A 72089-nucleotide genomic window follows, 5' to 3' on the forward strand; every position below is an offset into this window, starting at 1 on the left:
CCTCTCCGGGCTGCCTACTGCGTCACTTTCCTGTGCATTTGAACTTGGCGCGCGCGCCCAACCTTCCACTTTCCGTCTGACCGTTTCTTCGCTCCCCGATGGAGGTGTGGCCACTCCTGACTCGTGCCCTCCCTCCTGTTGTGAGCTGCCAGCGCTTGATCCCTGGCGCCCTTCCTCTTCCCTGCTCTCTGGCGGTGACGCTGGTCCCGATTTCCAACTGCTCCCCTCTGAGTCCCCTCTGGCTCTATCTTCCTGGGGTGTCCCCCTAGGCTCCCCCCTTGCCCTGGCCACTGGTGCTCCTTTCTGTGAATCTTCTGATTCACTGGAAAGACTCGGAGATCTCGGGTCGTCGTCATCACTCATCTTTTCTTCTGCCTCCTCCCCCTCGCTCTCTGTTTCCTCCCTTGCCCTTGCCTCTGCTCCTGAACCCCTGACAGCATCTTTCAGGAGGTCCCTGGCCTGACTGCAGAGTTGTGGTTGAAGATGGGAGAGGGCACACCCATTGCATTACATTTTCATTTTGATTTTCAATTGTATTTTTATTTCTTCTTTTACTTCTTATAATGTTTTTTCTTGTATTGCAATTAAAAGCCATGCAGTGTCTAGCACAGCACACTATAATTTCTGCAACAGGCAGATAAATTGTTAAGTGGTTTTCCAAGACCCTCAGCAATTCTCAAGTAGCTGGGAGGGGCGAAAGTTTGGTAATCATTGATTTAAATCATGTTTGATTATGTGCTTATGGGGAATGAATTTATCATATTTGGATGTCATATTCCTAATAAACTTCATTAACATCTACTTAGCAACCAGCAGGGTACAGAAAAGTACTGTATTTTGCCCTATAGACAAAAATGAAGTTTTATTTAATTGGCCAGGGGATAGTTTGTAGGTACATGAGACCGTCACCATGCTGAAGCAATGCAGACCTGAAGCTCAGTGCCTAGGTGGGTGAACGTCTGGGAATGACTTCCACATTGCTTTGGGTTTCATAACATAAGAAAGGTGGAATATAACTATGAGAAAACTACAACAACTCCATTCATCCATGCTGCCTGCAGTCCAAGATTCAAGAACAGAATAAGCAAGAGAGTACATATCCATTCATTTACTATTCACCTTAGATTTAATTTAATTTGATATTTTTTCATTATTTATGACCCTCAGTATATTGTTAGGGCATGTAACAATATTCTCTATCTCTTTGCAGAACCCCCCTCCCAGCTTTAATGAGGATGGTTTGCCCCTCTGCTGTTTTGTTACAATTCACTTGCCATCTCCACACCAGGAAAGCAGTCTTGTTTTAGTGACAACTACATTCTGGAACAATTTGTGTATGTTTGGCATGTGCTAAACCGATAACTTGTCATCTTTATGGCATTTGACTTTGCACCGAAAGCTAGCCATGCTGAATCACAGAAGAAACAATGTTAACAAACTTGGAAGAAAAATACAATTTAAAATATTGATTTCTGAACAACAACAGTAGTTCCCAGGAAAGCGGGTGTTAAAAAGCCTGTTCCACAGAATTATAGAATCAAAGGGATGAAAATAACCTGGAGAGTATCCAGTCCAGTCTTGACAAGAATTAGTATTATAAAGTGATACCTCGGGTTACAAACGCTTCGGGTTACAAACACTTTGGGTTACAAACTCTGCTAACCCGGAAGTAGTACCTCTGGTTGAGAACTTTGCCCTAGGATGAGAACAGAAATCGTGCGGTGGTGGCGCAGAGGGAGGCCCCATTAGCAAAAGTGAGTTTCAGGTTAAGAATGGTTTTGGAAACTCAATGAGTTTCTCTTGGTGACTACCTGTTAAGCAGCACCAGCTGCTATTTCCACCTCCCTGAGAACATTCTGTATCAAAGCAGTTTGTCTCCACCCCGGACTAGAAACCAGACTGGAATGGATTCAAATAATGAGCTTATCTACACTCATTTATGAATGATTAGGAGCTGAGTGTTTATGATTTATAGGTGGTATTGTGCATATGATTTTTGGGGGGTATACTATAATATTTTATTTTAAAAGGAATCTGAACTTGCAAATGCATAGCATAAATGTTGCCCAAACACCTGTGATTTTAGGGAGCTTGTGTTCACCATGGCTATTTTCTATCTCCACTGCTGAGAGGCAGGGTGCCTCTGAATACCAGCGGCTGGGAACTGCAGGTGGGAGCAGGCTACCATGCTCAGGTCTGGACTGTGGGCTTCCCATGGGCATCTGGTTGGCCTTTGTGAGAACAAGAAGCTGGACTAGATGGGCTCTTGACTGATCCAGCAGCTTTCTTCATATGCTTTAATGTCAAAATATGTGGCATATGACAGAGTATTGGTGAAAAGGTATGCAAGTATTTCACATTTTAACATTTTGTGAACTTAGTGGGATTAGATAATGTGCTAGAGTGATTGGGGGAGAGGCCTGGGAATAATCTAAAAGAGTACTTCAGCAGGCTTAAGTCTCAAGCTGCCTTGTTAATAAAAAAAAGTTCCTCAACCATGGATAAAATTGCTGAGGCACAGCAAGGTGTATTGGAAAGTTTCTGCACTCTGCAGCAATGCAGTTATTAAAAAAGAAGTCACAGCTAGTATTGGGAAAGGCTAGGTGAATGAAGGATAGTCATGGTTAATATTACCGAAGATGAATAGCAGAGTCATATCTTCCTCCCTGCCCCCCAGGACATACAATTTTTTTTGAAATGAACCCATCCCAAAAGAGATGAAGTGTGTCTAAACAAAATGATACCACCTGTGCAATCTATATTACCTGCAGCATTTGTAAGCCATATGCATGGTGTCTTCATACTGCCAAATTGGACACTCTGAGAGCTTGTAACTATTCATTTTATATCTATGAAGGAAAGTGGCCTGTTGTGCCAACACTGAGCCAAGTTACTGCAATATCCTACAATCTGAATCCTTTTTTTTTAACAGAATGGATTATTGTAGTTCCCCCAAGGAATATGATATCTTTATTTCCTGCTAGTAAAACCCTGCAAGACCATGGCTTTAAACGTTTTCACTAGGACATTGCAAAGAATTCTGTTCACCCAGTGTAGGTAAAGTGATACAATGGATTTGTAAAATGATTGGCACAGAGCAGTGGCAGCAATAAAATATTGCATTATAATCTGCATGAGAAAATAATTGCTGTGTGCTGAAGTCTTTGAAAGAAGGACGGATGTGCTCTCAAATGATGGAATGTGGCTGCAGCTGAATGCAGAATATAGGAAAGCTTTTTACCCAGTAAGATATAATATGAGGTAGTCACTTTACCTGCTGTGGCAGAAGCAGAAGCTTATGTCATTTTGATTATTCTGAAGCTTTATCTCCCACCCTTCCAACAGGTTGCTGAAATAGGAAGGGAAGGGGCCAAATCCCAAGTAGATCAGAGAAATGGAGCAATAATGCCCTTCTTGCCACTGTGATTGTTCCACCCGCCCTGTTTCCTTCACCACTATGACTTAACAATCGGATATTGTGCCTGTGCTGGGCACAACCCAGCCCATTGTGAAGCTTTGATATGTGCCATTATGTATAGAGTTTTGTGTAAGTCTTTTGTCTGCCTGACTGCTCTGTTTCACAGATGAAGAGTGTTCCATTTGAAATAATAGTAATAGTAATAGTAATAGTAATAGTAATAGTAATAGTAATAGTAATAGTAATAATAGTACGAAATACAAGGGCCAGAGAGGCCAGTGACGTGAGACTAACAGGGTGAGCATCTAGTCTCCCCATAGTTAATACATGCAGATCAGAGTATCACATTCCTCTTACCAGTGTGGTGTAGTGGTTAAGAATGGTAGACTCGTAATCTGGGGAACCGGATTCGCGTCTCTGCTCCTCCACATGCAGCTGCTGGGTGACCTTGGGCTAGTCACACTTCTCTGAAGTCTCTCAGCCCCACTCACCTCACAGAGTGTTTGTTGTGGGGGAGGAAGGGAAAGGAGAATGTGAACCGCTTTGAGACTCCTTCGGGTAGTGATAAACCGGGATATCAAATCCAAACTCCTCCTCCTCCTCCTCCTCCTCCTCCTCCTCCTCCTCTTCTTCTTCCATGACCACATCTCTTTATCAGTACCCTTGAACCCTTATCACACCTTGTATTTGGGCGTGTTATGGAATAGGGGTGAAAGGATTGGCTTAGTTACAGTCCATTATTCTTCTGACATTCCAATATCCTTTGGGTTCCTCTTTGCTTAAATTCTGGTGGGAACTGCAGATTTTGAATTGTCAGTAACAGACTATAGGTATGTACAGTAATAAAAACTTAAAAAATCCCAGGGAAGTAGTATTGCGAGTCTTGTTTTATTTTTCTTTAGCATTCTTGGTTACCTAACCTATTATTATTTCAACAGTTACGGCACATGCTAAAATAGTTTTTTATTATTATTAAAGGAAAGTTCCAGCCTTAATTGGTAGAGGTACCTTTATAATATATATTTTATAAATGTGTGCTGTCTTTAACTGGCAAATAGTAGAGAGCTTATTGAGTATGTCTGCCAGAGCTAAGGTCAGCGGCACAGACAGAGTTGGACAAAGAACACCATTTTCCAGCTTTTTTGTTAGTCTTGGCTTGAAAAGACCACACATTTCCTTCCCCGCTGAACAGTTTAGCCTTTGTTCGGTACAATTAATATGCTAGGCTGAGAGCAAAAAATGTGTGAACCTTAAGAACGGCGTATGATTGTCAGGTAATTAACAACTGGAGAAGCTATGCTTTAAGAACCACAGATAGGACTGGCTGTGGACATAGCTTTAGTTAATCTTAGTCCTTTGTATTTTTTCTTCATCTACCAAGTGTATTGTGGCTATGAGAAGCAACTGTGCTTTTTTCACATGTCAGCTGTCTGAATCCCAATACATCCAGTTAGCTTAGTGCAGACCATGTTGGCTTGACTGTCGAAAAATTAATTAACTAAACTGCTTTCAGGCTTCTCAATAAGTTATGAAAACTATTTTTAATATTAAAAAAAACTTGCTCAAAAGACAATTGTGAGGCTTGTTAATTATTTCCTAGTATCTATTGTCTTGGCACTGAAATCAAATAAAAGCTGTGGATTTTTGTTTTTAATCATTGACTTATATTGCCCACACTATACTTCAAACATTTAATTTAAAAGTGTGGCATCCTGCAATGTGTGATCAAACCTCACTTCTATGTTTACTTGCAACAACAGCCTCCTTTATTAAGATAACAGTTCTTAATACTCAAGCACGCTTTCAGCTCTTGATCCACAACATTCTGACTTGGAAACACTTGGAATTAAGATTTCAGCAAACTTCTGTGGTGCTCAGTTGGCTTAAATTCAAGAATGCAACATGTAAGTCCATAGGCTTGCTACCATTTCAGTGACTTGGAGAACATATATGTCATTAGTGATTGGAAAAGTTACCATAAAGTTAAAAAAGGAGGCTGGGAAGACAGAATTTATTGATGCCATCATGCTGCAGATATTTATTATAATGATCATTGTTGTTACTCACGGTTGCAAAATAAACTGTTTAACTAGCTGTGATGCTGATGCTTTTTTCTGATGGCCCAATATATGTATTGTGCAAAACAGATAGCCCGATGAGTTAAGTTTCTGTAGGAGCCCTGCAAAGCACAGTGATCAATTGGGTATACAAGGAGTGAGATTATCTTTCAGGTATCCTGGTCCCAAGCTGTACACCTTGAACTTAGCTTGGTCGCTAATGGGCCACCAGTGCATGTTTTTTCAGCAGCTGAGTAACATGGTGGCAATACCCTGGTGGTCTTCAAATAGTGGGTCAAGTCAGGAGTGAGTACCAAGTTGCAGTCTGATCTAAGGTGGGTCACACCACTAGCCTAGACCACATTGAATGGCAAAAAGACTTCTGAAATGTGAAAGCTTAAACTCCTGTTTAAGGAAATATTCCCATAGAAAACATTTGAGCACATCTAGGAGGTAAGGAAGTAGCCCATCTAGGAGAAGGAAAACTCTGATCCTAAACCTCCACTGTATTACGAGATATGTTCAAAAGAAAAGACTGAGGAGTAAACCCTACACAAATCCAGAGTGGAGGATCTAAGACACTTGGATTGCGCTATGTATGCCTCCTTCCAGCACCTCCTGCAGCCAAGCTGATGCCAAATGAATTGCTCTGCTTTCCACTGGAGCACATTAGCAAGGCCAAGGGGGGTTCCTGTTGTCTGGGCAGCCCAGGACCTCCATGCACATTGTCCAGGCTTGAACCCCAGGGTGGTCATTTTGGCATTGCTAACACAATGGTTTGACTTCACCCCCAGAGGCACACTCCATTGTCTCTCGAAACAGACAAGATTCCAACAACATTTCCAGGCTTCTAATGTTTCATTTTAATGTAGTCTTGTGGCATGGACTGAAAGAATGGTATTGTTTTCCTGTTGTTCCCACAACAAACTACAGTAACTCAGAAAGCTTGGTATAAGAGACTGGGACTGCCATTCTCTACCACCTACCTTGGAGCAAGCCCAAGTTAATCAGTTAATCAGATAAATAAGATGAGCGACACGGCAAGTTGCACAAGAATGGAAACCAACCAGTGCCTAGTTTCTGTTCCTTTGGCCAGGTCACCAAACTAAGTTTAGTTCATGCAATTTTTAATCTCTGAGGGCCATTACCAAGCAGAACACTGCAGAGGAGAGTTCCAACCATATGGTGCTTAGCTTGATGCCGTGCATTCATCTCACACATTTCATTACTCCAAAGGTGCATCTAAGGAAGCTGGTAATACTTGAAATATGTACATAAGACAAAAGTGTGTTACAGCTATGTCTCAGGATTTTTTTTTATTTGGATTACTTTTTCAACATACAACCTAATGTTAGCTACAAAAGTTGTGAAATGGTAATACTACGAACTGAAAGGGGGGGGGAAACCACCCCACCAAGTTTTTATTTCTTCTTTTTCTTTTAAAAAAAGTACATTTACAGCTTTTCCCATGACTAAGATAAACCACATTTTGATGGATCGTTTAATAAAACATAGCACACATTTAGAAAAAAAATAAATTATAAAAACATTAAAGAAACTAATACCATCAACAGCATGAGGAACCCTTCATTGTTCATTGTCAAGAGACAGAAATGAAATCTCTAGGCACAGTTTTAGGCATTATAGAGGACACAGAGGCAATAGGTTAGTGTGCACTGTTCTGTACAAAAATACAGTCTGAATAAATTACATTGCTAGCCATAAGATTAAACTTCACTTTTTCAGTCAGTTCATTGCATGTTTAATAATATACAGTTTACATGCTAATCCATATATATATATATCTATATATCTCTCACTTATATTTCAAACACATAGTTCTCTCTATATTTATGTCTTTAAAATTTACATGTTGAGCTTACAAAAGCTGAACGTAGTTGTGCAGGAAATCCAAGAGAGGTCCTAGATAGTTGTCAGCACCGGACAGAATACTTTAAGCTTTAAAAATACAAATATCTAGCCCTGGTTGCAGCTTTGCTATATATAGTTTTATGTGTGTGCACGCGCATCTGCAAGTTAAAACAATATATGTGTAGTGTGAGAATTCATCCTGTTAGTGACATAAAGCCAAATACAACTGAGTGCTAACGATTCAATACAATAATGATAATCATACATTAAAATGTGATCTTTTACACATACAATCAAACACTAAAGTGTCTAATCCTGTAGATAGAAAAGGGTATTTCTGATGTGCATTATAATTCAGTACAGAAATCCTATGCAAGGTAGAACTGTCAATGTTTCAAAGAAGGTGTAAATGAAGCATTAAAATCTGCACTGAGGTAACAGGGACAACAGGGTGGGGCAAGATGTAATCTTTTTCATTCCTTAATCCCCCCCCCCCCGGATTTCTCAAAAACATTGTACTCATGCTATGGTTAATTGTTCTGATTGCTATGTTACAAAAACACAGTAAAATTACCGAGCTGTATCCAATTAAGCCATACTCAGAGTAGACCCACAGAATTTAACACAGCTAAAATAGTTTTGTCAATTAATTTTAAGGGGTCTTCTCTAACTTTGAATGCAATGCTATAGTACCAAAAGAATACTAATAACAATCCTGGGCTCACATCTCATAGTGATTCATAAGGTTAACCAATCAACCTTGTCAGTTTGTCACTGTCATTTCCATTTTCTTTCAATGGAAGCTGAGTCAAGAAGACCAAACTATTTCCCCACTGATCTAAACCATGGGCACAGTAACAAACCTGTATGTAATGTGTGGTAAATCAAGTCACACAAACAGCAGGACTCTGGCACAAGTTGTCAAAGGAAGTTAAACCTATGGAACAGAGTCAGGCCTTCACTTCAGCTACAAGTTACCACTGTTTACAGCTTGAAATAAAATGAAAGCCCCACACTGGTAACTGCTTATAAAAAGATGAACCTGCCTTTTGTACTATCTTTTCTGGCGGCAGGTATCCAAACTCTTAGCCATAAATCTTTCTCAGCACTTCTAATGTTGTTGGACCTCAACCCCAATGACCCCTGGCTGAAACTGATCACATCTGAAGACCCACAACATCCAGAAGGCCACAGGTTTCCCATCCCTGCTGTACATGAACAAACTTATGCCTTTCATCATACAAAGCATTGTCACTGGGCTCTAGTGCATATGGGAGTGTGCACAGAAATAGAAGTATCTTATATTATAGAATGAAAAAAATGGCACAATAATTGAAAATGGTGGCCACCACTGGGCTTACCAATGCCATAAGCTCCAAATTTTATATTATCGCATATATATTTACAACTCTGCAGAGCCAAACAATAGCCTAACATCCCAGTCCAGAATATAATAATAATATGCCACCATACTTGCTAAACCCTATTCAAAATCCTTTGGCTTATTTAAGCTTCAGTCACCTGTGAATGTACATTCTCAGTTGCCAAAATCCCTTTATCCTTTGCTACCCGTGCTGCACATTCAGTGATTCTCCTTTTCATTCTAAACACCCTCTATCCTTCTTGGATGAATTTATAGCTACACACAGATAATTTTTTTTGTGTGTGTCTTATTGTACTCCATCAGCTACCTACCACCATAGTTAGCAGGATGACGTGTAAGAGGGAGCTGACCACATTAATAAGTCTGTTCTGCCAGTGTATGTGTAGTGTAGCAGGGGTGGGGAAACCTGTGGCCATTCAGATGTTGCTGGACTCCCAACTCCAGCCAGCGTGGTCGCTGGTCAGGAAGGGGGAGAGCTATAGTCCATCAACATCTGGAAGGCTGTGGTTTATCCAGCCCTGAAGTACAGGATCACCACAGATGCATTCTTGCTCCTGAACGTGCATGTTCTTACTGCTCCCTCTGTCTCATGCACAAACCTATGTTTGCACACAGATCAGAGTACAGTTTATTTTTTATAAAACAATATTGCATTTTTAATAATGGCATGGGTAAACATATTTATCATGGTTTTATGATTTATAAAACACACCTTTAATCTCTCTCTGATTTGCTGTAATTAAAATTACTTCTGAGGTCTTAACATTAAAGAACTATAGTTCTATAGTTTTGAGGACTGTGCTCTTAAAGAAAATCCATGCTAGGATATATCTTAATTTCCATTTAACAAAAATAATTGTTTCTAAATATGTATCTTAGAATTGTATACACTGTATAAAAATATTTTCAGAATTGAAAATACCCAATAAGCTGATTGTAAACAAAAATAAATGTTATGTTATGTAAATCAATTTAAATTTTCTACCCCAGATATTAATCTTGGGTCTTAAATACTTTATATATTTTCTGCAAAATTTAAGTAAGAAATAACTTAAACAAGCTGCGATAAATGCAAATAATTGTCAGCCAATCCATTACATTTTGAGGAGAAAATAGTGATACTGATAATATACTGTTAAATTATAATTTTTGTAACAGCTAGTCTCCTACAGAAAACATATCTTCACTGGATTACTTTTAAAAATAAAATAGAAGAAGAAGAGTTCGGATTTGATATCCCACTTTATCACTACCCTAGGAAGTCTCAAAGTGGCTAACAATCTCCTTTCCCTTCCTCCCCCACAACAAACACTCTGTGAGGTGAGTGGGGCTGAGAGACTTCAGAGAAGTGTGAATGGCCCAAGGTCACCCAGTAGCTGCATGTGGAGGAGCGGAGACGCGAACCCGGTTCCCCAGATTACGAGTCTATCGCTCTTAACCACTACACCACACTGGTGAAACAGAAATTTGCCACATTAGTATATTTTTCTTCTTCTTCAGGAACTTTTAGTTGTATCGTAGAAAGCATTATTTTTTTAAATGATTTCATTTACCAATGAAACTCTGTAATGACTTCCCTCCATTGGGACCCACCTATCAGTATATGTTTTTTGAGCCAATCACTACCATTAGGAAATCAGATATTTTTCTTCTACTCCATATTAATATCATATTAATTTCTCTAGAAGTTTTCATTTTAAAACAATATTAAAGAAGATATCATCACACTGTCCTTTTTATATACATAACTGTATCATTACCATAGTGCCTCTGCCAAATAGACAGCATGGCTGCATTTGGGCATCATGATTAACCATGGTTTCTCATGATGTGAAAAAGCCAAAGTGAAGCCCTCTTCTCTGGTGTAGCTGTGATATCAGATGAACTGATATTTTGATTAACTGCACTTTAGTGTTATGTCTAACCTAAAATGTGGTTAATTATCACTTTGATTTATTGAAATGAACCAGCTTCATAATCCACAGTTTGCAGGTGGCTTGTTTTGAACGAAACATTATTAGGATTAACTACGTTTTGTTGGGTTTTAACAAGACAACAAACCTCAGTTAATAAAAAGCCATCTCAAAAGATTTTAAACCATTTCATGGTGCTGAACCAGAAGAGGAGAGGGCATGGGGGTCCCCCACAAGTCTGAGGGTTGCCTATGCTCATTCCTGTTATAATAAACCATGGGTAGAATTCCATGTAGTGCTAAAGAGATTGTTCCATCAGTGCAAACATTTCTGCTTTCCTGATAGGACAATCTCCCATCACGTGCTGTTCTTGGGGTTCTCCCAACTCTCCATAATAGATTTGGAGGAGGGACTGGAGAATGGGGAAAGTCCTGTTGCATTAGCAAGAGTCCTTGCGCTGGTTTCTGCTAACAGAACACGTAGTTGAATCCAGCTCTATCATCTAAATGAAGCCAACGCCATGTTTTCTAATTTTGCAAGCACTTGGTTCACCCCATCCTAATCTGGCACATCAAGCTTTAAATCAAGCATTTTGAGAATAAATTCATATGGGAAAGGATTCATTAAAATATTTTGAAGACTACTCAATATTCAGAAACAGTTCTTGAAAATCGAGATTCATTTCGAACCTTTACTGTTTCAGCCCACTGTTAGGAATAGGTTGAGCTGACCTATGTTTTCTCTTGATAGTAATACCAATAAACACCTTCTGTAAAAATAGTTGTTCCTTATGGAAACCTTACTGCAGTGTTTGGAAATCAAAAGATGGTCAGGACTAGCACATCTCATGCATGTATTCTCTTCTTTTTATTCTCTCACGGGAGTCAACAGATTCAGTGTCCTTCTCTGCTTATACTTGGTTACAGCCGAGACACAAAGTCCAACCACATAATTAGAAGAATGCGCTCCAAGTTTTGACTTCCTGATATACCACAGCTGGCTGGAAAATGTGGATTGCCAAATGTACAAACTTGTGTTGTCAGGAAATAGCAGATTAATATGTACTTTCAACTATGTTCGCTTTTCTCAGCATCCAATCATTTAGAAGTTTGTTTCAGCAAAAGTCCCAGTGCAACAATACAACATAGTGGTGTAACTCAGTGACCAATAGAGAATTTGAATCATGTATAATACAAAGGAGCTTCTACTTAGGCCAGCTACTCCCTTGCAGGCGACAGCAAATGCAGGTGCCATATTTTCATTCCAGCTTGTTTCTCATGACGACTGCTGCCACCTTCGTCCTCGAGTCGTACTGATCTTTGCTTACCAAAGGTAATGTATCAGTAGCTTATAGCATTTGCTAATGTACTGATGAACAGGTGTAATTTTTGCCATTCTTTTAAAGGGGTGTTAAAAAAGTTAATTGCAAGAGTTGTAGCCCAAAGTAAAGGCTGATAAAGCAACAGGGCAGACTGCTGGACAATCTACAAAAGTTCTAAAAACACAGAGTTAGAAAAAACAGAACAATCCTTGTGTTATTTCTTCTTCTGCTGCTGCTTTTTAAAGTAGCTCCCTTTAATAGTAGTCTTCATAGTTCTTAGGGTTTAGGCAATACAGTATGGCACCCCCAAATGAAAATATAGTTGCACCCCAAGCTAGTCCATAGCCCCAGTTGAACTCATGGTATATTCTCAAATTGACTGTTTCGATGAACTTGATTGGATACAGGACGAGACTGCACACCTGAAGAACCACTGGGGAAAAAAGAAAAGGGAGGAAAGGTCAAATATGAGGCTTCATCCATTTTCTTAGAATAAATAAAATGCTAAATCACTAATCCTTTGGTGGAGTTTTTGATGTACGCTAGGAGCATACTACATACAGGCAACTCCCCACTTAATGCGCATTTGGCTCATGTGCAACCATGTATATGTGTGTGCCAGGAAATAAATAAATACCAGTAATTCATTTCAAACCTGGAAATGGCTGGAGAGGGTTAGAGAGTCCTTGTGGCTCATGAGGAGACCCTCCCTGGAGCCTGAACAGGATGTCAGTAAGGGTGGATGAATCCCTGAAGAGATCGGAGGCGCAGCAGGGTTTTGTTTAGGCTGCTCAGTCTCCCTGCCTAACAGCTGGTGTGTGCGGTAAAACAGCAGCAGCAGCAGTAGTAGCTGCTGCTTTTCCACTCATCCTCCAGCCTTCAGCCAGGCCCAGAGACTCAATTCTGGTTTGCCTGGATTGGAGAGAGAGGGTGTTTAAAGGGGACTCCCCATTTCACATGATTTCACTTGTGCGATCAGGCTTCCAGAACGGAACCCCCATATTAAGTGGAGAGTTGCCTGCATTTAGAAATGCAATCTTGATTTCCTGCCTGGACTGTACCACTTTCAAAGTGCAATCTTGATATGAGAACAATCTTGGCATGAAACTTTCTTTAAAAAAAAAACACTTCTGAGAAATAGAAAGGGTTAGAGCCCTGTCAGTAGCATACTCCTGCTTTATTTAGGGCAGCTGTATGGTTCTAGTACTTTGAATTGGCTTGGAAATAAATTGGCAGCCGTTGCAGTCAGACCAGGGTTGGTGTTATGCGCTCAAACCGCCTTTCCCTGGTGAGCAACCTGGTCACTGAATTCTGCAGCAGCTGAAGTTTCTGAACCATTTTCAGAGGCAGCACCAGATATAATGCATTGAAGTAATCTAACCTAGAAGTTCCTGGGGGATAGACAACAGACGTTAGGCTATCCCTGTCCAGACAGGGGTTTAGCTGGGCCACCAGCAGATGGAAGGCACACTGTGTCAATCTGTGCACTTCACTGGCTCCCAACCTGGACAAGGTGGGATTCTTTAGTCATTTGTTTGCTTTATTAAGAATGTTTATACCCTGTCTTTCCTCAACAAGCTCAAGGGGGCTAACAACGTAAGCTACAACTGTAACTTAGTTTCACAAACTGTTGTTAAACAGCAATAAACACTATAAAACAACAGGAGGAAGAAGATGAAACAAATAGCCATAGAAATAGTATCCTGACAGCAATTAAAAAGTACTAGAAAAAGAAAAGAACCACTTATGACTCACAAATCTTCCTTTAAGTGTTATGTGTATGAGAGAAAACATTCAGCTATGGTTTCCTTCATCTTCCAGGTGAACTGATATGATCCAGTAAGCGCTGTAGCTGCTGATGTTTCTAAACCTGAATTTAGCTTCCAATTTATGGGCATAATGCTATTGGAAATTCTCTGAAACAAGTCCTGTTGAAATGACAGAACTAGCACAAAAGCACAGTGGCAGTCATTTCGATTCACATAAAACCGCATTTGTTTCAATAAACCTTGCACAGCATTCCTGGTGGAATGTGCAGTCCATGTAAAATATATTTAATCTAAAATTTATTGAGTCCACGCTCTGGTAACCTTCAGGTTAGACTACTGTAACGTACTATATTTAGCCCACAGAGAATATGGCAATCTAAATATAATCCTATGTATATAGACACATATTTCTGGAACAGGGCAATGGCCTGATATTTCAGGGTTCTGAAGAATAAGCCATATCAATTATCCTTTTCCCTTTACTGCAGATCAGACTTTCTTTGCAATAACAGAAGAACACAGGTGACTAAGCTAATGGCTTCTATAAATAGATCATAAAAGAGCGGGAAAAATAAAGTAGGGGATGATGAAGATAGATAATTTAGGAAAGCTCATTTATAATTATATGACTCAATGTAATAAAGAATATCATTTATCAACTAATTACAACAGAATTCATTTGGAATTGCACATTAAAAATACATATAACCTCCAATTAATATCTTACATTCCTGACACTGCCATATTCTTACCTTCCACACAGTGCAATAAAGCTTCCTAATAATTTGTAACATTCAAATATTTGTTTTGAACAGTAACTACTCAATAAGAAATAGCCTTGATGTCACTGATTATTACCAAAGCAAAGTTGTGCAGGCAAATATCCCTAGCTCCCCTTTAACCCCTGACATTAGAGAGTTCAAAGTAGGAATGGGAAGACTTGTGCAGGCTTTAAGACAACCCATGTGCTCCTGTATGAACATCTCAGGTCTTTTTTCTTTTTTTTTGCAAAGAAGCAGCCACCCTCCTTCTCCTTTAAACATTGGAGCAAATCACCTCTCCCGCTCTTCTCAACATCCATTCCACAGAATCCATGCCCGCTTTATCCTTTTTCTTGGCTTGTAACAGATAGCCACGAAAGGTTAGCAGCCTTGGTCTGGATTTGGACCCCTGTTGACTTGAAAGGAACAGTGGTATAGTCCCTGTCTTTGGATCCTGCAGCTCTTGCCAATTATAGGCAGGCGTACAATAGTTGATACTTGATACTTGAGTGGGTGGTTGCTGAACAACTGCAGAGTTCTTGCAAATGCGGAATGGGTATTAAGTGGCACCTGTAGTAGTGCCAATTCTGCCGATCAAAACAGTCAAGATAACTGAGCTGAGAGTTTGTTGGACCCTGGGTGAGAACCTGGAGGCTGAGGGGTGTGTGTGTGAAGCAAAATGGATTGATACTGTGTATATATATTAGTAACTTTTTAATAATGTAACATCTTTATGTTTTAACATTTTCTTTAAGTTGTCAGTTGCTGCTTTTTTGTATGCTGCATATATATATATATATATATATGCTTTCGTAGATTTTCACGGGTACAGGAATGCAGGTTTTGGTGTCTTCGGGTGTCTTCCCGTGTAAGAGTTGGGGTGTCTAGGCGACGTTTCGACGAGGTCTCACTCGTCATCTTCAGGCTGGTGCTTTCGGCTTCTTGTTACTGGAACAGAGCTCTTGTTCCAGTAACAAGAAGCCGAAAGCACCAGCCTGAAGATGACGAGTGAGACCTCGTCGAAACGTCGCCTAGACACCCCAACTCTTACACGGGAAGACACCCGAAGACACCAAAACCTGCATATATATATATATATATATATATATATATATATATATATATGCTTTCGTAGATTTTCACGGGTACAGGAATGTAGGTTTTGGTGTCTTCGGGTGTCTTCCCGTGTAAGAGTTGGGGTGTCTAGGCGACGTGTCGCCTAGACACCCCAACTCTTACACGGGAAGACACCCGAAGACACCAAAACCTACATATATATATATATATATATATATATATATATATATATATATATGCTATAATGCTTAATATATAATCAATCAATAATCAAAACTTGGTTCAATTGGTATAGAATGCCTGACTATTGTTAGGTGCAGGCTGGTGTGATTGTTTTACACCTCATTTAACACATCTTCATGAATCACCAGTTAGTTTCTGGACTCAACTCAAGCCACTGGTTTAAATGGTCTGAGCACTGGCACTGAGCACTGAGCCAGCAAGTGCCTTCTCTCATGTCATTCCAAACAAATTTTGAGTGCCTTGCCCCATAATTCCCAAACAAACGTCAAGATCTTCTAATGAGTCGTCCTTGCTATGTGAGCCATACTTGGGCAACTAAAGCAGGATTCTGTAGTGGAGAAATGTCCTTTGTCAGTTGTCTTTCATTGTATCCTTTTTTGGAACATCTTCACTCCACCAAATTGTTAATTTATGTGTATGTTCTTTTGCTGTTTTATTTGAGTGTGGTTTAAGTTTTATAGCTTGCTTAAAGTGATATTTTGATTGTATGGGAATCTTGTGTTCTCAAATGTGTTGTATTGCATGCCAGGGGCAGAGAGAAGTTGGCATTGCAACAACAGGAGCACAAACATTTCTTCTTGCCAAATAGAGCATTATTTTCCCCTGCCTTGTGCTGCCCTAGGGGTTCTCCCAACCCCCCAGAGCTGAGGATGAGCAGGGAGTTTAGGGATGAGAGGGGGAAGCCCTGGTGCATTAGTGGGACTCCTTGTGCTGGCTATTGCAAGCACAGCTAATCAGTTATATCTGGCCCATGCATTTTATACTGAATATAATTTGTTCATCTAGGCTGAGATCTAGTGGCTTCCATATTGCTGTGGAATTACACAGAAGGCAACAACTAGAAGTGGCTAGAAAAAATAATAATAGAAAAAGGATGCCTAGAAGACATTTTTTTTAATAAAAAAAAGCAATTTAAAACTCATTTTTAGTAAACCATTCTGTTGCCAGCACTGCGTCAATTATGCTAGATAAAACTAACATATTTCATGAATCTATTTTGCTAATTTCTTTGACGACTCATTGAGATATAGAATTCTGGTAGCCTAAACTCATGTGCCCTCTGCTAAACTATAGTGGTTTAACTAAAACAATGGAAACAGCAGGGGGCAGTAGGATACTTCCCCTTATCACTATTTCAATTCTTGAAATACTAAGGACCTATCTTTCCACCTCCTTGTAAATGGATTTTTAAAATCCATCTAGCAGAGAAGATGGCCTTGTCATTCTCTCCATTATGGGATATCATACAGGCTTACTGTTTCAGTTCCAGCACAGATATGATTGACAGAATGGAGGGATGCTGTGCCTGGAAAACTTCAGGGAGAAAAAACTGTTACTGGCTAACCCAAAGAACACTGAAGTGCATACCAAGTGGTGATTTCAATGCAGATAGTATGCACTGCATTATCCTTTGGGCTGATCTGTTTATGTGGGTCTTTCTTAAAAGTATTTCTGAGCACAAATTCTTTCCTTTGAAGCTTTGCAAAATAAAATAAAGGCTTTACAATGTGATGGCTGTTACAAAAAGTAAATCTGACACAATGAAATTGATTCTTCCTGTGAAGCATGGGGAAGATATAAACACCTTTCAGTTTAATCCTATTTATTTTCGTACAGATGGTTTTGAGAGCTAGTACTTAAGGGACTTTTACAATCAAATATTTGAAAAGAATAGCATTAAGCTGAAAGAAAGAAAGAAAGAAAGAAAGAAAGAAAGAAAGAAAGAAAGAAAGAAACCATCAACACCATCAAAAGTTGCTGCATATAGGCTGCAACTTTTTCATTAAACATAGTGGGATTTATTATCACTTAAACATAAATAATTTGCACTGTTAATGGCTCTGTCCTTACAAAGGCCTGGAATGTGGACAGTGATGATTATCCTATATTAAATTTCAAAACTGCAACACTACTATGTTAAATACCAATAGACTTCTTGTAAAAGTAATGCACCTCTGTCATATAACAGCATATAGAGTTCATTTGCTCCAATAGCTGGACTGTGGGTTGTTGAATAGTTGACAGCTCCATACAGTCCGGTTCATGGATTCTTCATACTGTAGATTATTGTTATTAATATCCCACCTTTTCCCCCGACCGGGACTCAAGGTGGCTTACAGATAAAATAGAAAAAGTAGAAACAGAAAAGATAATAATTTAAAAAGCAGTTAAACACTAATAGAATTAAAACATTAAAAAAGATATATTTTAAAATACAGGTAATAATAATAAGGGGGGGAAGGCCCAGGAAACCCAGCCAGATGGGCAGGGTACAATTATTATTATTATTATTATTATTATTATTATTATTATTATTATTATTTAGAGACAGCCTACGATGAATTGCAGTGCAAACATGGGGAATGAGCAGTCGTCTCCATATTCATAAGTACAGTAAAAAAGTGCAGCTATTATTACAAATCTCCACATGTTCAACTTGGTTTGCGACAGATTTTCACCACACAGGTATGTACCCAACTGAATGGAAGAATTTGATAAGAATGAACTGACACTCTGATAATAACCCTTTAAATCACATCGATCTCATGACTATTTCCACATATCAGGGAATGAAAAAAATTGAAAAAGCCCAGTCTATGTAAAGAACCCCCAGATCACTTGATATTCTTGAGTTTTCAAATGAGAAATAAGGGATTGTTTTTTTTTAAAAAAATAGCATGATAATGCTTCAGAATGCAAGACAGGTTAAGGCATCAGTTACTGCACATGAATGCTTGGCTGTGAATGATTTGGCCATGGGTGCTAGAGATTCTTTGTCAGTAAGCAAAGGTTGATCATGCTGCATAATCAAGAACTTCTGAAATAACCTTGGGCAATGATCTGATTATTGGCTTACAATGCACAATGAGTCACTCTTTTCTGCACAAACGTAAAACTACAGCTAGGAAATTCTAGCATACTTCAGAGAACCAATCTGTTTGATTTACCTGCTGCAAACAGCATGACAGCAACTGGTCTGTAGAACCGCCTCCGGGATCCCACACAGATAGATATTAATCCAACCAAGAAAGCTATAAGAATTATGGCGGCACCACCCAACAGCATAGAAAGTGTAGCGATCTGCCAGTCTGCAGAGATAAGGAAACACAAATAATTGAAACTAGATAGTAACTCTCATTAAAGGATGTCTATGTAAAATGCAAAAACAAACAAGGACTCCAGTAAACACAGAAAGGTGTTATTCATAACAGAAAATACAATTGCATTCAGACTTTTAAAAATAGCTTTTCAGGACAGTTCTCTTAGTCAGATTTAAGATGCTATCTGTATGTATTCTATTTTAGGCACCAAAGGAAAACCTGCAAGATTCTGTGTAATGCAGATATTGGGTGCTTATAATATTGACCATTTATCTCTTCACCACTTTCCTATAGTAGTTAATGGGATACCCCTTCCTTAATTTACAGCCACAAGCCTATGCATGTTTTTTCCCCAGGGAAGTGTGACAGAACTGTAGCTTTAGTTATAAAAGGTTTACAATAATGAGGAGCTCAATAAAACTTGGCATGACTAAAGTAGAAAGGAAAAACTCATAGTAAAACCATCAGAGGGCTATTTGCAAATTAACACACTCAGGAGTGCCAGCTTGGCTTGGTGACCCTGGGTGCCCAGGGCTGTGGGTGCCATGCAGCATGCATGGCCCTGACACCAAACCTTTTCCGTGCCTGGCCCCTGGGGAATTTTGTGGGTGCTTGGGCACCCAGGGCCCCAGGGAGCTGGCACCTATGAATGCACTTGAATTTCAACAGTTAGTTAACTAGAGCTATTAATGGCCCAGTGGCGTAGCGTGGGGGGTGCAGGGGGGGCCGGCCGCACCAGGCGCAACATCTGGGGGTTAGGGGCACAAATCCATGGGTTAGGGGGCGCAAATCCATGGGTTAGGGGGCGCAAATTACTTGCCTTGCCCCGGGTGCTGACAACCCACGCTACGCCACTGTAATGGCCCAATAATCCTAAGGTGCATTTGAATGATGGGTGGAACATGAATACACCAAAACAAATGATACTTCTGATTGAAAACAATTCTATTATTTCAGATATATTTGTCCAGGCTACAATTTATATTTATTTTAAAGATTTATAGCCTGTTATTCATTGGCACAGATATCAGGGTAGGATACAACATAAAAAAACACAAGCAAGCAAAGTTCAAGTCAGCTAAACAGAGGAGGCTAAAACGGACACTCATTCAAAACCTAAAAATAGGAACTACTTCACTTGGCACCAAAATGACAACCATGTCAGATGACGTGCAAGGGGAGGGCATCCCACAGAGAAAAATCCATCTTGTTTCACCACCAAATGTATCTCCTCTAACAGTGGAATGCAAAGAAGAGCCCCGACAGCTAATCTTAAAACACAGGTATTCAGGGCCACAGTTCAACAGTATGTGGAGACCATTTATAATATAAAATATAATTAGTCAGCTATTTTGCAAGAAAATAGGAGCACAGGGGAACTGAATCCATTCTTTCAGGCCCTGCAGGTGGATCTTGGTAGTGGGAAGGGCTGTAGCTCACTGGCAGAGCACATGCTTTCCATGCAAAAGGTCCCACACTCTCCAGGTCGAGATGGAAAAGTCTCTTGTTTGAACTCTTGGAGATCTACAGCCAGTCAGCAGCAACAATACTGCACTAGATAGGTCAATGATCTTAGCTGAGATTCCTGCACTAGGGGCTGAACTAGATGGCCTCAGGGTCCCTTCCAACTCAATGATTTTATGATCACTCACACACAGATGAAAATATAGCTGCCCCTATGTGTACATTGGGGGCAGTCATCTTTTTCTCTTGTTAACTACCCAGGAAGGGGTACTCTGTCATACCATACTACATCTTCCAGTAGCTTTTTAGTGAAATGTGTTCAATGAGTGCAGGAAGACCACTTGCTAAATGGTCTTTAAAAGAAAGAAAAAATGTCAGGGAGGACCGCAGACCACCTTGGATGTACTTATAATTTTATTTTATTTTTTTAAGTGTAGGGGTTTTTCTTCCTAGGTTGACTTAGGACGGGACACCACTGGCTTCTTTGCCTCACACAGAAAAATGTATTTGGTGAGCCTAGGTAAGAACAATAATTTGCAACAAATTAGACTACAGGATTTTGTGCTTTGTGTAGACAAAAGTTTTTTTATACTGTATAACTTTGGGAACTTAGTTTGCACACTCTCCAATCCCACAGTTGTATTAATTTTAAAACAGGACTTCTCGGCAAAAGAAATAGGGCATTATGTTATATAATTGAAGGCACAAAATCAGGTTAAACACAATACACCAAATAATCTTGGGCTGAGATTTTCAAAGCCAATTTAATGAGTGTGGTGAATTAAAATCCCCCAGCTAATTTAGAATTTCTTAATGCAAGAGTTCTAAAGGCTCTTCAAGCTAATGAAATGTAGCAAGAGCTGAGGCAAGGGTAGAGCTGCTCTCAAATTCAAGAGCAAATTCTGTCACACATGTGTATAATATTTATTTTACTTTAGAAAGAGAACTGTAGGTAGTTGAATGTTTTATGCAACCCCGCCCCCAAACCAAAACACTCAACATACCAGAACAGAACAGTGCTGTACTGTTAAACCGAGAGATGTAAGTAATTGACGGCTTATGAAAGAATTCAGCGAAACTTTCTTTGGTTCAAACAAGTCCTATTTGGATGCTCAAGTTATGTATGATTAACATCACATGAGGCACCCTGCACCAGCCATTTCCCAACACTATCCAAATGTTTGGGAGGAAGTCTGCAGCAGGGCAGCATAACCAAAAGCAAGTAGGGTGTCTCTTGTGACCTCAAACCCTGGGTGCTTAGTCTGTAATCACTTTAGGATTTGGGGGCGGGGGGGCCTGGGCAAGAGTCTCTAAAAGGTATGAAAGCGAGTCATGCATAAGATTTAACTTAATTCTATATGTGAAGCTGAAATGGAAGTGTGGATAATTGCATAGTGATACATTCATTGTGGTCAATTTTTATTACAACCGGAGTGGAGAAAATTACCTAATACATTATATCAATACCACACTGTTAATACATGAATACAAGTCGTAAATAGAAAGAAACAAGCCACTACCTTTGACATGTGACAGTCTTACATAAACAGATACAGATCCCGCAACTCCCCCACTCAAAAGAAAAGAAAAGAAAAGCTTATTGAATGAAATCATGGTAGGAGGGACATATGGTGAATTGGTGATAGCCAGTTCACGGATAAATGATTAATCACTATACCTTTGTTTAAGAGTCAATTCTCTAGTATCCCATTGAATGAAATGGACTTTTTCACACCTGCTTGGAAGAAAAGTCCTCAGTCAAATCACTGTACTCCTAACCTTCATGGACAGTGTTGGAAACAACACATTGTCTCCAGTCTCTAGCTAGCATTGGGGAGGGGCCTGCCTGAGTCATAATGGTAGGGGTACATTTAGTGAAAATGACCCTGCTCTCCTACCTCATAACTGACTGGCAAAATAGGTCTACAGTAGCACAGGAATGCAATGCATATGAAATGTATACTGAGTATACTGCATGCAAGCCACTTTTCCTGTGGCAGCTGATTTAAACTATCTTCACACTGTGTCCCTTTGTGGACCTACAGGTTCTTTTTTGTAGTTTTGTGGCAGTACAGTGAGTTACCGGTAATACACAAGAGTGTATCATGCATACCACTCCTAACTATGGAAAGTATCTGGATTGCTGGCTCAGGTAGACCAGATCTAGTTTATGTCACAATTAACTTTCTTTTATTCTTTTAATTTATTTTTTCCTTGTTCTTCACCTAGGGAACCTTAGAGCAGATAACGAAAGATTTAAAAATACAATAAAACAACATTAAAACGGCAGACTATAAAACAGCTTTTGAAATAAATTAGTGACAGCTCGGTTGAAATGCAGTAGAAAACTACAATATGGAAAATGCCTGAGCAAAGAAAAATGTTACACCTGACTCTGAAATGACATCAAACTTGACATGAGGAAAGTCTATCTGGGGAGAGAGCTCTAAAACTTAAAAAAGGTACTGGTTCTAGGTCACTATCTGCTTCATCTGTCATGGCAGATGCACTCAAAGGAGAGTCTCATGAAAAGATTTCAGTGTCCTGGCACAAGACAGACCTTGTAGCCTTTAAATGTAAGAACCAGCACTCTGAATGGTGCCTTGAAGTAGACTGGGAGCCAATACTGTTATTTAAGACTGGCAAGATCTGTTCCAAATACCCAGTTTCAAGTCTGCACTCTAACAACTGTTTTGCACCAACTGAACCTTCTGGGAAGTCTTCAAATGCATGTATGGTAATCGCTAACAGGAACTGCTCTGCAACTGCTGTTATCATTTATACTCACAACAGCCATGTAAGATCGATGAATTTAAAAGGTAGAACTAATTCATTTTTATACAAATCCAAATAAATTATGATCCAATTATTAATGGGACCTAAATTAGTCACAACGAACTTGTCCTAGTGATTTCAATTGATTTCAATTGATTTCATAAGCATGGAATTCTCTGTATTTGGACCAATATATTTTTAGCACAAAGTTATGTAGGTTATCGGATGAAAGTTACGGTAAGTATTGAATGTACAGCAATAGACTCTTGTTCCATTTGTTTCATTCTCCAATAAGATCACAACTAACTGTACATCTGATAAGCTTCCTAAACTAGGCTGAATGGTGGCATTGCAATATAATGGGAGTTTGTGGTGAAGCCAACAGTCTTCCCAAGGGTTCAGGAGTAACTCAATAACACACACTTCATTATGTTAAAGCAAATTAAACAGGAGTTTGTTACAGCCATACACAGTGAGTTTACAATCCCTGATTCAGTTTCAAAATTTCAGAACAAGTGGTTTTAATAGCTACATTTTGATCACATTGAAGCATCAGAGCCCTACAAAGCAAACTGTCTGCTTTACAAATATTTACAAGAACTTGTTTCAAACTTCAGAAATACAGATTCTCATTGCTGTCGCTGATAACTCTCTAAACATGTAGGCAATCCCAATGCAAGAAATATATAAATCTGTCTTTGTGCTATGAAGCAGATTGAAGCCACTAATGTTTAGAAGCTGTGTACATAAAGGACTCACTCAGATGGCAATTCCTTAGTGTAAGACACTATGACCCTTTTGTGAAAAGGCCCATGTGAATTAACAGGGCAGCAGGTCTGTGTTGTTCACACTCCTAGGATTGCGCAGCTCCTTGGCTTTGTCCCTGATATCCACACATTAAATGGAAAATTTTGACCAATGGGTCTAATTAGCTGACCCCAGTTGGCCCATGAATCTGCTTTGACCATACTGTGCCCACCTACCCTATACATGGTATCACATATAATGTAATGTGTGGAGTAAGTAAAGATGCTTCTAGGCCAAAGGGACTTGCACAGTGTTCCACAACAACCAGCTGATCACTGATGCAGACATAAACAGGTTATCATGGGACATCATTATGATGGATAGTTGGGCAAACACAGCCACCTGTCAAGCCACAGGGGATAGGAAAGATAAGGTTCTGGCCCACGGACCACATTCAGTTCCCCACTTCATGTGTACATGTTTGGATCTTTACATATATAGGCTTTCACTTCTCAGACAGGGAGCAATCCGACCCTAAGGTGCAGGTACTGCTGCATGGACCTACTGCCCCTTTAATTGGCAAGAGACATTGTGTTTAACATATGAAGGGACTTTTCTGAGATGACTTTCCCCCTTAGTTTTTGTGCAGGGAAATAGTTTACCCAAACACCAACATATGGTAAGATCATCCAGGAAATTAGTATTTAGACTGGAATCCTGACCTGTCAGTAAGCCCCACTGAACCCGATGGGAAATTAGACATGCATACGATTCCATTGCCAGTGACTTAAAAAAAAATCTCTGCCGGTTATGTGAAGAAAATATTTTGCTGATTAAAAAAAGGGGGTGATGACTTACATAGGTCTTATCTGTTTTAAAATGCAGTCACAGCCTGATTCTGTACATCACTACGCAGTGTGATTTTCACAGTTGAACATAGTAGTTACTACATCACTTGTCAGACTTTCCAGAACGCTAGAGTATTACAAACCTTTGCAATTTAAAATATAATGCTGCTTTAGTACCAGACCAAAATAAAATTTTAAGAACTATTTCTATTGATCTTCTATGTTTCAGCAGAAGATGATTTCTTGGGTAAATACATTTTCCCACTAAGTGGTTGAATCTAAAGTATAATAACACTAAGAAACATAAGTTCAATGAAAGTGTACTTATGATGCTTCAGTTCTTTCCTAGAATGAGAAAATGCCCCCCCCCCCAATGGAACTGAAAATAAGACATGATGATCTATGGCAGCTATTTCAAAAAACTGATGCAAACCTAGTTAATTCTTTTGGATAGCCACAAATGCTTTAAGCCGAGAAATGGAGAACTAGCATGGCCAAAGGTTGGGGTGATGGAAGTCAGAGGCCAACAACATCTGGGCTGTGACGGCCATCAGCTTGAATGGCTTTAAAAGAGGATTAGACAAATCATGGAGGATACAGTTGTCACCGGCTACAAGCCCTGCCTTCACTGTCAGAGGCTGTATGCTTCTGAATACCAATGGCTAGAAACCACAGGATGGAAGAGTGTTGTTATGCTTAGGTTCTGCATGTGGGTTTCCCATAGGCATCTGGTCAGCCATTATGGGAACGGGATGCTGGACTAGATGGGCCAATAGTCAGATCTGGCAGGCTCTTCTTATATTATTATGGAAGGCCACAGTTTTCTCACTCCTGTTTTGTTTTATGCAATATCTGTTTTCCCATTGTGCACTTCACTTACATGGGATAAATTGGGAGAGGAGAAAGTATCTTTTTTGTGACGGTGTCAATGAACAATCATTATTTTTCTAGTTAGGATTCAGAAGTGTAGCCAGGATAGTCTGAATAAAGGCTGGCTCAGAAGATACTGCGGTATCCTTGAAAATAATTCACCACCACCACCGAAGAAATGTTCCCCTGCAAAAGGGTTTTATTGCAACACCTTAACACTGCCTGCAATCCTCCTGAATGGCATCATACAGGTATAAAATAGTATCACAATCTTCAGAGACTGAATTACAACTTAAAGTAGAACAGTAAAATTAAATGAATGTTTCACATGATGTACAACAAATTTATTATCATGCTTGCAGAAGGGTAACCAAATTTCCTGAGCAAGGTCAGTATTTGGGGGATAGGAAGAAAGGAAATATTTCATCCCCTTGTACCACAATTTCAGACCTTATTTCCCTTTCTCATGCCACTACAGTATATCCACCTCATGTCAGTAAAACAGTTGCCCATTCTCTCCTTAACAGGATAAAAGAGTATTCATCGTGATGTTGGTGGCTATAACAACCTCAGTGATTCCCCATTGTGATGTCTTGTTTTGTAAGATTAGACTCTCCAAGTGCAAAACAAAAAGGCCTGGTTCACACAAAACACTAAGAGAAGTTAACCATTAGTTGCTCCCTCAGACATTCATGGATTGTTTCTCCAAACTTTGATTTGTTTCCCAGCTGCTCTTGCCTTGTGCCTTTGTACTTTGGTGAGAGTTTGAGGTCGATGCTGTATTCACATGCAATGCTAAGTCATAGTAAGAACAGCCAAGGTTTGTAAGCAAACAGTACATGACTTCCCATTATGCTGGCAGTAAACAAACCATAGGTAAGCTGCTGGAGTGCGTTCAATAAACCTCCATGCTATATTGAACTTCCACAACAAATCAGTTTAATCTAAGCAAAATATCACAATATCCTATCTTTCACCTCACACTCTACTTCTGTATCAGAGTGTTATTAGAATTTAAACATTCATGCTGTTGGTTGTTTCTTACTTCTTGGTGCACTTCTACACAGACAATAGAAACCTCCACTTTCCACAGCTCCTTTAGGAGGAAGGGGGATATAAAATGAAACAACCATAATAATGTCTCCTTCTGCACCTCTTTGTTACTGCCCTCTACCAATCGCCTCCTTAGACAAAAAGCTGAAAGTAACTAGATAACTGTCATTTAAGAGAAGGCTGACAATTAAACCATATTAATATACCCAAAGTAAAAACACACAACTGTACTATGTAAATACCCTAAAATCTGAGCCACTCTTTATTCTCAGAAAGTGGGGTGGGACACTGTGTTTCTCCTATAATACAGTACAGAAGGAACAAATGAAGAAAACCCAAACCATTATATAAAAGTTTGGAAACTTCAAGCGACACAGCATGCATTATTTTCACTGCTGCCTTGTGTGTTCATATGGGAGTCTGTTGAGCTAGCATAATAATTTGTGGAGGGAAAGACACTTTTTATTTGGGAGCCAACTTTAAGCAACCTATTTTCTGTGATAGCCAAAGCCCAGTATCTTTCCCCAGACTCAGCCAATAAGAATATTGAAGGTGTGGAACACTGTAGCCCTACCTAACCCCTCAATTCTATTCTTTGTCAGCTGTCTTTGGCTGCCCCACTTTGTTGCTCCTGCCTTTCCACCAGTGATGTGGGCCTGAGGAAAACATCTCCTCTGAACTGGGTATTTGTATGGGGAGAAAACATTGCATTAGCAACAATGTAAATATCATGCCTGATGCAAACTCATTAATGATGACTTTTGTCCCCAGCAGATGTGATTTGCTTTAAAAACAAAACAAAAAACAACCCTGCATATTAAATGCAAAGCCACATTTAATATCACATCTAGTTTGGCCCTTATAACTGTGGGGAGTATCAATTCCATAGACAAGTTTTCCTATCATTGCACTGAATGAAGGCATTTTGGGTCAACTTTATTCATGCCTTAGTAACTTCCATGATCTCTTTCAGCTATTTAGTTTTATCTCATTGATTTCATGTGTTGTGTTTGTCTGCCCTCCAGCTCTTCCCCCCTCTCTCCCCCCAATTTGCAGCTTCTTTTTCTTGTTACTGTGCCTCTATTTTCATAGTTACTGTTCTTGAAAATCAACCGTAGCCACATTTCAAAACATTCAACGTAAATAGTTTCTGTCAAAATTTTATTTTTACTTGTCTTAAATAACATTTTATTTATTTCCAAGTGTCATAACTAGACATTGGGCAAACCAAGCATCATAACCAAAGTGGCACTTGAACTGTGTACAATAGATACAATGCATGCATATACCCTCTTTGCACACACTGGCCTCACAAGCTAGAGAGCTGAATCTTGAGAAAGTTACAGGATACGTTGGCCATACACTTTTGGCAAAGCCCCTCACCAAAGACTTATGGGTAAACTTAGCCATGGGGATAAGAGAACAGGTCCTCCTATAGATTGGAAATGGATTAAAGAACAGGAAGCAGACAGAAGCAATAAATGGATAGTTCTCACAAGGTAAGGTGTAATAAGTTGGATTCCCCAAGGGTCTATATTGGGTTTTAACTTCCTCATTAAAGACTTTTAGTTAGGGGTGAGCAGTGAGGTGGATGAGTTTACTGACAACACTGAATTATTCAGGGGGTAAAAACAAAAAGGGATTGGAAAGAGCACCAAAAGGTTTTATCCAAACCTGGTAAATGGACAATAACATAGCAAACACACATTAATAGAAGTATAAACTGGCGCACATTGGGACAAAAAAATACACTGATGGGGTCTGAACTGGCAGTGACTGACTAGGAAAGGGATCTTAGAGATGTGGTGGAGAGCTCAGTGAAAATGATCACCAAGCATACAGCTTCTGTGAAAATGGTTAATTCCATATTAGGGATCATTAAAGAAAGGGTTAAAAATAAAACTGCCTGTATTGTAATGGTCATTCTCATTGATTCCAGTGGAAGAGAGCTGGCCATGTGGGCTCATTTTTCCACTGAAATGTATAAAGTGCTAACTTTGGCTAGTTTGTGTCCTAACTTTCTATACTCTCCATTTCTCCATCGGAGTCAGTAATGATATGTTGACAGCGCTAAACTGAAGGGGCTCCTGTGGAATGCCACCTGTTACTGTTTCTCATTTTGACAGTGATCCAACAATTACTATTCCTTATATCAGTGCTTTTTTTCAGAGGAATTCAAGGGTACAGAGTACCGGCACCTTGTTGTTGTTGTTAAAAAGTGTGGTACTTACAATTTCATGGTGAGTACCAGCATCTATTTTTCTAGGAAAAAACACTGTCTTATATTAACTGAAGAAGTCAATATTGCATAAGCTAGCGCCTCTCTCCTCCCACTGCTTATGAATATGAATCCTACCGCATCATCTTTTGCAACTGAGTATGAGTCAAGGTTACAGTCCACTTGATTCTAAATATAAACCTCATAAAATATTTAGACTACTTATATTATCACTAGCAGTAAAAGCATCCTTTAAATTCTGGAATCCCAATTAAAAATATTTAAAGGAGAAGCAGGCATTAAAATTTTAAATGCTGCAATATACAAAAGCAGTAACAGCAAGATAAATTAGTTTAGGATACACTTCACTGAAGATTTCTTCCATGCTTAGAATAAAAAAACTGAATACAACAGTTGGCTTATACATGATATGGTCCAAGCACAAACTTCCCAGAAAGATCTAGAAGAGTTATGAGAGACACAGAGAAAGGGGCTATAACTCAGTGGAAGGCCCAAGCCTATCCCTGGCCTATTCCATATAGGGCTGGAAAAATACTCATTTGAAACGTGGAAGAGCCACTGCCTGTCAGTCTGCATTTATTCCTGTTGTGTCTAAAACACAAGGTGGATGTGTAGCCTTTTCGCCGTAAGTTAATCAAGGTAACCAGCACAGATATGTCTATCCTCTAAAAACTGACCAATAGGGATTTTATTGGATTGGGGTTGGGGCTCACTTATGTTCTTTTTCTGGGAGATCTTAAAGAACATGTGTCTGTTGCTCTGTTTGCTTTTTCCTCCCTTTTCTAGGCCACTTGCCATATATTCCATCAGTATTTCCCCCCTGATTTGGGTGACATCTCAGGCATGATAAGGAACCTTTGCTCACTTGATTCTTAAGGTGCAAGAACATGAAGAGGTAGTTAGTAAGCTGTGGAAGCTGCTCCCTGACATTCCTGTGTGTGTTAGTGTCTCTTCACAGGACCAAGTGATAATGTGCAGACTCACAACTAGATCATAATCAAAGAAACATGGGTTGCTGTGTGTCTTTCCTGATATTGTGTTGGCACACAATGCTAAAGGCAAATGAGTAACCTTTCCTAGAAGTGCAATCCTATATATAGACTTTCCTGGAGGCAATCCACATTTGGCTTACTTCTACGTAGACACCTGTAGGACTACCTTGCAAGATGCACAAAGATTTCAAGTGGACCTGACCCTAGCTCTTCTTTGACTAGAGGCAAGTACAGGCATTGATGTTGCTGACTATATAAGGAAATGTATGGCACTGGTGAAACATTGCTATAGTGCTGGTGATGTGACCCTATGGAGCATAGGAACATGCACTGACCTTTTCATTCCTAGACGGGGGTTAAAGTGCTGGACTAGACCGAGGTTTCAAGTCCCCACTCAGTCATGATGCTCACTGGGTGACTTTGGGCCACTCACTGTCAGCCTAATCTACCTCACAGAGTTGTTGTCAAGATAAATTGGGAAGGGTCAGAACCATGTACGCCATGTCTAATCTTCTTTTAAAGTCGCCCATGTTTGTCCATGACTTTGCCATCTGTCTAGGGCTATGTGGCTGACGGGGGGGGGGGCCTTCTTGTGGTCGCTTCAATGGGCTTGGTCCACCACGTGGTGCATGACAGGGCTTTCTCTGGTGTGGCCCCTGACTTTAGAAGTCCTCTCCTCTGGAAGTCCAAATAATGGAGACTCTTATGGGCTTCTGCTGGCAGGTAAAGATAACATGGGCTTTTGGAGCTAACCAGCAACCACTATTACTATTCATGCTTTATGCTGTTACCCTATTACTATTTTGTTAAATGCATTGTTTCAACATTTGTTTTTATTTTTTTGCTTATTTTGTGTGTATGTGCATGTGAATTGATGGAAACCACTCTGAGATCACATTGAAGTGATGAAGGGCAGTCTACAAATCTGTAGAAATTAATAAACAATACAGTGGTACCTCTGGTTACGAACACTTCTGGTTATGAACGCTTCAGGTTACGAGCTCCGCTAACCCGAAAGTAGCTGCTCCTGGTTGCGAACTTTGCCCCAGGATGTGAATGGAAATTGTGCACCAGAGACATGCGTGCAGCAGGAGGCCCCATTAGTGAAAGTGTGCCTCAGGATAAGAACGGTTCCAGCTTAAGAATGGACCTCCAGAACAAATTAAGTTCGTAACCAGAGGTACCACTATACTATAGAATCCATTGAACTGGATAAGGATTTCTGAATTGGAAGTGTCAGAAATGTTGATGTGCTTGCTTTTTAAAATCTGATTTTGCACATTTCTATCCAATTCCTCAAAGTAACTACTATCTATTTAGTGGTATGGCTGCCAGTGAGGACCATTTAGACACCCCCAGTTGCTGCATGTCTTGCCACCAGAGAAGAAAAGATTTAGAAGAATCAGAAAACCGTAGAATTGTAGAGTTGGAAGGGACCTTGAGGGTCATGTAGTCCACCCCTGCAATACAGGAATACACAGGTGGTCCTTAAGGGGATTGAACCTGCAACCTTGGTGTTATCAGCACCACGCTCTATGTAGATTAGCCTTCCTGGATTGCAGGGGAAGCATCTTGAACTTGCAGAAACAGTTCAAAATGGGGAGGGTTCCACCACAGATGCAAGGATGCTGTAAAGATTTGCATTCTTATACAATATATCACAATTACTCCTTTGAGAAAAGAGGGTACATTCTGGAAAGCTTTAAAATAAAGCCTTCTTTAAAATCCATCTTCTAGTTACGTTTCAGAGTAAGACATGAATTTGCCTTTTATACAGCTTGTTGGCCATGGCGTCTGTAAAACTTTTTATGTTAACAATTGCTTTTTCCATTCTGCTTAGCTATTATTTTTCAGTTTTAAGAAAACATTTCCAGGAAGGCAGGGAAGAACAGTGTGTTGTGACTATCAGTCTTGCTGAGCTATTTGCAAATATCCATCACTATCAACTCAGTTAAAGCCATGATCTACATATTCCCAGGAGGAAGCTGCTTTTGAGCTGTCAATTCCACTTGGAACAGCTGCTCTCATGCAAAATAAGCAGACACACAAACTATGACTGTTAAAACATAGGTTAGTTAGTAGATAATAGATTTAAAATGGGATATTGCAATATTTCGGTAAAGCAATGTGGAAAGAAAGGAGTAATTAATTTGTATTACATTTTTAACAATACATTGAAAGATCCTAGATGAAACTAGTAAGCATTTAGTCCTATGGATTCCCAAAAGTTATAAGGAACACATCTGAATGCTGCTGTATAAACATTATGATACATGTTTCACCAGAGAGAACAATAATATCCTGTAAAGAAGAAAGCTTTATAATGTTTATTTATGTTTTTCTCAGTGTAATATTATTTTGATGATTCAGACTCCCAAAAGGCTTTTTTTTGTATAAATGCATGTGTATGTGCTTAAGTGAAAATACACATTGTCTAGAAAGACCATATCTCAAAGTGCCACTTAATTTTGCCAATACTACAAAGGTAGTATGCCTGATCTGTAATAAACAACATAGTATGTCAAGCATAATTCAGCATCATACGATTCTACAGCAAAGGCTTTGAAAACCTAATGCAGTGTGCCATACATGTGGGCTACATTCTTCACACGTTAAACATCATAAGAAAATACAGTGTGCATGCACTTACACATAGCTCTGATGTAAGAATAAGCCATGTTGCTATTTTAAATGGCCTAATCTACATCAAAACAACAATGTCAGACTTCCAAGCTATGACTCTTCACAATTTTACTTCCATGTAGCTCCAGAGAAATCAACAGGGCTGCCCAGGAGTCTGGGGTCTTTGCTGAAATCTACCGACTTATTTTAAAATGCCATGATCAAAACATGTATTTTTTTTTATCAAATCATCTGCACAGATGGGGGACAACTGCATGTCTAGTTTATTATCAGGCAAATTTAATACGGCTGGATGCCTCCTGAAATATTTAAAATATATACACAGCCCTCTCTCCCACTTTGGTATTAGCAGTGTTAGCAGAAACATGCTGATGCTCAGTTAGTGTTACAGCTATATAGCACATTATATAGTTAACAAGGGATATGCTGGCCGTTAGCAAAACTGGACAAAGAGACTGTTTTCTGGTAATTGCTCAGAGGATGTTCCTTGCTGCAGATACAACCAAATGTGCCCTCTCTGAGAGCAGTCAGGACCTAAAGTCTAATTAAGACAAAGGTTTTTAATTAAACCCTGGATATGCTTTAGCAGGCTCCGGTGTGTGGCTGCCCTTGATTGTGCCACTTGAGGTGCTCTCCTTCAAGGGACAATGAAGCAAATGTTTTAGGACGGTAGGGGGAGATGCCTTGTGCCTCTGGCTCCTTCTATTTCTTCAGTGACAATGCTCTTTGCCCTGGTGTCATAATTAAAAAGTCTTCCTAAAGGAAGCTCTTTCTGCTTATTTCCAGTATATCCCAATTATTTTAACCTTAAAAGCCTTGCCTGCAATGAGACAGAATAGGGATACTTTGTTTTACGTAGAAGAAAAAAGGCTAAGTTCTTAACAACAAAGGACTATTGTGAATGTAGAACAAATCACACTATAGACTTAGGACCCAATCCATTACTCACCCAATGCAATGAGGGCCTTTTGCCAGCTTGTGCAGAGGATTTGTTTGTATCAAAGGACAAACATTTGTGCATATGCATGTCTGTGTAAACAGTGCACATTCTCATATTTCAGGAAAGCTTTCAAAGCTTGACTCTAGACCCAGATACAATTAAAGGAAAGGTCTTGCTTAAAATAGCCTCAGTAGTCATTCCCAGCAGCTTGTAAAACATGGAAAACTATTTTAAACAAACCAAAAAAAATCAGTAAAGCTTAGTCTATGACTCCATAGAATGGGAGAGCCTTGAAATTTCCTGAAGGAGCAGGAAGGCATTCAGGAAGACACAACAACAAATACCTGCTCTTCCCATTCATTTATTGTTCAAAAATGCAATGACAAGCCTTCAGCTCACATCCAACCCATTCCCCTCACTCACACTTCTATAGGAAAAATCTAAAAAGGGAGATGTCTGCCAGATGCAAATGGAGAGTGCTTAGCAGTCCTCTAATGCTGATCTGCGCACTATTTAACCTTCCTAATCCCTCATACTTTTGAAGGTAAGGAAATAAAGTAAAACCAGCTGAACTGAAACTTGGTCCCCCACTTCCCACCTCCACCCAATTCATCTGAAAAGTCTTTATGCAATCAAGGGATATCATTTTAGAAGAAAGAGACAGGGGCAAAAGGATTCCTGTTGCTAAGGAGACACATCAAGTCAAAGCTGACATTCCTACATAAATTTCAGGGGGTGGGGTGGGAGGGGAGAAGAGATTTTTTAAAAATACAGCTCTGTTACAAAGTTTGTTTAGACTCCCTGGTAACAGCGCAAAGAAGCAATTATTTAAATAAATAAAAAAAATGATTTACTTTACATGACACAATTGACAGCAAACCTCACCCAACACCAAATCTTACTTGATGGAGTGATAAAAAGTACAAAATAAAAGAAAGGACCTCTGCTGCAGTTTTGAAGCAAAGATCTCCAAGAACATTTTTAAGAATTTTCAAAGAAACAAAGGCATGTAGCAAAATACACAGCAGGCAGTCAAACCAATAGGAAACCAATCTCTTATTGCACAATTTCTTAAAACACAAGGGTAATACATGATTCAAAACCAGATTTAGGGCTTAGTAAGTGAAGGCTACAGTTTAACTTGTAGATGTTTCAACAGAGATTATAGAAGCAGCTGTGATACAGTGGAAAATAGAAGCAACTCTCACAAAAAGGATTTTTGCAGACTGAGCAAGCCACTTGATATGGGGATGGAGGGATGATTTTGAAACAATCTTGCTCATTTCAAGGGGCAATTTTTCCATTAGGGGGATATATTATTTTGCTTACTGAAAGAAAAAATGAAACAGGATAAAGGCCAATAAGGCCAACAAGATACGGTACATGTGGGAGGGGGGAAGAGGCTGAGAGACAAAGCTGCATATGTTGCCTAGTGAAAGTTCTCATCAGGGACAGAGAAGGAGGAGAGCACAGGAATAACAGAAAAGGGAAAGTGTCAGAATACAGTGACAGGAGAGTCTTGCTTCTTATGTTGGCTACAGATTCAATGAACTGAAAGCCACAACTTTTTTTGTCAGCTTCAGCTTGAGAACTGGGTATAGGGTAAAATGCTGATTTGAAGTTAAAAACAACAGCAAGATAATCCACAAAACACCTTCACACCACAACATGCAGGATTGAGGCTCTTTTCATGAACGGAATACGCCAATTCATTAAAAACAACAACAGGGTATCCCATGATGCAAATGCTTTGAAAAAGCTAGCCCTGTTTTCTAGCCATTGCTGTATCCTGACTTGAGAAAATCCTGTACCCTGACAAGAGAAAAGGAGTGCATAATGCTGTATGTGTAGATGTAGACGCATCATTTAAACATATTGCTTCTCTGTCTACATGGGGCTATGAGGAGGAGGGACAGCTGGGGAAATAAGCAAGCAGACATAAAGCATAAATTCAGCATAAGAAAGAGGGAAAGGTAGAGGATTGGAACTTGGAATGGCAGACTTGAGACTGCAGCTCATGGGGTGCTGGGAAGGAAGGGCATTGGGGGCACGTATGATGGATTGATCACAACTAAAGCAGAATGTGGCATTTGGATTTGGGCAATGAGAAAGACTACTGGGGAGGATCTGAGATGAGGTGGGAGGAAAAAAGGAGTAGGTTCAAATTAGGATGCAGGGATGGGTGTGCTGTGGTGTGAAGTCAGGCGGGATGGAAAAGTGGTCAGGGATGGAGAGGCGGGTTGTGCTGGGTCCAGGTGGGCAGCGGGAGGCAATGTGAGGGCAATGAGCTATGCCCTACGTGGGTAACAACGGGCTGCCGACTCCGGATGATGGGACAAAAGAGGCGTTTTGAGAAGGCGAGGCTACCGCTATGCAAGCATAAGTATTAAGGATAAGAAAAGGCGTTCTGTTAAGAGGTGACGCTGATGGATCCTGGAGAGGAAAGAGGGGGCAAAACGGGGGGCAGAGGAGTAGTCCGGTGCTGCGGAGGAAAAGGCTAACCTGAGCGGGTGGCGGGTAAGCTGCGCGGGGGGGGGGGAATGAGGGAAGTAGATGCTATTCTAGGGGCGGGATGGAGGGGGGGAGCAGGGAGGACCCTCTCCGAAGAGATGTTGGGGGGCGCTGCTGCAATGGGTGGGGTCTGAGGGAGAGGCGCGGGACGGGGAGGGAACGGGGGGGGGATTTCAAGTCAAGAAGAAGGCAGGGAAAATGTGCCGGGCAGGTGCCCCCCCCCCTTTCTCACCGCTGTTCAAGGTAGTTATGCAGCGCCAGGTCTCCGGGTTGTTGAGTTTCTCGCAGGACTCCCACAGGGAGAGGTAAGACTGGTGGTCGGCTGTCACCCAGGCCGGGCTCAGCACGGCTCCCAGATCCAGACACAGCGCCAGGAAGATGCACACCAGCCCCACCAGCTTGAGCGGGGTCAGCACCGAGACGCGCACCTCCTCCATGCCGCTGCCGGAGGAAGCCATGGGCGAGCGGGGAAGCGGGCGCCCCTCGGCTAGCAGCGCCGCCGCCCGAGCCAGGGGAGCGAGCGGACCTCGCTGCTGCTGCTGCTGTGGCTCCTGCCGCTCAGGTACGGACGAGGAAGGCGGGGAGGCGGCAGCTCCCTCCAGTCGCCACTTCTCGGCTCGCGCAGCCCGGCTCTCCCCAGCAGCACATCACTCCTCCCCTCTTCCCTCCCCCTGTCTGGGCAAGGGGCGGGAGGAGCTGCACGGGGGCCGGCGTGGAGCCGCGCCGCGCACGTCACTCGCAGGGCTCCCTCCAGGGAAAGAAGGCGGGAAAGGCTTTCGGCTGCCCCGGGCAGCGGCCAGCGCGCGCCCCTTTTCTCGCCCCAGCCCTTCCGCCGCGCATTCCTCGCCCTGTGGCGAGAGGAGGAGGCGGCGGCGGGTGGGGCGGGTCGCTCGCTCTCTGCGGCCTTTGTGGCGTCCGAGAGGCTTTTCAGAAAAAACGATCGCTTCGAAGCTTTTCTCTGGAGTTTTCTCCTCGGGCTCTAGCCCATGTCAAGAAAAGGTTTTCAGACGGGGGGAAAAAAAGTTTTTTAAAACTTAGGTTTTCTAGGGATGTGTGCCCGTTCTTCTTGGCCACCTGCCATCTTCAGCTGCCTCTTGTTAGTCCCCCGTTCGGCGCCCCTTGCTTTGCTTTTGACGCAAACTCCCCGCGGGGGCTGCAAAGGTCCAGGACAAATCGAATAGAAAGCGGAGGATTGGCAGCCGCAAGCAGCCGGGCGGCGGAGGGATTTCTGGAGTGATGGGTCGATGGAGACGTGGTCCCTTTGCTCCTCAAGCCTCTCTTCGAAACCTGCTCCCTGCTTCCTTTATTTAGTGCTGAATAAATATCAAATACGAGTGCTATAGAGCACTGTGTGGAGGGATAGTGGCATCTCATTCGCTCCAGTGGGATGAATGGGGAGCAAAGCCCATGAATTGAAATGCCATGCCCGGATTGGAGGGCTTTTATTTATGGATGAAAATATAATAACTAGACTGGTGTGACAGGGTTGTCTCTATAATGTCTTGAGACCAACCAACACCCCCTACAATAATGATAGTAACAATACAAAATGATACAATCAATAATGAAACGTTGGAATGGAAGGAGAAACTGGCAGCAGTGAATTCGAAGCAAGGAAAGTACCTTTAACTTCACCCTGGAGTAGCAAATGGTGTAAAAAAATAAATAAAACATCCACTCAGATATTTACATAGAGATTGGCACGAAGCATTTCATTTGAAGTGACAGTGGTGAATTATAATGACATTAATTCTAATTGAGATCCTTTCTTTCTAGTCCTCATGCTATAATCTTATGCTGTTTTGATAAGTCTTTCAACAAATAAAGTCATTCCTTTTATTTATATGCAGCATTTCCCACAAATACATTGGTTCCCAAAGCAATTCACAGAAAATAAGCAGCCTTTAAATGCAATGGTACAAGAAGAGCACAGAATAAAAACAATAATATCACCACAACATAACCCTAATAATTCCATAATTAACAGTTTGTGTGAAATATATCAAAGAATATTCCACTGTAGACTGTTATCCCACCATTATTCCTAGCTAGATCCTTCCTTCCATTTACACTGCATAGGAGTGAGTGTTGTTGCTTATGTATCTCAAATGATATCACCTTTGGGGGAAAAAGGATGGTATGAGCCCACTTGGGGAAAGCCCAAGGTTTGTAGAAGAAGTCCAAAAAGTATTTATGTGGGGGGACATAAGGAGAGGAAATGCCAAAGGCATCCCGATGAGCACTGATCATGCTCAGCAACCTTGGAATGCTGGCTTGACTTGGAGGGAAGAAATGGAAAACCATGTGGAATGGAATAGGCTAGAATATCTTGGGAGAGCAGAGTGCATGGCTGATACGTTGCAACAATGAACAGGAGCATTCCACACTGCAATGTTTTGTTCTTGGTACCACTCCTTTCCTCTGTTTCTAATGTTTTGGCCTGGGTGATGTTGCCTGTTTAGCCATAGGTAACTGATATGGGAAGCATCACCATCTTGCGGAAGAGAAGACCAAGGTTTGCAGAAGTACAAAACATGCTTAGTGGGGTGGGAGCCCCATGAGCATGTTCAGTGGTTGTGGAATACTGACTGACTAATTAGCAAGGGAACAGAGAACTGAGGTTTGTCTGTGAATGACTAACTGGGACAGTAAACAGGAGCACTCTGCACTGCAACTTTTTTTTTTTGCAGGTCCCACTTGTACTTGTCATTCTATTGTGGGTATTGCCATTCCTTTTCAAAATATAAAGAGAATCATTCCACCACAGGCAATTTCATTCACTCTAGATTTTTTTTTTAAAAAGTTGCTTATTCCACACTAGAGTCCAGACAGCTTCGTTCCACATACATTGTACTCTAGACACCATCAATCTATCCTCATTTGCTATGCTTGTCGTGCCTTTTCATCATTCCTTCTTCTTTTTTTTAATATGCCCCAGAGGCCTCTGAATCCCTAGTAGACTTAAATCAATTTTCACAGTTTTGAAATCAATCCATTTTCCAGTTCACCCCCACACTTGTTCTCTCCCCCCACCCACTTCTCTTTTTAATTTGGCTGCATTCATTTCTCTAGCAATTTGTTCAGACAAAACCCAAAACCAAACACTTTCAGGAGTACGATTAAATCTGCAGTGCTTGTTTGGGAGTGATTCCAACTTGGCTGAGAGGCATGCTAGGTTTCATGTCATGTAAGCAATAAACACTTCACTGTGCAAACGGTTGCTTCCTTTGAATGTATGGCCCAGGCAGCCTTTTATAAGGGATTCTAACTCATCTTTTAAATGTGTGATTTGACCTTCACAACACCCCAGATCACAATGCAAAGAAGAAATGTCTGCTAATCAAACTGCTCAGGCTTGGCTTGTCATAAACTGTATTTAGTGTTAGGTGAAAGAATCTTCCCCAAACATACTTGATCAATGCTGTGTGGTTTCTTCTTTTTTTATTATTTTAAAGGCTTGTCACAATCTGCTTCAGTTCTGATGAACCATTATTTCTAGGTCAATAATGAATCCTTTTGGGCAGGGGGGAGGAGAGCAAACATAAAGAATAGCAAAGAAAACAAGAGGCGAAGGAATGCGTTTGAAGCCAACAGTTTCCAGCTGTTAGTCTTGATTCAAATGTAATTATTTTCCAAAAGAACTAAAGAAGAGACACGAAATTATGTTTCTGGGTCAGGGTTTGCAATGAAGTATGCAACTAATTCATTCTAAGGCACAAACATGCTGTAGCTGTTTTCTTCACCATGGTAATATATTTTCTTCACCGTGGTAATATATCACGAGAATGTATTCTGCACCACATTGCCTAGACATGTACCATATATTCGGGCAGACCTGGATTATTCAAGGCCAGGACAACAGGATCATCACCACTACCTTGGGACACATCAATGAAGCACTGTCACGCATTCCTAAAGTGTGCAGAAGAAATTGTATTCCTCACATCTGTACTTTTCCCTTTCCCTGGTGAGCTCATGAGAGTGTATGTAGAGTCTTTTTATTTTATCACCACAACTGTTCTGTGAAGTAAATTCCAAAGAAGGTAGCAAATGTTATGTTGCACCCAAAGCAGACAAAGATCCTGTGGCACTTTAATGACTCACAAACAATATTCAAGTAGGTACATGAAATTTAGGGTCATAGTAACCCCGACAGAGGGGATCAACCCTGCCAAATTTGAGATGGGTAGCTCCAGAAGTTTTCATGTTAGCCACCTTTAAAGTTGACTTTGTCCCCACCTGTTTCTCTCTCTTTTTTAAAATACATTTTGAATGCATATATGTTCCAGTTCATGAAGATTATAGTAAAAGTTATCTGAATCATGCAATTGCAATTGTAAAAATATTGCTTTTCTTCTTCTTCTGCATTCCTTTGCCTGTTGGTTGTCTGTAAATGGGCTGGGGATACACGATTAAGAGTTTCTGTCAAATTGTGTGTGCACCACTTCAAAAATGGTGTTGTCTGTTCTGCAAGTTGAACTTCAATATGGATCGGTGTTAACCTACATAAAACTAATGCAATGGAAAAGAAAAGATCTGCTCATCTCTACATTGCAAACACTTAACCACATTGTTTCTCAGTACAGGCCACCTTGGTCCAAGACAAATTCACCAATTTCTGAATACTCTGAAGATCTTTCACTGGATTTAAAATCTGGTTTAGACTTCTAGTCTTCTAATACTTTAGAAATGTCTTGGGGTAAAACAGCCATTTATACTCAGGAATTACCCCGTGCTGGTATTAAAAAATGTTACTTAAAAATTGAAGGTTGAAAGAAAGAAAATAAGGGCATTGGTTTATTTACTGTCTGGTAAAATTTCAATTAGTATGTTACAAGACATTGATCCATAAGCCTACCAGACTGCTGGGCTAATCTCAGCATTCATTCTACCTGATGACAATTATTAATTACAACATGAAAATATAATTAGAAAATGAGGAAGGAATTATAAAATGATAAAAAATATTCTTGGGCCCAGCTATAATATAAACAATAATTCCAGGCTACACAGATGTCCACAGTAAAGGTTTAATGCTTCCCCTGGTTATTCTGGAAAGGGTAATAGCTAATAGCAGTAGCAATAAACCTTTCTTAGTTGAGTAGATAATAATATGGGCCCCATCTCATCTGTGCATCCCTTTAACAACTGAGGTAGCATAAGAGAAAATAAAATTTCCAGGCTGCAACCCAAACTCCCAATGCCGATGGATGGCATGGTGCGGGTTGGGGGACAGGATTCTGCACAGTGACCTTTGCTGCTAGTGGAAAGGACCACCAGAGGTGGGGGTTCACTATGGTGGATGCCTGTGCTCCCCCTGAGTAGGCAGAAAGCTACCAGTGACAGGTTTCCCACTTGTGGTAGCCAGTACAAAGCCCTGAAATAGTCTTTATGGGGATAGAGTGCTAGAGGCTTTAAGGTCCACAGCTGGCACAGCAAAAATCTGCCCACCACCACCACCTCCTTCAGCTCTGGCCAACAGGCGCTGGTGGGGCTTTGGGTGGAGCAGTTGCTCCTCTTCTCCAAACTTCCCCAGTGTTAGTAAAGATTGCATTTCTCCATCATTTTCCCATCTGAAAATTCCATTCAGTATTTTTTTGCAAATAGCCATATAGAACAGGAGTTGTATTTCCTGAAGGAGATGTCTCCACAGGCTAGGAGATCATCCTTCAGAGGAGAAACCAGTGCAAATGAAGCAACATCCTAGCCTGCAGCTGAAAACTGGTCCAGTTAATTCCTTTGTTCAGTTAATTCCTTGTTGCTGTGAATTTAGCTTTAACCTTTCCTGATCTGCATAGCTGCTGCCTGATATTGGCAATCCTCAGCCACTATTATAGACCAGTGGGGACATAGGCGGATGCTGCTCTGGATCGATCCTAAACTAGAAGTGTTTTTATCTTGTCCCTGCCAAAACAAGACAAGTGTATAATGCACAGCGCAGTGGAAGGCAGCAGTTGATTAAGATGCTACACATTGTGAAAATGACGGTTATCTGAGAAACAGAGATGATTCTGATGCATTTATCCTGCAGCAAAGAGAAGGAGCTTGTGATTTTGAGGACTCTTTATTATCTACTGACATTATATTACCCCGCGCAGCCAAGTGAGTCACCACGAACCCTCCAAGCCAACGCACTTGAGGAACTGGCTTAATTTTGCTCTTGGTTGCCTGTTAGAATTCTGTTCACATTGAATCTTGGAATCTTTTCCTGAAATTGTTTCTGTTTGTATGGCTGACAGAGTGTGTTTCTTCACTCATAGTTTGAGACTTCACGCGTGCCTGGAAGCAAGCTAGAACAGGAATCTATTTGTTACTGACGGAATTGATGTTGTTGCTGCTGTTTTATTATTTTCAATTTTTTGCTTGTTTATGGGACCTTGAATTCATTTGTTGTGCCAATTGCTACAAATGACACAGTCTCTGAAAAGCAACCAGGTTACTTGAAGTTCCTTTTAGGGCCATAAAGATAGTGCCTCCTAATCCTTCTAGTTTGATGGTGGTTCCAATCAATGCCATTCAAAGTACAAAATCAGCACTTTGTTAAAATGTCATTACTGGAAGGAGTGGTTTTACAAGACAAAAATAGAAACCCAAGACCTGCAGCCACATTCCTGCATCCCCAGACTCATTCAATGGTTCTGCCCTCGTATTCCAGTCTCTTCTTATATAAAGGAAATGATAAAAGATACACTTCCACACATAGTCTTTCCCCATCCAGTGTTCACAGGGGAGGTAGTATGTAAAAATTCTTTTGAGTGCATTGCACTCCACCGCTTCTCAATGGTGGTAGACTCTCCTTCACTAGAATTTTTTAAGCAGAGGTTGAATGGCCATCTGTCAGGGATCCTTTAGCTGTGATTCCTGCATTGTGGGGGGTTGGATTACCCTTGGTATCTCTTCCACCTCTACAATTCTGTGATTCTATGTTTGAGCCAATAGGAGTAATCGCTGGACTATGGTCTCTGTGCAAGATGACACTACCAGGCTCCTGTTATCAGATGCAAATGTTTTACCTTAGGCTCTCCACAGATAGGCAACCTGTAGCCCTCCAGCTGTTTCTGGGCTCTAACTCCCTCTGCCCTAGCCAGCATGGCCAATAATCAAAGATGATGGCAGTTGTAGGCCAACAACATCTGGAGGGATTAATAATAATTAATATTAGACTTAAACCCTGTACATTTCTCCAAAGAAGCGCAGAATGGAAACTTGTCCATACTTGGACTACCTTGAACTTGGACTACTGTGTTAATAGCTCTGGTCCACAAAAGCTTATGGCACAGCTGAAGATCAACCCCACAGTCTTACAATTATAACTATGAGAAGTTCAGTAACAAATGTATAATGTTCTTTTTTTCCTTTTCGTTCAGGGCCCCTCTGCCAAGCACCCAATTTATCGTTCTTTCAAATGAGCAGGTATCTTTATTATTACAGTGCAGCTGCACATAGCTGTCAAAGAACCTTACGTTCATTAACTATAGTGTCAGTAATATCTAGTATATACAAGAAAAATCCTGTTATCCAATGAAGAGAGCAGTAGGCCAACGGTGTGACTAAGCAGTTTTCAGAAGTGTGGTTTTCAGAGGTTACAGCAATCACTAAATGAAAGAAAATGTTATAGGCTATGTGATGGATTAAAGAAAAAAAATCCTTCATTCTTTTCATTGCTTTTTTTTGACCGAGTGGACCTGCATATGAAGGAAACGGAGGGATATAGTGAAACTTCAAAGCTTCCCCCAACGGTACTCTTTCCTAATGAGTTAAAAAACCATAAGGCATATAAGATTTCCTTTAGTTCTCAGTCTGCAGTGAATGACTGACAATGACCTCATTTCCACCATTACTGGTAAAGGACAGAATGAGAGACAATCCATGAAATTTTGTATTTCTACAGGCTGCAGAAAAATCACGCCCAACTGACAATTTCTGATCCTTAGTTCAGCTGCACAAGGAAAGGTACACCAGAAATATGTGTCTGTTTCTGGCAGTGTTTGGTCATCAAAAAGTCCTATACATTTGTTAGTATGTCTTATTTCAAAGGCTTACTGAGTGCAGTAACAAGTATTGGCTAAATCTGAGCCACCATCGAGTGTGTGTGCTACTGGGATCAGTGATGTCATCTGAATGTTTTCAAGAGAGAGACATGAATCAGCCCTCAATAAATAGCAAACATTCATTAATATGGAATTCCATCTGTACAAATCTAAAAGGATCAGGATTCCAGAGAGAGAGAGAGAGAGAGAGAGAGATGCCACACTGATGGGGAGTAAACAGGAGCAGATAAACCTATTACTAGCTTGTAAAAAAGAGAATATGGTGTGTTTGTTATTGATTTGCTTCAGATGAGAACCAGAGGGGACAAATGAAATTAAGAGTCAGTCTGACATGAACAGAAGTTGCAGGCCTTGCAAATTTCACTCTGGGGATGGATAAACATTATTAAAGTGGCCATTCTTCCATATATAATCTATGGTATTTGAGCTTGCTAGTGATAATTCCACATAAATACTTCATTAGGATTGATCAGATACTTAGGAACTTTTTATGGGTCCACAGGATAGGCCATGGTGGGCTTACTTAAAATTACAAGCTACGAGCCCAGAAAGGAGGCTATAGTTTTCTGAAAATGAATTTATATCATGTGACATTAATTTCATCACATGGAATGGGACAGACTATTAAAAAGTATTGATGGCCAGCTAAGTTCAGGTAGACTTAGCTTTTATTAAACCATTAGAATGTCTCTTCTCCACCTGCTTCTTTTTCTATGAATCCTCTTTAAGACCCCCCCCCGACCCCCCCACGCTGATGCTGCATAGCAGATGACTGCTAGGAATTTGTTTCTACAACAATCTTCTTGTTTTCCCCCATTTGTGTAATCCTGAAATACATATAGTCAGAGAAACATTCTTGAAAATAGGCAAATATTACATGTTTCTTTTCTTTCTTTCTTTTTGTTCATGTGCACATCTATAGATAGGATAGGGAGACAGGGCAATACTTATCCCTTCCACCAATCATAGTTTCCAGTGTGGTGTAGTGGTTAATAGCGGTAGTCTCATAATCTGGGGAACTGGGTTCGCGTCTCCGCTCCTCCACATGCAGCTGCTGAGTGACCTTGGGCTAGTCACACTTCTTTGAAGTCTCTCAGCCTCACTCACCTCACAGAGTGTTTGTTGTGGGGGAGGAAGGGAAAGGAGAATGTTAGCCGCTTTGAGTCTCCTTAGGGTAGTGATAAAGTGGGATATCAAATCCAAACTCCTCCTCCTCCTCCTCCTCCTCCTCTTCTTCTTCTTCTTCTTCTTCTTCTTCTTCTTCTTCTTCTTCTTCTTCTTCTTCAACTAAACAGTTGCGCTAGCACAAGGATTAGTGCTAGTGCAAAAGGTTTCCCCGCCCTGCCCTACTATTCTCACCCATGTGCCATCTGGGGAAACCTCAGAACTCTCTGCCTGCCTGTCTTCCTGCTTAAATCCATTGCAGGGGGTGGCACTGCCTGTGTTGCCCTTGTAGAGATCAACAAGGAGGAGGATGGAGACAAAACTAGAACTATCTGGCTTGCCTGTTTGTGGCTCCACCTATTGTTGGTTACTCTGCCTTCTGCCCTACAAAACCCAATGGCACCAGCTACCCACTGGGATTGGGAGAACAGAAACAGATTAATCCTTTTGCATCTTCCCTGCATTGCAAATTATTACACATCCTCACATTTGTCTTTATTGGCAACCAGAGTATGGACTGTATTTTAGAAATGAGGAAAATTAGAATACTTTAATTGAATCTGGCACTCTGCTCTCTGGCATTTCCCCAGATAACATATATTTCTTCCTCCAGTAGTTTTTTTCCTCCCTCTCTCAAGTTCCACCTCATTAACCTGTCTTATATATTTTTTATTTTGAAGACTTTACTTTGCAACTTAAGGAGAATATGCTGAAGGGATGTTATTGTGCATTTTTATTAATGCACCCTTATTTTGTTTCTATGGATGTTGTTCTATAAAATCTTTTCAAAAAAAGGTTACACAACAAAATAAATTAGTACCTTGAACTTTTTTACATTTCCTTAAAGTATCTAGAGCTGGCAGAAAAAATGAGGAGGATATTATGTATATGGACCACTGATCTGATTCAGTAAGGGTTTCCTTTTTTCATTCTCGTTTCTTCTCTTTTTCTGTTTTTAAGGAAGGCAACACTTTTTAAAAAGCAGTGTCAGACAGCATTTTAAAGTGCCTGAGGTTTTGAAGGTATCCAAATTGCACATGTGCATGTGCATAGACATATGCAATTATTCCTGAGTTTCCCACCAGTTTCCAGTCCTGCCCCAACCCCTCCCCCCTGAACACTTGGGATGTGAGCTTGGCAGTAGCAATATGGTCTTCCCACTACACTTTGGAATATAAATTCAGTAACAGGACATGTTAAGTTTTAATAATTTATCATTTACACCCAGGAAAATATCATTTCTATCTAATCAAAATATTGTTATCTTTTTAAAATATAATGTCTCAAGTAAAACTGAAATAAAAATTATAAATATTTATTTATTTATTTTTAGTGAAAATTGTTTCAACCTTTGGTGTTCTTTGCTCCATGTTCCGTGTGACAGTCCTTCAACTATTTGAAAGTGGCTATCATATCACCCCTCAGTCTTCTCTTCTTAGCAAACACATTCTTGCCAACCCATCTCTTGCCGGAAGGCTTTCTTTGTGGACGTGGAGACAGTGGTCCAGGAAGCCAAATCTTTCCTGATGATACAATCTGTTTACTTCCAGTGTTTTCCTTTCTCTTGCTGGGCAATAACCAAGGTCCTTTAGCTTTCTACCCAGAGTCTCAGAGTCCCTTGGAATATATTGGAGGCTGTATCTGGCAGTATCACTTGTACCCACACAGATCAGAAGGTAGGGGTAATGGTCAGTGGGCTTGGTGAGACTTGGCAGCTGAACATCATGTTTAAAAAGCATCAAGCAAAACTACTTTCCACCTTCATCTATACCAGTTTGCCCGTACTTTGAGATGAGCCTCAGCTTGTGTGCCCACAGGACATAGCCCTTTTAAACTATGACCTCAGACCTTTGGAACTCTGTTCTAGTTGAAATGCATCCCATCATTGCAGGCATTCTAGTAGGTTCTAAAGACCAACTTGTAAACAGCCTTTTCTTGAATGCAGATCTTATTATAGTCTGTTGTGTATATGAACAGTGCTAATATCTGATTTACTTACTAGACTGAATCCTTGTATTTTGGTTGTATTTTTAATAGGTTTTTTTATGTTTGATGGTTTCAAACTTGTATTGATTTCAAATTGTGAATTTATGTGTTGAAAGCTGCCTTGGGTCTGACCCTAAAAGTCAGCCTATACACATTATAAATAATTAAAAAGCAATATAATCATAAATGCATCAATGAAAACATATTTGGTTCCTTGTGGGAGATGAATGGTATAGTAAGCCAATGGTTTTCAAACTGTATCCTGGTAAGCCCTAGGAATCCTCAGAAGCTTGCCAGGAATTCGTCAGTGAGCAGATCAATATGGCGGACAAGTTACCCAGAAAGACAGCAAACCCAATCACTACTGATATTCCCTGTGCAAAATGCAGCTGCGGCAGGTGGTTTTTAGGCATGCTTTAAAGTGAGATCATAGTCCATGGGGAGTGTCATGGGGGCTATAATGAGGTCCACCAACAGGTCTGAGAACAAAGTGCAGAAATGGTTCTGCTTCACCACCAGAGGCAACCACCACTTATTTCAGATTAGTTCTATAGCAATCAATAGAATTGTCCCGGGATATGTGGATTTGCAACTCAACTCTAATGCGGAGTATTTTTAAGCACACAATAGAACTAAAACTATACAAAGACTTGAAAGATTTCCCCACCCCATGCAATAAATCACAGGAACATTACATAAACGTGCTAACGTCAGCCTCCAGTGATAATGCTGATCATACCTGACACATCACTTCTCACTAAAATGAAACAGTGAGATTATGCCCCAAATGGAGAAAAAATGCTTTTGATGGCAACTTTATAGGGAGACATAATATTATATAGGTCACATTTAAGGGCAACCTTTAATAGGGTGTGCTGGTAATGAGGGGAAGCAGCTGAACATTTTATAACAGTCTTGCTGAACGTTGCATGTATGAGACCTTATAGAAGAATTAATAAGAGATAATGGGACAGTTGAAAACACAAGGGAACTGGCTTGTCAATTCATCTTCCATAAGCCCCGATCATGCACTAATGAAAGTTGTAACTCCAGAGTGTAAAAACCATAAAGACAAAGCAATATGATTTTTTGGCAGCAGAAAAGGAGGCATTGTATCAAATTGCACAGATAAAAATTGGGGGTCGTGGAAGCATCTAAGAACAAAGCGGTGAAACTATCCTCACATTAGGATTTCTTTTTTTAACATTGGGATCATGAGCTGAGAGAGAAGAGAAGAACAGAAAATCTTTAAATCTGGCAAGGCATGAAGGCAAATAAACAGCAAGGGCAGAGTAGATGGCGTTTTGAAACAGCATGAAGGTCACCTGGAGTTAAGGAGGTGCAATATGATGGCAAGAAACTAGTGAGAAGAAAGTTTGATTACAGGATCTGCAGTTGAAAGCTGTCAAATCAGCATTTTGAAAAATTTATGTCTACTTGATTCCAACGTGTGGTAAACATTTATTTCCCCCACCCTGCAACATAGGGCTTGTTGGGTGCAGGAGGATGAAACTGTTTGAAGTAGTGAGAACATGTGCAGCTTGTGACCCTAATGGATGGACTGTTCCACCACCATTCCTTCACTCCCTCTTCTCCCATCTAGGCTGTGAAGTCAACTTCATTTTGACCCACAACTGGAGGCTGGCCAAAGGAGCCAGGGAGGAATTCAAATAGGAATAGCACAGTGGTTTCATCCTCCACCCACCTTGCCCAATTGCGTCCATGCTTTTAAAAGAGTAGGGATGATTTCCAGATTTATAGCTGGCGTTCCTACCTACCTGTGAGAGTCAGGTTCCAAGCACTGATGTGAGGAAGGGTCCAGGGCAGTCCAGCCTGGGTTGCTGCAAGCCTTCTACCAGAAGGAGAAAATTGTAGATGACAGATTTGCCATAGTCGGACTTAAGATGTATCTGAAGAGGGTCCAGACCCTCCAGGGCACACACACAAACACACACACACACACACACAGAGGGCAGGGGCATGCCTTACAAGCTTGCAGAAGAAACAAGGGCTTGAGAACCAGAAAGGTATGTGCCAACCAATGTGACATGCTGTCTACAAGATTCCTTCTGGCATTTTCTATCCATAGGCAGAAGGAGCCAACAGGGTCTGGCAGCCAGTGGGACTGACAAGCACTATAATAATTAGAAATGTGGAAGTCACAGAGAAAGTGGGAGTAGAGCTACTGAAATGATTTATTGACCCAGAACACGAGTAAAGTCATCATTTGCCCAACCTCAGATTCATATCTATAATGTTGAGATAATGACAGCAGCTTACCTTACAGGATTGTTTTTCTAAAAAATATTGTATATGAAGTGATATAAATACTGAAAAATATAGATGTAATCAGGGTTTTTTAAGGCCAAACTCATTGGAACTCAATTCCAGCCCCTCTCAGGTGGGCGCCATTGCCATTTTAAGAGAACAAAGGAGGAATTCATGGTGAGTTCCAGCACCTCTTTTTGTAGAAAAGTAGTACTGGATGTATTTTTTAAAATCAGAACTTTTATTCAAAAGTTTTAAAGTTGTTGCTACCAGTCATAACATAGCATACACATAAACAAGAAATAAATGCTAAGCCTTATTATGCAATGCTGTGTAGATGAGAACAAATGTGAGGTAGGTCCACCTGCAGAGAAACAGAAACGATAATATTAAAGCCCAAAAATTGCTCTACTTTTCTCAGCCGTCACTTTTCTGTCTCAGAATCAAATACAGGCTCCCTTCATAATCCAGTAAAGATTAATAGTTTTGCCTTTGGAGGACTGTTTTGATATGGTAAAATTGTAACTTGCAACCACCAGACAGACCAGCAGAAGGTATTTCTATTCTGTTAAGCTGTGCATGCCTGTCCCACCCGCTCAATTCCATTCCAAGGCAATGGGGTTTAACATGACTGCAATAACCTTGCTATATCCAGAATAAATCAGATGATCCAATTTGGTGTGCATGTTGAAAAATGGCTTGCTTATACACAAATTATATTAGATGTATTAATCTTTAATGCCCAAAACCAAGACAGCTAAAAATTGCTTATTTGGCCTGAAATTTGAAAACATGAGAGATTGTATTTATTGGAATATATTTTACATCACAATTACATCTCCAACTCAAGGGAAGCACACCAGAGAATCTATCCTTGTGGCAGCAAATGAGTCCTACACTCATTTCTTGGCAGCAACTTAGCAAGGCATATTAGAACAAACCCTGGGGTTTTTAATATTAGTTTGGTGGACAGTAAAATGACTTTGGGCATAATCTTGCTCTCCATGTGTGGAGGGCAAGGATATGGAAGGTCCTACCATGCTGAGTACACAACTGTGGCGTTTGCCTCCTAAGTGGCTCATAAGCAAAGGGTTAAATGAGTGAGATGTGATTAGCCAGTGGGAATGCAAGGGGAGGAGTAAAAGTAAGAGTGGGAGGTTTTGAAAGTCAGTTGAGGTTTGGGAGTTGGAGAAGGAAGAGGGAGGAATAGTCAGTGGGTTGGTCGAGTTGTATTGTGAGAGAGTGAGAGGAATTGTTAGGTGGAGTCAGTTGGGGATAATCAGTTTGAAGTTGTTAGGAACTAAGATTAAGAAATGGTCAAGAAAATTAACTGAAACCATAAGCTTGTTCCTGCATTTAAAAATAACCTTGATTATTTGTTTATGTTAACAATTGTCTGGACTCTGTGTGTCCCCGTGAGAAACGGGGTGGTGGCAGCGAAGAAAGCAATCACAGTGGTGGCACAGGGTCAATAGACCGTCAAACCTCTGGGGGCCCTGTGTGATCTCCACAACAACCATGTGTGAGACCGTGGCAGAGCAGCAAGAAGATGTCCAGTCCTCCCATTGGAGCATCAGGACATCATAAACCCATGTGATAAACGTCCCAGGAGCAGAAGTAAGCGCACCACACACGGGCCAATGTTGCTTCCCACCCCAAGAGCACAGTGGTAGAAAACTGCTTCGTATTGACTCAGATTGTTGGTCCATCTACCTCAGGAGTGTCTACACAGACTGGCAGCAGCTCTTCGGAGTTTCAGAGAAGGAACATCTCCAGCCCTACCTGGAGATGCTAGAACCTGAACCAAGTACCATCTGCATGCAAAGCAGATGTGCTGCCACAGAGCTTTGGCCCTTCTTATGACAGGCAGTTGGGTCGCATATAGCTGGATGAGCTCTTCATTAGTCATGAACTAGGATCAGTGACGTAGCATGGGTTGCCAGCACCCAGGGCTGCATGGAAGAGGTGGGTGGGTGGGAAACGAATGGAGTATGCATGCACATTTGACTGCCTAATGGCACCCACAACACCAAGGTGATTGCATCCATAGAAATAAGAAAAGAGTCATGCCGTTGTCCGGGGAGGTCACTTCCTAGTTCGCATGGAAAAGCTATTTTCAACAGAAATGCACAGCTGTATTGAGGAAGCACCGGGTGTTGCATCTGGGGCAACCTCCCCTGTCTCCCCCATGCCACACCACTGACTAGGATGACCAGATAAGTTGTCTCCTTCTTCCAGCACTGTCAATGGTACCCTCAGGGCAGGACATTGAGGCAGAAGTCCAGGGCCCCACTCAATAAAAATGAGCAGTAGAGCTGGCAAACCACCTTTTTCTGTAAGTGAAGTGATACATATTCCTTCTTAAAGAAATGCCCATTATGTCCAGAGGCTAAAATTACCCAACTGCACCACTAAACCCTGTTTGCCAAACATTATGAGCCTTTCATACCAATTCACATGACTATAAAATAAATAAATCTCCCTGCTCGACTGTAGATATTGAAAGTTTCCTAGGCTACCCATACAAATGAGATTATATTCTATACTGGCCCACTGCCAGCTTTTCAATAGTATTCTGATACTCATTACTGAAGAGGGTTTTGATCTTACTGTTTAAGAAAACATGTTCCTTTTGCCGGTGTGCTAGAAACAGCTTTTCAATTCTCAGTTCCACTTTGGAAGCTAACCTTGTTGTTTGCAGTTTGGAGACCCGTTTCAAGTATGTCTTTTTTTCAATGAAATTTTGCACATCTCCAGACCAAAGGAGGCAATCTAGATTCTATTTTCTGCTTCACTGTGTATTACGGATTTTATATTAGCTGGGCAGGAGTCTCAGTTAAAGCAGACCAAGACCTCATTTCTTAAAGCTGAAGACAGACACAATATAAAAAGAGGAACCATGGCACATTTTTCAGCTGTGCTGCTGCAAATCTGATTTTGCCACTGCCCTGACAGACAAGCTTATTCAATGAATCTCTTTCTCCTTTTGTTACCAGTTCTCTATTAGTTTTTAGACATTCCCAAAGACATTTAATTGTACATATTTATTTTGTGTGTTCTGCAGAAAATCAATTCACATGCTCTCCATAGAATTTAAAAAGTTAATGCAAACTCTGATGGAACATTTCTTTTTCATGCATTCAAGTTTCATTGGCAGTCTTGGGTACAAGTGAAACATTTCAAACTCTGATCACTTACAGACAACCTGTTTATTGGAAACTGATACTGATTTGTTTGCAGAAAGTTTGCAGGGAAGTTGTATAGCATTGGTTGTTTATTGAATATTAATTCTCACCTGTGTGCAGGGAGGTTTTATGATGTCACATCTAGCAATTGTTATCCCACACCTTCCAGTGTATTTTTTCATCATTTTCTTAATGCAAAATGATTTTAGTTTTGATGGAAGCACAGGAGCACAAAATCCATGGTATCCTTACTTGGCAAAGTGATTTAGCTTCTTATGCCCTCTGTTGGGGGATGAGGCTGAGGTCTGTAAAGCCTCCAGATAGGTCAGTTAGAAGAGCATTTCAATAAATAATATTCGCCTCATCGTTTGAGGCGATCACTCCAGCTTTTACTGTTAAATACAGTAGTTGACAAATTAGATAGTTCTTTTGATCCATTATGACAATGTCAACTTTATGTTCTTAGAGCTGTTGAACGTTAGTGCAAATTGTACTTGTTCTAGTAACATCGCTATGCAAAGAAATACAAAGTCTGTTCCTCACCTGAGATATCTGCAAAAAATTAGTTATAAATAAGAGGTTAAGTTAATCAAGTAGCGTAATTTTCACTGACATATAATGAGGAATAATTTGAAAGTCAAGGTAAGAATGTTAAAAAAACTTCTAGAATAAAATAATCTGTAAAAGCTGTTAGGAAAGGAAAAACAGAAAGACCCTATCACCGTTATTACAACTGTTTTGTTGGAAACCAAGTTAGATAAATTCTTAGTTAGCTCAGAGGCAGTGCTCCATTTTGGTGACTGCACTGTTGTATCTAAAGATATTTTCTAGTTCAGCAGTCAGGTTTTTTTGGGGGGTTTTTTTAAGTAATAATAATAATAATAATAATAAATTTTATTTATATCCCGCCCTCCCCAGCCGAAGCCGGGCTCAGGGCGGCTAACAACAATAAAACAGTATAAAAGTATAACATAAACAACACTCTAAAATCATTCATTGTAAAATTAATTAATTCAGGCCACTGGCAACCATTGGGCCAGAGCTCCGCGAAGATTGCCGAGGGAGGGAGTCAGGCTGTGCCCTGGCCAAAGGCCTGGCGGAACAACTCTGTCTTGCAGGCCCTGCGGAAAGATGTCAAGTCCCGCAGGGCCCTGGTCTCTTGTGACAGAGTGTTCCACCAGATCGGAGCCACAGCCGAAAAAGCCCTGGCTCTAGTTGAGGCCAGCCTAACTTCTCTGTGGCCTGGGACCTTCAAGATGTTTTTATTTGAAGACCGTAAGTTTCTCTGTGGGGCATACCAGGAGAGGCGGTCCCGTAGGTACGAGGGTCCTAGGCCGTATAGGGCTTTAAAGGTTAAAACCAGCACCTTAAATCTGATCCTGTACTCCACCGGGAGCCAGTGCAGCTGGTGTAGCACCGGATGAATGTGATCTCGCAGCGAAGACCCCATAAGGAGTCTCGCCGCGGCATTCTGCACCCGCTGGAGTTTCTGGGTCAGTCTCAAGGGCAGCCCCACGTAGAGCGAGTTACAATAATCCAATCTGGAGGTGACCGTCGCATGGATCACAGTGGCCAGGTCAGGGCGAGAGAGGTAAGGAGCCAACTGCTTAGCTTGGCGGAGATGGAAAAATGCCGCCTTTGTTATAGCTGCAATCTGCGCCTCCATGGAAAGGGAGGCGTCGAAGATTACACCCAAACTCTTAACAGACGGTGCTGGCACTAATTGCGCCCCCGCAAGAGATGGGAGTTGCCCCCCCAATCCCATATCGCCCCGCCCTAGCCACAGGACCTCTGTCTTCGAAGGATTTAGCTTCAACCGGCTCCCACGTAACCATCCAGCCACAGCTTCCAAACATCTGGTCAGTGTGTCTGGGGCCGAGTCAGGATGGCCATCCATCAACAGATAGAGTTGGGTGTCATCGGCATACTGATGGCAACCCAGCCCAAAACTCCGGACAAGCTGGGCGAGGGGGCGCATAAAGATGTTGAAAAGCATCGGGGAGAGTATCGCACCCTGAGGTACTCCACACACCAAGGAGTGGCGCGATGACAATTCCCCCCCAAGCGCCACCCTCTGTCCCCGACCAGAGAGAAACGAGCGCAGCCATTGAAGGACTGTGCCCTGGATCCCCACGTCGGCAAGGCGGTGGTCCAGAAGTTCGTGATCGACCATGTCGAAAGCTGCTGATAGATCTAGAAGAATCAGCAGCCCCGACCCGCCTCGATCCAGCTGTCTACGAAGATCATCTGTTAGGGCGACCAGAGCCGTCTCGGTCCCATGACCAGTGCGGAAGCCGGACTGGAATGGATCCAAAGCCGATGTTTCATCCAGAAACCCACCAAGCTGTTCGGCAACCGCTCTCTCAATCACCTTACCCAGGAACGGAAGATTCGAAACCGGGCGGTAATTGGATAGATCTAAAGGATCTAATGATGTTTTCTTTAAGAGCGGGCGCACCACTGCCTCCTTCAGTTCCCCTGGGAATGTCCCCGTGCCAAGGGACAAATTGATGATATCCCCCAGGAGGGCCCGCACCTCGTCTGGACACGCTCTAATCAGCCAAGACGGGCACGGGTCGAGAGGACAGGTGGTGGGCTTTCCAGCTCGGAGGAGTCTGTCCACATCGGCTGGGGATATCTGGTCGAAGTGGTCCAATACTGGACCTGAGGACAGTCGAGGGGCCTCCAGTTCCTTTATTGTATCCAAATTGGCAGGGAGGTCATGGCGGAGCAACAAGACCTTCTCCGCAAAGAAGCTCGCAAATGCCTCACAGCTAAGTGTCAAATTGTTATTTAAATTTGGCTGTCCCACAAGGGACGTTAAAGACCTGATTATACTAAATAATTGCGCTGGGCGAGAGCTAGCGGATGCAATGGAGGCCGAGAAGTATGACTTCTTAGCAGCCTTCACCGCCATCTCGTAGGTTTTCATAAAAGCCCTATAAGATGTTCTTGAGGCTCCGTCACGGGCACCCCGCCATACTCGCTCTAGCCGTCTGAGGTCCCGCTTCATTTTCCGGAGCTCCTCGGTAAACCAGGGAGCCCGGTTTCTGCGGGGTCGCAGAGGGCGCTTAGGTGCGATCTCATCGATGGCTGCCAGGAGCTGGATATTCCAGCCCTCAACAAGCTCAGTCAATGAGTCGCCAGGGGGAGCAAGGTCCCGCAAGGCCTGACGGAATCTATCAGGGTCCATCAGCCTCCGCGGGCGAGCCCAAATTGGCTTGCCACCTAAGCAGGGTGGGGGCGGAAAGTCAATCCTGGCTTTCAGAGCGTAGTGATCAGACCATGGCACCTTCATCAAAGGAGACATGATCACATCTATACCTACGCCAAAGATCAAATCCAGCGTGTGGCCTGCTTGATGCGTGGGGCCCGAAACAAACTGGGAGAGCCCTAGTGTCGCCATGGAAGACACCAGGTCCAGAGCCTGTGATGAGGGAGTGGCATCAGCATGGATGTTGAAGTCCCCCAGTACCAATAGGTTGGGGAACTCCAAGGCCCAGCCGGCCACCGCCTCCAATAGGCCTGACAGGGTGGCTGCTGGTGCGCTAGGTGACCGGTACACCAGCCAGACAGCCAAGCTCTCCTCGGAGCCCCACACTAGGCCAACACATTCAATGCCGGGGATCGATGGCGATGGTAGAGCCCTGAAAGGACAATCTTCCCGGATTAATAATGCCACCCCTCCCCCCCGGCCCACAGTCCGCGACTGGTGGAGGACGGAGAAACCCGGGGGCGCCATCTCTCGTAAGGTAACTGTTGCCCCTTCGCGCACCCAGGTCTCCGTCACACAAGCCAGGTCGACCCCCTGCGAGATAAAGAAATTTCGCAGGGTGGCGGTTTTATTGCCTATAGACCTGGCATTGCACAGCACCAGTGACGGAGGTGAGTAATCCTTGCTCACCCTACCCTCGTCCCTCGGGATGGGGCGCAGATTGGAAAGGGTACGAGCGTATCCATATCTCGATCCCCTTCGCCTGTAGCACAAAAGACGTCAACAAAATGAGCTGTGCTAATTAATTTTTGACTGCAAGGTACTGTAATTGCTAACAAAACCGTAGTGGTGATGGGGGAGGACTCCTATCACTTCTCATTTTATTAGTATGCAATCCCGGCACTTCTCATATGCACTGCTGTTGATGTTACCCCACTATCTCAGAAAATAATTAACAGCAAGTAATGTGTTCCATGGCACTTGGGCCAAAAAGTATGCCATTAGATTTGCTGGGATTTGCTCCCATGTAACTGTGATGAGGATTGGACCTGGGTTGCAACCCACGAATAATTCAGAGCCAATTCATACACATCACTTTCGGATTTATTTTTAGCTACGTAGCCTTTCTTCCTGCAGGGACTCACCATGGACATACTGATAGTTTGCGCTCATGCTCATGCAGCCAAGCAGCACACAAGGATTAATGCAGACTGAAAGCTCACATTGGACATGTAAGCTCTTGCTTTTGATCTCTCTGAAACATCCACATCACTATCAGTGTGATGTTTTGCATGTTCTGTACCTGTGAAGCTTATGCTGCTGGTTATGTCAGCTTTATGCACCCACAAGGTGGTTGGACTGTTTAGCCCCGGAGAGTCTAGTAACTCTCAAGAGTGCAGAAATCAAACATCTCTGTACCAGAGCACACACGCCACCCAAATACTGGTAGTCCCTTGAGCCTTTATGTTTCCATACGTGCCTCCATAATATGGTTTCAAAGGCAAGTGTGGAGGACCAGTTGGAATGGTCCAAAGCTAGAGACTTATAGAGTCTGTAGGAGTTCAGAATGCCAGGAAATTTACATGGGGTGTTAGAGATGATTTCTATAAGCACCCTGTGTGGGGCTACCCTTCTTGACAACTTAGAAGCTGCAGACAGTAGAGGAAAGAGGAGCAAAATCATAGAAAACCTGTTTGAAGTAAATACAGTGGCGCAGTGGTGGTAATAATAATAATAATAATAATAATAATAATAATAATAATACCTTAGTAATCTGTGCAGTTTATATATGCAAGGTATATACTTTAAAATCATTTATGGACTGAGACCAATTTATCTTAGACACTACCTCTCCCTGTATGATTATCTCTTTCCACTAGTGATGTTATCGGATCCCTGTTCTGTATATTTATGCTACATGAAGTAAAATATCCAACTGCTGGTTTGTGTGTTAATTCTCCAAGCCTATGTGATGACCCCTATAGGGTATTCATGAAACTTTTCTAGAATGTGTGTGTGTGTGTGTGTGTGTGTGTGTGTGTGTGTATTTCTGAGTAGGTTTTAGATATGGATTTGATTAATTCTTTTTGTTGCTCAACTCTATTGCTGACCACCATGCTTTATGTTAACTGTGGCTTGGAGTTGTTTTTTGCTTTTTATGTGAACTGACTTCATATTAAGGAAAGTGGCATATAAATGTTTTTGAATGAATGAACGAATAATGAAGACTAATTTCTGAGGTAATTGTCAGAGGGCTGTTCTCTGCCAGTGGCTTACAGTGTGAGATAAGCACTCTAGGTGTCCAGTCATTAATTTTTCAAAGACTGGCATAATCGATGCACACAAGGGGATGTTGCTGGTGAAGCAAAAATCGACAAATGCCTCCCCTCGAGCACCTTACAATAATCTAGAACAAATGGCCAGAGAATGTGGCAGAATGTCAATGCTTTTAATTTCCAATGGCTTTTCGGGTTCATCCTCACGGCAGTATTACATGGTATGTCAGGATAGCTTAACTTTCATGAGATGGAAAGATAGCTGAAGATGGCATGGCAGAGGTAGGAATTCTCTCTAAGGATCTCAGCTATATATCCAACTTTCAAAGTACATGATAACATTTGGTCCTACTAATGAGCCCTTCTCTTCTCTTCTGGGGGTAAAAAGCATTAACTGGGTATCTCTACTCTTTTACAGACTTTTCAGGGATGTCTAGTTGGCCTTTGTTGTAGGCAGAATGCCTGATGCAAAGGATCATTGTCTGATCCAACACAAGTAGTTCTTAAGCTTTCCCCCTTTAAACTGCAGAATACCTGAGGGGTTGTGAGGCTGTGCTGGACCAATGGTGTGATTTACAAGTGTGGTCATGTCACCCCCCTATTGAATCGCACAACCTCCTTTTGGAATTTGATGCATGTGTGTAAATATAGATATGGGGGTCTTCTCAGAAATCCAAGAGGATTTTCAAGGGTAATTATTATTTCAAATAATTCCAACATTGGAGCGGGTAGGATGAAATCCATATATAAAAATGGAGAACTGAAGTCACCTTTTTAATTGCAGATGCAAATTAGTTTTTATTAATCATATCTAACGCTTTCTCCTGATTAGCGTAGCGGTGACTGATGAACTCATAAAGTTCCTTTAAATCACATATATAAATACGCACACAGATTATTGCACATATATGCATAACGATTACTATATTTAGATAGGCATTTTGTCCTAGGAACAACATTTTGCTGCAGAGCTGAATCTGCCCTATAACCAAGTGGAAGTGCACAAATCAAGAGGGGAAAAGAAACCATATAGTATTTGGTGATGAAAATTACCTTTCAGTGACTAATTGTGCTAATCAATCTCCCCATGTAAATGATAGTTGATAATTATAGACCCCTGTTAACATAACTGAGTACGGGAAAGAAGAATAAACATAATAAGCGCTCTGAAAAGAAGATGTCTTTGGTAAACACTGCAGAGTTTACTTTGCTTCTGTGTCAGAAACTTGACAACATTCAGGCATTGCCTTTAGCCTCTCAAAAGCCTGTTCCTTATGCTGAAAGAGTCTCAGAAAAGAAAAGTCTTCGGTGTAGTATTTGCAAGTTTATAAATGGTTGACAAAGATACATGGTGCAAACATTCTGCCATACCTTGCTCAGGAGAGCCAACAATATCTAATACAATAGTTAAAACTATCAGACAACAAACCTAAATCATGTCTCACGTTCCTGTCTATGGAATCCTTGGAAGATACATTAACCATGCCAACCTGTCCCCTAAGCTATTACTGCTAGGTAGTGTTGGGGGGTGGGTAAAAGGCCCCTGCCACAGCCAACATTACACTGGGAACAGTTGGCCATCGCAAGAAAGGAAGCTGAGTGAATTCATGATATGGTGGGAGACTCACTGTTAGTTGGGAGCCTATCCTCAGACAGACGTCATTAATTCTGCAAAAACATGGTAGGCATTAAAATATGGTCATCAAAGGCCAAACAGAGACCCAGAGAAGCCCCTCATCTCTTCCTCTTTTTTATCCACCTCCTCAGTGACAATGGAAGACAGTAAAACTGGCCCCTGGCACAAGGCACATTGCATAAATCATCTGCAGATTTGACACGTGGGACATATGGGCAACTGATGTTGGGATATGTGGAGAAGCAGGCATGTAAGAATCAAACAAAACATAAATTTTGCCAAATTATAATCTACTGAGGCTAAGGAATATCACAACATCATTGCTAAAACAAGAATATGTTGTGAGTGACTATCGTCTCTTTAAAATGCTTCTTTGTGTTCCCAACTCTAAATTCCCTAAAGATAATTTTCTCTGGTTCCATAACTCTCTTCATTGTCTTTCTCCTTGGCTGCCTCAACTGCACAGCAACAAATTCCTCTCAACACTCTACATATGTAAGCCATGGTAGCAGAGCTGCCCTCTTTCTCTGATGCTAATGCAGCTCCTTAATTCTTTTGTTAACCCTTTGAAAAGTGGCAAGTCAAGATTTACAATCTCTTGTCCCTGCCGGGTTCAGGGGAAAAAAGAGCCATCCAGATGGTGTAACAGAACCCAGCAGCTGCCCATCTCCTCCTCTGCCAAATGCAGGAATTCTGCTAAAGGCACCCTGTGCTCAACACAAGAATGTTCACAAGCTATTAGCAATGGTGCATCAAAAAGCATAATGAACAAAAGGGGGAAACGGGGACTCCACACTCTGCATCCCTTGGGCTTGTTGACAGCAGCATATGCGAGCGAAATCGGTGTCACATTTTGCATAATGAGTGCTTCTTGACAGGCCACTGTATTCAAAGAGACAAGATGGCTTTACATTGGAACAGAGAGAGATCAGGAATAAGGAGCCAAATCAGCAACAATAAGGCCTGGCACTGGAACTTATAAGCTATAAGCTTCAGGCTATGTTTGCTGCTAGTTTAATAAAAAGCAACAAGAATCAGCCTTATTCACTGCATGGAGAGTTAATTTCTCTGTAGGGATGGGCAAATTTCTTCAAGCTTCTCATTTTCCCATCTTAAGTTCAGTTCTCAATGTCTCCCCATCAGTTAATGATTTTTTAAAAGAGAAATCCTCACAAAAATTCATCGGCATTTTATCGTGAATTTCTTCCACTAGTTGCAAACTAATTTCCCCTAACTAATATAATACATTTTTGTATGTTATTTTCCTGAATATAACATGTTTTGACTGGATGGCTAAACCACATGAGGTAAAGGTAAACAAGTTGCAGGGCCAGGTCTGCTCCATTTGGTACACTATACACGGGGAAGAGTGGCCAGCCCACAGACCTAATTATGTCCAACATGTGTCCTCCGTTGACCCTTGAAGTTTTCCCAAAGCCATGCCCACCTGACATGATAATACATCCCATCCTTACCAAAGCAGGGTTTGCTTTCAGCAGGGGTCTTCCTTTGCACACTGACTTGAATTCTTAGCTGGATACAACCTCAAGTATGGAAGCACCTCATGCATCTCATGTGTCTAAAGGGTAGAGGGTAAATCCCTGTTCTCTTATATAAGATAGTTTGGAAGATGCAATTCTACTAATTTTGTCAACCAAGTTTTATTAAAACCAGGCTGCACTGGTCTTGCTAATAATTATTGGTGCATGTCAGGTGGCATTGATAGCAATGTATGCTGAAATCCTATGTGCACATACCTGGGAGTAAGTTCTATTGAGCTCAATGGGGGTTCCTTCCGAGTAGACATGTATAGATAGGATTGTACTGTACATGTTTAATTATCCACACATAAAAAAGAACATTACTTTCTCCGTAACTGGAGGAAGGCAACATCTCTGAATCTCTGTACAATCAGCCAACCAGCACACAGCTAATGAGGTGAGATGTGCTGTATTGTGAAGGTTTTCTGTGCCTTTATTACTTCAGGTTAAACATTCTGGATTAAAAACCTTGTAGTATGTTAACAGAAAGCATGTGGAGCAAGGAAGGGATTTAATGCATTCTTTAACTGGCTGAAATGTTTTCTGAGGGCTGTTTATTACATATCTGAAAGTGATTAAGCAAGGTGCATTTTCACAATGCTGTGGATCATTGAGACTGTTCCTGCGGCTGATTTGATAATTCCCACTGTAATAGCAGAAGAAAGCACACAACACCTTTTCTTAACAGTTATGGGCAGTGATTAGGAACATAATCCACGCCAGCATTTTCATGACTGAACATAATTAAAACCCAATTTCTTACCTTGGTTGTAAAAGCTTCAACATACAGGATTGGAAGGTGTACACCTTTACTTTATGTGTCCTATTTTAATGCCAGTCATAAATTGCAAATATACACAGTATAGGACACACCCACACCACTTTTTGGCTGTACCTTATTTTAACACTGAATATTAAATACTAAAAAAAAATGCTTACTAATATAGACAGCAATTTTCCAGCTTGTGTTTTGGCCCTTGATGAAAGATTAGGCCCAGGTATTTGTCTTAAACATTATCTGTGCAGTGATGCTATAATAGCTAAAGTCTTGGAGAGCAGAGGTATATAAAACTGGTGGTTTTCTTCTTTGGCTGTATGGTGAAAGCTGAGAATAACAGAGCAGCAGGGAAAACATTTTCAGCAGGGTAGCTGATATTATCCTATGCAGATATGAAGGACATAATCTAAATTCCCTTTCCTGTATTATATTAGAGCCAGACAACCTATGTGGGACAGGAGGGAACAGCCATTTAAAAAATGACAAATGATGTTTGTCGCTCCCACAAAGGGGACAGAGGACAGACTGTGATTCACTCTCTTTTCAGAAAATGGGCAAAACTCCAGACTTAAGATCTCGAAACTTAACATTTTTACATGGTTGCTTAACAGGGTAAAGGGCACTACAATAATTTCCTGTAATTTTCTACAAGTTGTCTAAAGTATTGCTTAATCCTATGGAGGGTGAGAGTCAATATTATTTATTTCTCAATTACTTGCTTAGGGCAACTGAGTACAGAGCAAAAGTGCAATTGTTGCCAAGGTTGTCCAGCTTCATGGGTTTATTGGACCACCTCATCTGGTCATAGGGCACAAATGAAGTCCAGAAACAATGATGTCTAGTCCATAGTTCACAGCAGGTTCACAGGGTGCTTTATAAAATGACCACAGCAAGGAAGAACAGCAATATGCTGTATTGGAAACCACATAGCTTAAGCTTATTCTGTTATTAAAGTATTGTGGGGGGGGGTACTCAGTAAACAGACCTTTTGACACACAGAAATGGTCACATTATGTCTGTGCCAGAACACCTGCTATATTTTGCATATATTAAAGGCATAAGCGCAGCACAAGAAAGTAGTAGCTACAGACTAATATCAGTTTACTAAGGACATCAGAAAAGACCTGCTGTATCAGGCCAATGACCCATCTAGTCTAGTATGTTGTTTTCAAAACGGCGAACCAGATGCCTATAGGAAGCCTGAAAGCAGGACCTGTGTACACTTGCGACTCCCAGAAATCAATGTACAAAGGCATCCTGCCTCAGTAAAACATAGTCATTGTGGATAGTAGTAATTGATACCCTTATCCTCCATTAATTTATCTAATCCTCTTTCAATGCCATCCAAATTGTTCTGTCTTAAGACTCAGTGACATGAAAATTCTGATATTTTAAATGAATTCAGATTGACTGTTTTTATGGAGTTGTCATTCTTTTGGGTTCTCTTTTTTAAAATTCTGATGTACAGATGAGTGGAGCTTTTTTGGGTACTGTGTGTTCTTATGTAGTTCACCTTTCAGGGGACAAAACTTAACTATTCACTTGATGTATAGCATGCAACTGCACAGTTTTTCCTTCCAGAATTGCTGGTAGTAGTAGTAGTAGTAATAATAATAATAATAATAATAATAATAATAATAATAATAATTTATTTATATCCCGCACTCCCCAGCCGAAGCCGGGCTCAGGGCAGCTAACAACAATCAAATAATCCCACATTCTAAAAACATTTCATTATAAAAATTAATTAAAATCAAATTGATGGCAACCGTTAAGCAAAATTCTGTGCAGATTGCCAGAGGAGGGAGTCAGGCTGCGCCCTGACCAAAGGCCTGGTGGAACAGCTCTGTCTTGCAGGCCCTGCGGAAAGATGTCAGGTCCCGCAGGGCCCTAGTCTCTTGTGACAGAGCGTTCCACCAGATTGGAGCCGCAGCTGAGAAAGCCCTGGCTCTAGTTGAGGCCAGCCTAACCTCTCTGAGGCCTGGGACCTTGAGGATGTTTTTATTTGCAGACTGTAGGTTCCTCTGTGGGACATACCAGGAGAGGCAGTCCCGTAGGTACGAGGGTCCTAGGCCATATAGGGCTTTAAAGGTTAAAACCAGCACCTTAAACCTGATCCTGTACTCCACCGGGAGCCAGTGCAGTTGGTATAGTACCGGATGAATGTGATCTCGCAGTGAAGACCCCATAAGGAGTCTCGCTGCGGCATTCTGCACCCGCTGGAGTTTCTGGGTCAGTCTCAAGGGCAGCCCCACATAGAGCGAGTTACAATAATCCAGTCTGGAGGTGACCGTCGCGTGGATCTCAGTGGCTAGGTCAGGGCGAGAGAGATAAGGAGCCAACTGCTAGCTTGGCGGAGATGAAAAAATGCCGCCTTTGTTATAGCTGTAATCTGCGCCTCCATAGAGAGGGAGGTGTTGAAGATTACACCCAAACTCTTAACGGGTGGTGCTGGCACTAATTGCACCCCTGCAAGAGATGGGAGTTGCTCCCTCAATCCCATATCGTCCCGTCCCAGCCAGAAGACCACTGTCTTCGAAGGATTTAACTTCAACCGGCTCCCACGTAACCATCCAGCCACAGCTTCCAGACATCTGGTCAGTGTGTCTGGGGCCGAGTCAGGATGGGCATCAATCAACAGATAGAGTTGGGTGTCATCGGCATACTGATGGCAACCCAGCCCAAAACTCCGGACAAGCTGGGCGAGGGGGCGCATAAAGATGTTAAAAAGCATCAGGGAGAGTATCGCACCCTGAGCCACTCCACACACCAAGGAGTGGCGCGATGACAATTCCCCCCCAAGCGCCACCCTCTGTCCCTGACCAGAGAGAAACGAGCGTAGCCATTGAAGGACTGTGCGCTGGATCCCCACGTTGGCAAGGCGGTGGTCTAGGAGTTTGTGATCGAGCGTGTCAAAGGCTGCTGACAGGTCTAGAAGAATCAGCAGCCCCGACCCGCCTCGATCCAGCTGCCTGCGGAGATCGTCTGTTAGGGCGACCAGAGCTGTCTCGGTCCCATGACCAGCGCGGAAGCCGGACTGGAATGGATCCAGAGCCGATGTTTCATCCAGAAACCTGCCAAGCTGTTCAGCAACCGCTCTCTCAATCACCTTACCCAGGAATGGAAGATTCAAAACCGGGCGGTAATTGGATAGATCTAAGGGATCTAATGATGTTTTCTTTAAGAGCGGGCGCACCACTGCCTCCTTCAGTTCCCCTGGGAATATCCCGGTGCCAAGGGATAAATTGATGATATCCCCGAGGGGGGCCCGCACCTCGTCTGGACATGCTCTAATCAGCCAAGATGGGCACGGGTCGAGAGGACAGGTGGTGGGCTTTCCAGCTCAGAGGAGTCTGCCCACATCGGCTGGGGATATCCGGTCAAAGTGGTCCAATACTGGACCCGAGGACAGTTGAGGGGCCTCCAGTTGCTTTGTTGTATCCAAATTGGCAGGGAGGTCATGGTGGAGCAACAGGACCTTCTCCGCAAAAAAGCTTGCAAATGCCTCACAGCTGTGTGTCAAATTGTTTTTTAAATTTGGCTGTCCTTCAAGGGACGTTAAAGACCTAATTATACTAAATAATTGCGCCAGGCGAGAGCTAGCAGATGCAATGGAGGCCGAGAAGTAAGACTTCTTAGCGGCCTTCACTGCCATCTCATAGGTTTTCATAAAAACCCTATAGGATATTATTGAGGCTCCGTCACGGGCACCCCGCCATACTCGCTCTAGCCATCTGAGCTCCCGCCTCATTTTCCGAAGCTCCTCGGTAAACCAGGGAGCCCGGTTTCTGCGGGGTCGCAGAGGGCGCTTAGGTGCGATCTCATCGATGGCTGCCAGGAGCTGGATATTCCAGCCCTCAACTAGCTCAGTCAATGAGTCTCCAGGGGGAGAAAGGTCCCGTAAGGTTTGACGGAATCTATCAGGGTCCATCAGCCTCTGTGGGCGAGCCCAAATCGGCTCGCCACCTAAGCAGGGTGGAGGTGGAAAGTCAATCCTGGCTTTCAGAGCGTAGTGATCAAACCATGGCACCTTCATCGAAGGAGACATGATCACATCTATACCAACGCTAAAGATCTAATCCAGCGCGTGGCCTGCTTGATGTGTGGGGTCCGAAACAAACTGGAAGAGCCCTAGTGTGGTACACTGGGAGTGGACCTTACAGGAAAAGTAGTGTTCTTCAGCATCCTGGGAGCCAAAATCCTTCACCCTTATCCAGCCAGAATGAACACCTAAAAGTTCCTATTGGTGTAAATAGAAAGCTTCCCACAAACATCCTATCATAACAGAACACAATATTCCTTATTCTGCCTTCAGACAGACGAAGAGTACCTCTGTCTTATCTAGATTAAGTTTCAGTTTGCTCCTCTTAATCCAGTCCATTACTGATGACAGACACCAGTTTAGAACTGAGACAGCTTCCTTGGATTTTAGGTAGAAGGGAGAAAAAGAGCATTTGTTGTTTAGTCATTTAGTCATGTCCAACTCTTCGTGACCCCATGGGCATTCCTGTCTTCTGCTGCCCCCCCTCAGTTTGGTCAAACTCATGTTAGTAGCTTCAAGAACACTGTCCAGCCATCTTGTCCTCTTTTCCTTGGGCCTTCAATCTTTCCCCACACCAGGGTCTTTTCCAGGGAGTCTTCTCTTCTCATGAGGTGGCCAAAGTATTGGAGCCTCAGCTTCAGGATCTGTCCTTCCAGTGAGCACTCAGGGCTGATTTCCTGCAGAATGGATACGGTTGATCTTCTTGCAGTCCATGGGACTCTTAAGAGTCTCCTCCAGCACCATAATTCAAAAGAATCAATTTTCCGACATCAAACCCCGACACTCCAGACCACCCCTCCCAGTGGTTTCATGTAAATGTTAAATAGCACAGGGTACATAATATGGCCCTGCATACCAATGGGCAAGGTGTTGAACAGGAGTGTCCCAGCACCACCTTCTGGGTTCATGCCTCCAGGAAGGAATGGAGCCATGGTAAATAGGTGGGGGGATTTGGACCATGAGATGAGTGGGCTTTAACTCTTTGCCCCTTTGCTGTAGCCTCCATCAGAATTATCCCCTTCCCACATGCCTGTTGTTTGAAACAGGAGGAGAGCTCTCATTGGTACCAACAGAAACTTCCCTCTTATTGTGAATTGTAAGTATATGTATAGGGGTGGTCCAGTTCTAATTTGGACCATGGCAGTGGGCTAAAGCAATTACCTCTTCCTGTGCCATGTTCCTGATTCATCCTCAGCTCTCCCACATCAGATACTTTTAAAGCGAAAAATCAGCTATTCAGCACTCAAACTATGTGACACAAATGTCTAGCAGGGTGCTTTTTTAGGAGTAAGTTCCACTGAAATCAGTGCAACTTAATTCTGAATAAACATACAAAAGATCAGATTGCAAATCTCACCCTAGCTTTTCTGAAATGTCATACCTCAACTGGCATAAAAGAAATAAAGTTAAGGGAAATCTCCAGTTATATGTGTGTATATGTGTATGGAAAACATATCTACCCCAATATATGAGCATTTCTTTTATCAACGCAAGGCTGTGTTGAAACAGACAAGACACTTTGATTTGACCTTCATTTTCTTTCTCCCCCTTCTGTTTGTTCCCTTCTATCTTAATCTGTCTTCCTGTTTTCTTTGATGTTATCTGCAGCCTAATCTTAACTGAATGGGAAAGGCAACTAGCCCATTTAGCAAATCAGAAAGCTGCATTACTTCAGAAATACATAAGCAGAGAAAATATCACAAATATTTAAGGGCTTTTTTCTCTTCAGGGAGTAAAACAGTGTTGCAGAGAAAGTTATTTTTTTGCGTCAAATCTCAGTGTGTGCACAACAAGGGGTATTAAAATATGGGTGTTGACCAGTAATTTATCCTCCTGAGGTCATTAATACTTTCACTGTGATAACAGCATTGCTTTTACTGAAATCTTTAAACAGTAAAGCAGCTTAAATTCTGTTACATGCTTTAGAACAACACTTATGTTAATAGCATTAACAACACTACATATGGAAAGCAATTAACAGCTTTATCAAGGTTACCAGAGAACAGACATTGCAACCTCATTATCCATACTTAAGAACTATCAGATAATTTACATCTCTACAGATGCAGCTGAAGGAAACTTAACTGGAACTAAGGTGCATTTCACTTTAATCCATGTTATGTGTCTTTAGGATTGGGGCCTGATCCTAAGTCTCAGGCTACATACACACAATACCTTTAAAGCACATTTGAAGCACATTTCCCCCCTCAAAAGAACTCTGGGGACTGTAGTTTGTTAAGGGTTGCTTGGAATTATGACTTTGAGTGATAAACTACAATGCCCAGAATTCTCTGAGGGAAGAATGTGGTTTGAATTTGTTTTAAAGGTGCAGTATATATGCAATCAAAGAGTTGCTAAGGGGGAACCTAAGACTGGCTGTTCCAGCAAATAAACACTCATGGTGCAGAGTGTCTTTGGGTTTGAGAATCCATTTTGTTCCCTGGGGTTGTTCCTTTGTGTTTGCAGGGTGCTCATTGTAGACTTTGTAGTTCCTGAAGAAAGAAATAGCAGCCCTTTCTCTGAAATCTTCATAGCTTTTTCATTGGGTAACATGTGCTACATTGTGCTTCTAGTGCCACAGTTGTACACCCTAAACAACAGTTTCCCAAGATGCTCTCTGTTCTGGATCTCACGCTTGCCGACATGGATGTCAGCTCATTATGTGAACTTCTTCGTCTGTGATTCTCCAGCAGACTTTACCGAGTTACCATTGTTACTAATTATGTATTGCTTCCTAAGTATTGTTCTGTTATCTCTAAAGTCAAATCCACAAACATGGAAAGAAGAGTAGGAAAGAAGTTGGGATAACACAGCAAGCACATTCAAGGCAGGGATTTAGTTCCACAAACTGAATCAATAAAACTGATTTAATAAAGCATGCCATCACAATCTAAACAACTATTTCATAGCCTGTACAAACATACAAGTACAGCCGGATAAAAACCAATCCCATCAATGAGCAAAAATCAAACTGTCTTTGAAGCCATCTTCATGAGGAGCTGTTGAACAACATACAATACCTCAGTTTATCATCTTCGATGTGTATTTAAAAAGAATCATTCCTATTTTCTTTGACCGTGGAATCAATTTACATCTGTACAAATATTTTCCCACCACAAGTCCATTGGGAGGTGAAATTCAATGGGTCATATCTAAGGTTAGCCATACTCAGAGCAGGTACATGGAAATCTATGCTTTATGTTACTTAACTTCAGTGATTTCAACGGGTTTACTCTGAGTATAACTAACAATGAATATCAGGACCCTTCCAAGAATCAGATTTGTTAGAAAGATTTGTTACTTTTTCCTGAAAATGATTTGCAGGTTTGTCACAGTGGTCTACTGAACTGTCAGCTGTTCCCAATTCCAGACCAGATTTAACTTGCCCATTCACAACCCTAAAGAGCTTGACTCCTTGAGAACCCCAGAAAAGTAAGTTTTTTTCACCTCCACCACTGTCACAAAGTAGGCACCATTATGTACTGTCATCTGTGCTGTGAGACGTGTCCTTGGCCTGCTTCATCAAATGAACTAGAGAGCCAATTGGGCTCCACAATTTCGGAGATGGCACTTAGGCTCAAACATGTTGTTAGCCCTTCCCATCTTGCCATTCCATAGCAGGGCCAAGTCCTTGACAGGACGAGTGGGGAGATATAAAATGTTACAAACTTAGTAAGGCTTTACTGTCAAACTTTAAGAACTCCGTGGAAATGGATTAGAATTTAGTTCAATAGCTGACATCTAAAGCAAATAGCTGCTTTGGTAACTGGATTAAAAAATATTGATATTTACTTTCTTTAACAAGATGGATAATAAAGCATTTGTTGTAACTATCAATAACTAATTTGACCATTTCACACAACTTACATACTAAAAATATTGAACTAGAACCAAATATATTGGGTTTTTTATGAATAAGTAATGAAAGAATGAATAATAAAACGCTAGAAAATAGAGCCTGCAAATACTGCTGGAGGGCAAAAATAAGAACATGACAGGATGAGAGCAATAGCCTCCAGTGAAGAGGCACTTAAAATGCTGTTTCCTTTCAAGAAACACCCTACGCCGTCATTCTTAAGGTTTTCATAATTTCCTGCATGCCTAAAAGTGCCTTGAGATTTCTTCCTTACTATTGTCATTAGATTCTTAGTAACAATTCCCTTGTAACAAGGGAATGATAAGCAAATTGTTGTGCTTTAAGGAAAGTGAAAAATGTGCCAAATGGTTGTCTAATCCCATCTAAGCAGGACATACACAAATGCATATCCTCGGTGCAATTATGATCTTATTTCCTGAACTTCATCACACCTCATAATTAAAAAGGCATTCCATGCCACTCACTTTTCTAATAATGTGATACGCACAGGGAAGGACCCTGGGATCTCATTAAGTGTTCAATAATACAACCAATCTCTGCATGTGATGTTATGCGGTTCCTTCTTTCTCTGTTGACAAAACTTTACATCTGCATATATATGCACTGAAGTGAATGGAGAGCCCCCACAGTTGACAATCTAAGGTGCTAGTTCCTTCCCCCAGATAAAATGATTCCAACTAAATGACTGGCCAATGACATCACTGCACAAGCCTATAAATGCAATGAGTTTTGTGACAGCATCCTGCCCTTGCTATTGGTGAATTATCTTTCATGCATGTCTTATGTTAGCGCATCACCATGACCCCTGGCAGGGAGACAGGGGAGAGAAAGATTGAATTATGTTGGTTTTCACAATTGTTATGTTGTCTTTCGCCCCCAACACTGTGTGGTGCTTTTGCCTTTGCTGTAGGGAAGCATAAATATCTGCAAGTTGTGGCAGTCCAAACCATGGAATATCACAAGCCATCTTAGTTGGCTTTAGGTCTGAAATGCCCATCTTTTAGTCCCACCACAGAGTATGTGTCCATTGACATCCATTGGCATCTTAGCCTCAGCACAATCCCCTCAGATGTTTTATGGTTCTTTATTTAGTGTGACTTTTCTTTGTCCCATCACGCTCATTTGCTTTTCACCCCCTGCCCTCCCCCAGATAATTTAAAACTCTGTAGAAGTTACTGCAGTGAACAAAGTAGGAGAAGGTTCCCTGACAACAGGGAACCATCAGCATGGAAAACACCATCAATGGTCACTTGAAAATACTGAAATTATTATCATTTTATACAGCCTCTGCCTTTTTTTTCTTTGCCAAACCAGTTTGGGAATTAACTGCCTGAAGCACAAGTTAATGTTCTAATAAACTAGTTGTTAACTGGTGTAATGATTGCTTTCACATAGCTTATTGCTATTATAAACCATTCTCAACAGTTTAGGAAATCAATACCATTATATATATTTTCAGAAAGAAGTAAGTGCATTGAGAACAGTACCGTTGGCAAAACAGTTGTTTACCGACAATTAATGCCTGGCTTTCCCACACTTGAAATGTGATCCTTTTTTGTTTTTACAATGAACTTCTTAGTTCTGAACGACAGAACACCATTTGATGTCAAATTCTGTAAGTATTGCAACCAGTTTGAATTCACTCGGCTTTGAACAATTGTAGGAAATTGCAGCAGGAGACAGGAATTTTGCGGGCACACCCGCTAACCCTGTCTGGGGTGCCTACCCCTTTACCCCAAATGATGAGACAAGAGATCAGAGTATGGGTTCAAATTGGCCACAACTTTATTGAACTTCAGAAGTGGGAAACTTAGCACAGGCCTTGGCAGGTAATCCTCTCAGGCCGCCTGGCTGAGGATATGCAGGCAGATGAGGCCCAGTGAGAGGGGACTGCAAAGTGCAAACTTACACAGCGTGCCCTTCCACTGACCTCATCCCAGAGTTTGACCTACATGCCGCCGCTCTAGGGCCAGGGGCTCCCAGTTTTGCCCTTTAACAGTCCCTGCAAGCGCTGCCGCATGGGGAGGGAGCATGAATGCATCCCCCTCCCAGCTTGATGTTAGACTAAAGGCT

At 41.5% G+C, this 72089-nt stretch overlaps 1 protein-coding gene across 1 annotated transcript; it reads right to left on the reverse strand.

Annotated features, from left to right (window-relative positions):
* Window positions 1–10214: 10214 nt before the first annotated feature.
* On the reverse strand, window positions 10215–36846 carry TMEM47 (transmembrane protein 47). Its single transcript, XM_083498395.1, has 3 exons — window positions 36231–36846; window positions 18764–18904; window positions 10215–12398 (listed from the first exon to the last, which is right to left on the reverse strand). Exons 1-3 carry the CDS (start codon window positions 36454–36456, stop codon window positions 12220–12222), a joined length of 546 nt encoding a protein of 181 aa, XP_083354521.1. The 5' UTR covers window positions 36457–36846; the 3' UTR covers window positions 10215–12219.
* Between the last annotated feature and the right edge of the window lie 35243 nt (window positions 36847–72089).

This window comes from Podarcis liolepis (genome assembly GCF_965112155.1).
Source record: "Podarcis liolepis genome assembly, chromosome: 4".
Lineage (NCBI taxonomy): Eukaryota > Metazoa > Chordata > Lepidosauria > Squamata > Lacertidae > Podarcis > Podarcis liolepis.

Coding starts and splice junctions, on each gene's coding strand:
- TMEM47 (XM_083498395.1), bottom strand. CDS start 36,456: ATGGCTTCCTCCGGCAGCGGCATGGAGGAGGTGCGCGTCTCGGTGCTG. Junction 18,905..36,230: donor CATAACTACCTTGAACAGCG/GTGAGAAAGGGG, acceptor TTATCTCTGCAG/ACTGGCAGATCGCTACACTT. Junction 12,399..18,763: donor TGTCATGCTGTTTGCAGCAG/GTAAATCAAACA, acceptor TTTTTTCCCCAG/TGGTTCTTCAGGTGTGCAGT.